At 39.7% G+C, this 54,304-nt stretch overlaps 2 protein-coding genes across 2 annotated transcripts; one reads left to right on the top strand and one right to left on the bottom strand.

Annotated features, from left to right (window-relative positions):
- Positions 1 to 12,420: 12,420 nt before the first annotated feature.
- On the bottom strand, positions 12,421 to 35,929 carry LOC116150991 (histone H2B type W-T). The gene is made up of 2 exons (XM_064483170.1): positions 35,663 to 35,929; positions 12,421 to 12,894 (listed from the first exon to the last, which is right to left on the bottom strand). Exons 1-2 carry the CDS (start codon positions 35,927 to 35,929, stop codon positions 12,421 to 12,423), a joined length of 741 nt encoding a protein of 246 aa, XP_064339240.1.
- RAB9B (RAB9B, member RAS oncogene family) lies at positions 35,791 to 45,602 on the top strand. Its single transcript, XM_010996822.3, has 3 exons — positions 35,791 to 35,937; positions 40,633 to 40,722; positions 42,074 to 45,602. The coding sequence occupies exon 3, from the start codon at positions 42,116 to 42,118 to the stop codon at positions 42,719 to 42,721; it is 606 nt and encodes a 201-aa protein (XP_010995124.1). The 5' UTR covers positions 35,791 to 35,937; positions 40,633 to 40,722; positions 42,074 to 42,115; the 3' UTR covers positions 42,722 to 45,602.
- The last annotated feature ends 8,702 nt before the right edge of the window (positions 45,603 to 54,304 follow it).

Below are 54,304 nucleotides of genomic sequence, written 5' to 3'. Positions count from 1 at the left end.
CAAAAGCCCAGTATTTAATCATGACGGTTAAGTGTTTCATTTGGGCTTTAAAATAAGATGTAGTTAGGTGAAGTAAGACAGAAAGAGGAAGAAAAGTACCATATGAGATTGCTCATATGAGGAATCTAAAAAGGAAAACAAACATTAATACAAAACAGAAAGAGACTCTTAGACATAAAATACAATCTTGTGGTTGCCAAAGGGGCGGGGGGTGGGAAGGGACAGACTGAGATTTTAAAATGCAGAATCGATTAAAAAAGTATACTGTATACTTCAGGGAGATATATACAAGATCTTGTGGTACCTCATAGCGAAGAAATAAAATGTGACAATGAATATATATATATATATATATATATATATATACACATACATATATATATATGTATATATATGTTCGTGTATAACTGAAAAATTGTGCTCTACACTAGAATTTGACACAACATTGTAAAATGTCTATCACTCAATAAAAAAATGTAAAAAAAAAATAAGATGCAGTTATAACCTTTTTGACTAGGATGTACAAACTTGTAATCGATGTCTCTCTCTCTCTCTCTCAACCAGATAAGGAGACATAGCTATTTGAACTAGGAAATTCAATACGTTTCTTGGGCCCATTTCTCAGAGAGACCAAACACAAAGTATTCGACCTTGGACAGAGCTCAAGCATAAAATAGGGTGCAGGACAGGACACTAGGGAGATTTCACAAACGGTTGCAAGCTTCAAGGGGGCCAATGTTACATCCAGAGCTCTTGTTGAGGTCAAGAGAAGCGGGATTAAGGCAAATAAGCCCCCTCATGTGGTTCACAACTTATTGTAATCTGAAAACTTAAAAATTCATATAAAAGGAATTGGTAAAAAAAAAAAAAAAAGCTTACAGCACAAGTTGTCTTTAAAATCAACTGAAAATTGAAGAGCTTACATTTTTGTGTAGCAACTCTAAATTTCTGAAGTCAAAACACCTTGCAGAGCCAAATGCATTTTCTGAGAAATACGTGCGGATTAGTTAGAAAGCAGCTAACTGCAGAAAAATCACTAAATTTCTACCGTGCTAATGGTTGCGGCTTCAAAATCCAAGTTTTTTTTTTTCAATATGACGCTAAGATGTACCACCAGTCATTTTTGCATGCTGCTACCTAAGCTATCTTATCACGTAAGAAGTAACTCTAAGAAATCTAACACATCAGGCTACTGTTATCTTGCTTTGAGGGGGGTATGTTTGTAAATTCAGAAATGAAATAAGAGCGTTAGTGAAACACGGCACAAATGCTGCATAATGGGTCTGCAGAGTGAAGACTGAAGGCGCAAGGGTGAGTGGCACCTATAAAATCGAGAAAGTAAAAGAAAAATGGAATTTTGGGTATGCGTGTGAAGATGGGGACGGGGAACGTGGGATCGTGATTATTCCCTTCAGTGGGTGAATCGGAAAGCATGGCACCCAGAGCACAATCGCGATCTAACGCTGTTGTTTATGCAAAGGTGAACTTGAGTGAAAGGAATCGCAGCTTAATCAACAAATTATAAAGATCAACGCATGGGACACAGTACTGATAGGACCGATATATGCCGTTCGAACTCTTTTCTCCACTACCCACATTATGGAATTCGCTTATGGCTTGGATCCGAACACAGCAAACGAATAACTAAATCAAAAAGTTCAAGGAGAAAATTCTGTTACAGACTCGAATCTACCCGGAAGAAACTTAACTTTCTAACTAAAGGTACTACGCAGACTTGTTCAGGACACCTCTTGCAACTCTTTTCCAGGCTTTACTGTTCTGCTATTGAAACCGCAAACCTTCGTGCTATGAGGCTCGGATGATTCGAGGTCCAATCAGAGAAGCTCAAACACCACTCGGCTCGGAGTCAGCCAATGAGAGACCGGCACCGGAGAGCCACAGCCATTGGTCCGATGTGCAAGCCGGTTTCCTGGGCTGAACAAGCAAGTGCCTTGCTGGGATGCTCAGCCTTGAGCGGGTATCAGGTACGATTATTTGGCTGCTCTTTGTTTCTTTGCTTGATTGACTGTATTATTCTAATGGGGATCACTTAAGACTGTTCTGTTTGCTGCCTACAAAATATACACTTTGCTGATGTGCAAAATGCCAGAGCTTGGCTTTCTCGAACAACATGAAACTAATGTCTCCTGCATGCGGAGGCTGGAAGTCCACATCAAGGTGTCAGCTTCTTTGTTGCCTTCAGCCTCATGTGAAGAAAGCACCTGTTCCAGGCCTCTCTCCTTGGCTTGTAGAGATGGCAGAAACCTCCCTGTACCGGTTCCCATTTTCCCGCCTCCATGATTTAATAGTGGAAACAGCTGGCCCACAAAGCCCTGAGTCAGCAATGCCCAGAGCCAGCAAGGTAGCAAGGCACTTCCCAACTGCTTCCTAGCAACTTCCCATCGCAACTCAGAGCCGCGTTATCTCTGCCGCCTCACTAATGGGAGGCTCCAGAGGGAAAGGTCATCCACCCTTATCTCATTGTCAGCCCTAAGCAAACAGATCGGGCCAAGGCAGCCAGGAGAGCATGTCCATACAGCTGTTGGGCACCAAATCGTACCCCCACCCCTCGAGTTGCCTGACAGCATGAATCTCAGCACTGAGAATAATCATAGCCTCCATTCCTTGGGCCCTCTGTCTGTATTATCTCACCGAATCCTCGCAACAATCTTGTAGGTCCTATTCTACAGAGGGGGAACCTGGGCTCAGAGAGGTCAAGTCACTTACCCAAAGCACCACAGCACGTAAGGGACACGGCTAGAGTGTGAACCCAGGTCTAATCCGACTGCCAATCCTGTCCCTAATCACTCGTGCTGTAAAACCTCGTCTCACTAGCTCACAGCAGTTACAGGACCCAAACAGACACTATCCCCATGCTGTGTCTCTTTCCCCTGTTCATGCAGCCTCTCGAGACTGTCTCCAGAAAACAAAGGCACCAGAACTCTGAAGAGAACAAATCATGAAAAGGATGGTGCACTCTCATATTCCCACTAACCTTTGCGCTCTGCAAATTCCCAAGCCCCAAGAGATATCCTCACTCTCTCCCCACTTCTTTTCCCCTTAAATGGTATCCACACACCCTGGTTTTGCTGTCGTCCCAGCACAATTATTCACAGTGGCCCTTTCACTCTTCAAAGGGTCTGCATGGATTGGACAAGAGAACGTATGATCCCCTTACCTATGAAGAGGCCAAGCAGGCTCACACATCAGGGCTTTTTGCGAGGCTCACACACCTGTTGGGCCATGATCTGCAGCTCCCCTGAGTGAGGGTGGAGTTCGACCAGGGAGGAGTAGGATGGAGTAAGGAATAAACAAACTATAAGTGAGCTTTGGAGGACATTCTCAGTACATTCCAGTTGTTGGTCCTGGAGTGGTCAAGAAACAGGGGTAGAGGAATGCTTGGAATGCAGAACTTCCCTTGTTGGGAGCAAGTGGGGTTGAGCACAGCTGCCTTCTCAGCACAGCTGTGCCTCAAATCTGAGGCGTGCAGAGCGTTGGAGACTCAGATAGGAACAGCTGAAATATAGGTTACTTATTAGGTCAAGCCCACTCCCCTAGCCCCTGTTTTGCCTTAAACCACAGTGCAGGGCCCAGCTAAGTGCTGGGCCTGGGCTGCTTCTGGGAAAGTGACGCTCCCAAGACGCAGTATGGCTTAGGGGACAGTTGAAGGAAGCAAGGGACCAAGGAAGCAGACGTCATGATAAATCAGAGCTCTATCATACTGGTGATTGTGCTCTTGAGTCTACATAGGAAAGGACCTAAATAATGGCCAAGGAAACCTACCCAGGAGGAAGGGATTTGCTTCCCAGAATTCTAGCGTGATCTTATAGTGGAAAATCTATTACTGTGATTTATATGAGCAAACGAAACATTAAAAATCATGTTAATTTCGAAAGTTGCTAAGATGGCTTAAGTGAATATTTGATATATGTCATGTTGCCTAAAATGCTCAGAAATCAAAGATGTTATTGGGAACACAAAGGCCACAAATGAAAGCTCTAGATCGCGTTTGTTGATGCAATGCTACTGTCATTCTTATTAGAGTGAGGAAGATGATGGGAAAGCTTCCTATCGACACTATGATTTCCAAGTCTTGCTGAATATTAGATAGTGAGTTTGAAAAAGCTTAAAACCACTGAAAAGGAGGCTATTTTCAATTCCTCTACTGGCACCACAAATCCCTAAAAATCTAGAACCCTTTTTGGCCTCAAGACAACTTTACACATCTAAAAATCAATAGGGACCCAAAGATCTTTTTTTGTGTGTGTATATATAGTTGTATATATCTGTCTCTATATATTTAGTGAAGTATAGTCAGTTTACAATATCATGTCAATTTCTGGTGTGCAGCGTAATACTTCAGTCATACATGAACATACCTATATTCGTGTTCTATCTTTTTCACCATATGTTAGGACCCAAAGATCTTTTACGTGCATTATATCTGCCAATATTTGTTCTACAAAACATTACAACTGAAATGTTCATTCTTTTTTTTAAAAATCATTTAAAAATATAATAAAAACTCATTACATCATGTTAACATAGACTACAAAATGAAATGAAAAATAACTTTTCTGAAAAGTGGAGAGAAGATTGACATTACTTTAGGCATTTGAAAATCTCCTTAATATACGGCCCAACAGAATCCAGAGGGATTCACATACGTGCTTCTGCACTGTGTGACCATCTGAGAAAAAAGGACTTGTGGAAAAAGCCACTGTACCCTCGTGAGAGAATCAGAGTGTAAAAGGTATCAGCAAAAGAAAATAAAGGGGCAAAACCCACAAAGGGGCCTGCAAGACCTCCCAGGCAGGGCCATTGCCTTACCACGTTTGCGCTTCTATAAAACGGCTTGCTTCTAGGTAAATGAAACTTACCCCCAAAATCCCTTTGGTTCCCAAAAGCCCACTCCTGGTTGGTCCATTTCTAACACCTCATTTGCATATGGCATGAGTTTAATCGAAACCAAAAACCATATAAAAGCCTGTGTAAACCTACAGACGTGGTCCAGAGCTGGGAGTGTTAACTCCTCTGGGTCCGCCAGCATAATAAACCAGAGTTCTCCAACCCTCCGAGTGTCGCTTGGTCTCTGGATGGGATTCAGGTTTCTGTAACAAAAACACCCCCTTAAAGGTTGACCTAAGGAAAGAACTAACAGATACAACAGTTTAGGAACGTGATGAAATGCAGTGTAGTTAAGCAAAATTCATATTTCCTGGAAGAAATTGCGCTAAAATCATACCTTCAAATAGAATTGAAATTTGGATTTGTTTTCTCCCCATAAAAATGTTTTTAAACATCAAAGAATGCTACCAGTCAAAGCTCTGGTGTACATCCCACTAAAACTCAAGGAAATTGTTTTAATAATCTTGAAGGGCAAGGTATCCCATCCCTAACCCACCCCACAATCTCCCAGGCTGAACATAGAATAAAGATTCCTTTTGATTCAGCCCAGGACAACTGTTGACACTTTCAGTCAATGGCCGTGCCTCAGGGGTAGCAGGGTTTTCTTTGGCTGAGCCGGTCCAGATTGACGCTTGGGCTGCTCTGGACGCATCCAGCGTCCCCACGATGCTGAGTTGCAAGTCGTGAAGCTTTCCGTGTTCAAACACAAGAGACCGTGCTCTCGAGAGAAAAAAAAAAAAACAAAAAAAAAAAACCAAAGGATAAATCTGACCCAGTCAGACTAGTACCTTCATTTCCCCCCACCTTGGGTAGGTACTGTTTCCTGAACAGTTCGGTTTAATGATTTCAGTACTGTGTTTGGGTCCTCGCTTATGTCTGCAAATGATTTCCACGACACGAGTAATGTTGAAGAAGCTTGAATGGGGTACCTTTGTCCTATTGCTTCTCTTTTCTCTGAGTTGATGATTATCATTTGCTATTTAAGCCATAAGCCCTTTCCCTTAGTTTGACACTACAGTAAAGCACCCTGTTAGATCATGACTGCTCACTAGGTGCCCTTTCCCCTTAATCACTTTCTGAAGTGAGTAAGCACATGTACTTATTTGGCCTCATCCTCTTCAACATCAGACCCCGTCGTTCCTGTCTTCCTTCGATTCCCAGGGCGTCAGTCGCCCTTGAGCTCCCAGTCTTCACAACCCAGTCACGGTGCATCTTGAACATTGTTTAATACTGCTCCTGTTTGATTTCTGAATTTACAGATGCACAACCTCCAGGCACAATTAAAGATATCTTAGTGTTGTAAGTTTCCTGAAGTGACTACTCACGGAAGTCAGTGTGTATGAGACTAGTGTGCAAGAACGAGTTCGAGAAAGATTTCTCTATGTCACACGTGCAAACACTGTCAATTTGAAGTTGCAACACTGAGTGTGATAGAAAATAAACGACTTACTCAAAGTGCTGTGTTTTCAAACTGGCCCATAATGCTGTCTTTGAAAATGCACAGAGCTTTACCAAGAGCTCTTCTCATCCAAACTTTAGTTCCCAAGTCACCACACAAACTGAGTTACTTGCAGGTGATTGGGTGGTAGTTTTTCCTAGTCTCTTTGGGAATCAAATTCCTTTTGCCAAATATTTTCATGAGATGTTTCTGATCTTCAAGAATAAAAATAATTACTATTCCATTCAAAGGTTCATTTCTTCCAAACTCTTAGGCTAAGGATCCCAAAGACAGTTCTTCAGGGGTAATGGCCCATCAGAGTTCTCCTACATTGGTTGGGAAAACAAGAAGAGCTTTCCAGGCCTCCTCCATCAGGCAATTTGCCTCCCACCTCCAGAGGCACAGAAATCAGAGTATTTCGTTTCTCTCTCATGTCCTGCCTTGCTTGCTCTCTCTTTTTTCCTGAGCCTGTGGGGTTCTGGAAATGTTTAAGTAGGCTTTCTCTTTTGTCTCTCCTAGATGGTGCTGTCCCTCCTCTCAGGTCCTGAAGAAAAGTTTTGATTTCTGTAGTTTGTCCATATTTTGTCTCATGGCTTGGCTGAGAGTCACATCCTTTTCAGGGCTCTCCAGCCTAATCAATAGGGACATTTACACCCGCTTTAAAAACTGTAAAAGGAAGAGGAAATAAAACTGAATAAATATTGGTGTTTGCAGCAAAAATAGTGCATTCATAGGGAAAAATGAAAGAGCATGTTCTCTCTTCACAAAGATGGAAAGTCAGGAATTTTGTTAAAAAAATGAATAAAATTATTCACTGTTCAAATAACTGAGGTAAATTGCATGAGAAGGGTCACCTTATTTTCCCATGAGTAGTCACCAGTGTCCTCTCCCTTTTTTCTTTATGAGTATGTAAAAGCATGGCTTATGAGCCAACATCGGTATTGACACACAGAGAAGAGACCTGTAAACTGTTTATTTTGAAGTGGTGTGATATGAACCGTACCAGGGGCCATGAAGAAAGAGAGGAAGGCTACATGAGAATTCACACAAACACCACCAAGACCAGGAGGAGCATTCAGATAGCACAGAGGTACATGATAAGTAATACATGCTGCTTTAATCCACTAAGTTTTGAGGTAGTTTACCAGGCAGCAATAGCTAAAACATGGTACACTATTTAAAAAACTCAAAACTTTCTGGATTGCTCAGGGAATTGGAGGCTTTGATGAATCAGAAAATCTCTTCAAGTAGGACTTCCCGTCCATAGTCTATGCTTATATGTGTTGCAAGGCTTTAAACCTGGAACTACTCCTCCTAGTGAACACGACACCAGCATTTAAGTGTGAGAAGAATCAGTGTCCTCTTATACTGGAAGAATCAGGAGATCCGCTCACTCAAAATTCGTATCTCCTGTGGGTTGAATTCTTTTCCCCTAAAACTCACACGCTGAAGTCCTAAACCTTACGACCTCATACACGATCTGCTATGGAGATAGGATCTTTATTGGCGGAATCAAGGGAACATATACTCATTACATGGGCCCTAATGCAAAATGACTTGCGCCCATATATAAAGGGGCAATGGGAACACCGAGACTCGCACGGAGGGGGGAAAATAGGAACCGGTACAGGGAGGTCTCTGCCGTGTCTACAAGCCAAGGAGAGAGGCCTGGAACAGGTGCTTTCTTCACATGAGGCTGAAGGCAACAAAGAAGCTGGCACCTTGATGTGGACTTCCAGCCTCCGCATGCAGGAGAGATTAGTTTCGTGTTGTTCGAGAAAGCCAAGCTCTGGCATTTTGCACATCAGCAAAGTGTATATTTTGTAGGCAGCAAACAGAACAGTCTTAAGTGATCCCATTAGAATCATATAGTCAATCATACAAAGAAACAAAGAGCAGCCAAATAATCGTACCTGATACCCGCTCAAGGCTGAGCATCCCAGCAAGGCACTTGCTTGTTCAGCCCAGGAAACCGGCTTGCACATCGGACCAATGGCTGTGGCTCTCCGGTGCCGGTCTCTCATTGGCTGACTCCGAGCCGAGTGGTGTTTGAGCTTCCCTGATTGGATCTCGCATCATCCGAGCCTCATATCACGAAGGTTTGCGGTTTCAGTAGCGGAAGAGTAAAGCCTGGAAAAAAGTTGCAAGAGGTGTCTTGAACAAGTCAGCCTGGTACCTTCAGTTAGAAAGTTAAGTTTCTTCCGGGTAGATTCGAGTCTGTAACAGAATTTTCTCCTTGAACTTTTTGATTTAGTTATTCGTTTGCTGTGTTCGGATCCAAGGCATAGGCCAATTCCATAATGTGGGTAATGGAGAAATGAGTTCGAATGGCATATATCGGTCCTATCATTACTGTGTTCTATGCGTTGATGTTTATAATTTGTTGATTAAGCTGCGATTCCTTTCGCTCAAGTTCAGCTTTACATAAACAACAGCATTAGATCGAGATTGTGCTCTGGGTGCCCTGCTTTCCGATTCACCCACTGAAGGGAATAATCACGATCCCGCCTTCCCCGTCCCCATCTTCACACGCATACACAAAATTTCATTTTTCCTTTACTTTCTCGATTTTATAGGTGCCACTCACCCTTGCGCCCTCAGTCTTCACTCTCCAGACCCATTATGCAGCATTTATACCGTGTTTCACTAATGCTCTTATTTCATTTCTGAGTTTACAAACGCATCTGTCCCCCCAAGCAAGATAACAAGGTCTCAGTGTATTAGATTTCTTCGAATTATTTTTACATGGTACCATAAGTAAGGGACCAGCATGCAAAAATAACTTTGGTGATATATCTCTGCATCATATTGAAAAACACTTGGATTTTAAAGCTGCAGCCATTAGCATGATACAAATTAGGTGATTTTGTGAAGTCAGCTCTTCCCTAAGTAGGCTACATTTCTTTATGTTAAAATGCATTTGGTCCTGTAAGGTGTTTTGACTTCAGAAATTTTCTCCTGTGTTGACAACAATTTACAGTTTCTACGCAAAAATGTAAGCACTAAATTTTGCAGTAGATTGTAATGACAACTTGTGCAGCAAGCTCCTTTTCTCAAATCCTTTTAATTAATTTTTAGCACTCCAGAATAATATAAGTAATGAACCACCTGAGAGGCCGCATTTACCTTAATCCCCCTTCTTTTGAACTCAAGAAGAGGTCTGGATGTAATATTGGCCTCCCTCATGCTTGCAGTATTTTGTGAAATCTCTCTAGTGTCCTGTCCTGCACCCTATTTTACACTTCAGCTCTCTCCAGGTAGAAAACTTTGTTTTAGGTCTCTCTGAAGAATGGGCCTAAGAAATGTTTTGAATTTCCTAGTTCATATAGCTATTGTTTCTGTATCTGGCTGAGATAGAAATATCCTTTATAAATTTCTACATCCTAGTCAAAAGGGTTATACCTACATCTTATTTTAAATGCCCAAATAAACACTTAACCGTCATGATGAAATACTGGGCTTTAGGGCAAAGTGTGGTACATTGGAGAGGACTGAAATCCCACAGTGTGTTCTCTCTCCACAGATGTTGGAAGCTAGAAATCTGTTTAAAAACAAAAGTAATAGAAAACTGGCAACTTCTTTGAAATTCAGCAATACATTTATAGAAAAACGATACCAATAAAAATCGAAAATTAATCTTCACGGGCCATGAAGAACAAACGATGGAAAAGAAAACATATGCATCCCAACATGAATATGAACATTCAAACCACTGGAGGGCAAAGTGGACATCTCACTTCTGATATTGCTCCTAATCCTGCTCTAAATTGATGCCAACGGTGAACACAGGATCTGCCTGTATTCATGTCCTTAAATCCCCAGGATTCAATCCAAGTAAGGAACCAAAAAGATCAGGGAAATTACCACAGTTCCTTCCCCCTTAATCTCTAGGCTGATTTTTATAGAAAGGCTATGATGTGTTCAGCTCTGCTCACTGGACAACACTTTGAGCCAATGACTATGGTTCACAGACTGCCAGTCCCTCATTGTCTGGAACAGCGGAGCCAGGAGCTTGAGCTGCTCTCACTGGACACTCTTCAATGGATCTAAAAAAATTGCCAGTCATGAAAATGTGTGTTTTAAAATATCAAAAGTTTGTCTGCCTGGGAAGAATCGATTGGCTACCTCTGAAAGGACTTGAAAAGTAATTTCAAAAACCCGGGACTTAGAAAAGTGAAATGTGTCTGAAAACTTCCATTTAGCAATTTCTGTACTAAACACCAGTCCCCATTTGTATAGTTCAATGTATGCTTAAACTGGGATACTTTGAAAAAGGTAACAGGCGTAGTTGATGGCTGTATCTGCTCCTTCGCTTCATCTATCTATTGCATATCACACACAAAATACTTCTGAAATTGTCCATAGTGCACTCGCAGGAGAAGGAGAAGAAAATGGGAAATGAAAATGATACAAAGCCAATTGCAACCTTTCAGAACGCTATAAATGCTGACCTAGAGAAAGCACTAAACCTGGGCTCAAGGAAAAGTTGGATTTCAGTAGTTTCTCTTGCTTTTATCTCATGGTTTGCCTCAGAGTCACGTTCTATACAGTTTCCTACATCCAAATCAATAGGTACTGAAAAGTTTTTTCAATTCATTTATTAAAGTATAGCTGTGAGAATATTATATATTAGTTTTGGATGCACAACATAGAGATTCAACAGTTTTATATATGACACTCTGTTTAAAATTTCTTCAAAATAATGGCAATATTTCCCTGTGCTGTTCAGCATTTCCTTCTTGTGCAATTACAAGGTGCAAAATGAGCCCTTTAAAATATGATGAAATCCTGAGTTCTAATGTAAACCACAGTAAATTTCAAAGGATTGAAATCCCACAGTGGGTGCTCCCTCTACCAATGTAGGAAGCTAGAAATTAAGTTAAAAGGAAAGGAATTGGAAAATCACTGAGTATTTTGAAACTCAGCAGCATACCTACAGAGAAACGAAAGATAAAGAAGACAATGCACCAAGAAGAAAAAATAATGGATATTAAATTAAATTAATGCCGTCATAGGCATTAACACTGAAATCACGTGAGATCGAGGAAGGAGGCATCTTGTTCTCTTGATGCCCAACATCCCCCTCTTATTTTGATGCCAGGACGTAGACACAAGTCTTACTAGCAGATCAGGAGGCCTATACTTAAATCACTATGGTTAAAAGCAAGTAGTTGAAGGAAAAACTCCAGGCACAGTATCACACCACCTTCCCCCTAAATGTGCAGGCTGAGTATCACAGGAAGCCTCTTATACATTCGGTCCTGGTCACCCCACCACACTTTGGGCCAATTGCTGTGCCCCCAAGGGGTGCGAGTCCCTCACTGGCTGCTGCTAGTGGAGACTGCGGCTGCCGCTGGTCTCATCGGACACTCCCAGCATCCGTGCAAAATTGCAGTTCAGTCAAGACTTGCTTCAAAAGTGAAAAGTTACAGGCTGCAGAAAAATAGACTCAGATCATTATAAATTAGGTAGAAGAGAAATTTCCAAAGGTATGGCGCTTGAGTCACCCAGTGAGTCTAGAAAATTTGCTTTATCTCTTTTGGCATGTGTTTGGGTCCTATTATTTTATGTATTGAATGGCATTGAGATTTGAAATATGCTGAAGGAGTGTGAATGGGCAAGTTTGATTTTTATATCTGCTACCGAACTTTCTCTGTCCCTATTTCACACATTAAAAATCCTGGATCATACTGCTATATCCACGGGGAAGTATGACAACCTAAAAAGGGAAATTAAATTGTTAGGGAGATAACTTTGGCAGTAAAGATCCCTAAAAAGGCTGACCTAGAGATATAACTAATAGAAATGACCATTTAGGAAGGGAGGACGTGCAGTATGGTTAAGAAAAATGCACGGGTTTCCGTGGAACCCATGGCTCTACAGACGTACACTCAAGTGGAGTTGATAAGGTTCATGTTTCCCTCAGGGAAGAAACGCTTTAAGGATGGACAGGGTGGTAGAGGTCGATAAACCAGAGTGGCTCGGACTTCTCAGTGCTACAGGTCTTTTCCCGCCAAGTGAGTGGCTCTGAAAAGAGCCTTTGGCTTGCGATGCTCAGGTGGTCCTGAGGCAGCTCATTCGCACATGGTGTACCTGATGACAGCCTTGGTGCCCTCCGACACGGCAAACTTGCCGATCTCCCCAGGCAGCAGCAGGCACACTGAGGTGTGGATCTCTCTGGAGGTGATGGTGACGCGCTTGTTGGAGCGGGCCAGGCGCGCGGCCTCGCTGGCGACGCGCTCGAAGATGTCCTTAACGAACGAATCCATGAAGTTCACGGCCTCCTGCGAGAGGCTCAGGCCTGTGTGCACCCACTTCAGCACCCTGCGGAAGTAAGTGGCGAAACTGGCGAAGTCGTCTGCTGGGCGGCGGCGGCGTCGTTGGCGGCGCACGTGTGTCTTCTGCTTCGACGTCTTCTGCTTCTGAGTCTTCTGCTTCGGCGTCTTCTGCCCTGGGCTCTTGGACTCGGCTTCTTTGCGCTTCTCAGTGTCCAAGATCTCTTCCGAAGTGTGGGAAGACCACGGCTCAGCTATGTTGGAGTCGCTCGCCTTCCCCACAGCTCAGAAGGAAAGGCATCGGCAGCTGCAAGGACCGGTTTATAAAGCCTGCTTTGCCTGACGTCACGGCCAATCTGCAGATCTGATTGGACAGGATGCGGTGCAAGGAGCCGTGTCGCTAAGGCAGGCCATGTCATATGTCCTTGGATATCCCGGGGCTTGGCCGCACATCAACCAATCCGAGTGGGAATCTGGTGACCTTTAAACTTTCCGTGACCTCCAGCAGGTGACGTTTAAACTTTCCTTGACCTCCACCAGAAAAGCTTTGCAACACGCAAGTAATGTCGGAAAAGGTCATCCGTTCCCCTCAGCTGCTTTATGCCTACCAGTTATGCGTGAGAACTTTGCAGAGAGGTCAAACGCTCGGTCTCCTACGCGGAAGAAAAATCACTTTGATCTCCCTGAGAGGGTCTGACCTCTGCAACCCAAGTCGTGACGCCTCAGAATGACTGGCCCCCTGGGGGCCATTTGACTTGCACCCAGAACCTGCTCTCTCGGCGGCTGAGTGCGCGGCGGTGGCTTGAGTAGGAGCTGTCCGACTTGGTGAGCGGAGGGCGCCTCAAAATCGTAGACACGACTGACCAGCTCTTACCTGCAATTCTTATCAAAACCTTCAGTGAATCAGAAGAAAGAGAACGGCAAAACCGCATTCTCCACAGACGGAACCCTACAAAAGTGGGATACCTGCACAGAAATATTAAAAATATTTAACATTTACCAAACTTAAATTGTTTTTAAAATTCCTCAGGCTCCCTCAGACTACCACATCTACTGAATTGATGAAGAGAACCTTGAGCTGTCAGTTCAAGAAAAGCTTAGTCTGATTCTCTAAGATACCCCCAGGGTGAGAGAAGAAGAATGAATGAAATGGAAATACTTTAAAAGTAGAAACGTATTCCTTTGAAAAATAAATGATTCTACAAGCAGAGGTATTTTATGCACTCCCATGAAAATTAATTACACCCAGTGAGCGAAAAGGGATTTATGAAAATTTGAAGCAATTGTGCTATGGTCGAAATGGTCATACTGGGGGAGGGTATAGCTCGAGGTAGAGTGCATGCTTAGAACACACAAGGTCCTGGGTTCAATACCCAGTAGCTCCTGTAAAAATAAGTGAATAAGTAATGCTAATTGCCTCCCCCCTCCCCGAAAAAAAGTTTTAAAAATTAAATGGTCATACTTCCAAATGCATTTCCTGTAAGGTCTTTAAATAGCCGCTAATACTACTGCTAATAAAATAGTTCTAATCATAAAGAAAAAAACAACTATATTTGTTAATAGTAAACACAATACAATGTTAAATTTGTGGGGGAAAAAATGCAACAAGGAATTGTTTGGGCCATGATGATAATGCTAATATGAACCCAAAAGCTACCAAAGGGATCTCTTGTGATTACAAATTCTCAAGGAGATCTTCCCACTCAAAACCAGGCTGTGGAATAGAATTTTCTTTGGCATCTTCCTTTCCCGTAAGGAAAGTCTAGTGTTTTTATTTGGGTGCAATCATTCAAGGAACTATAATTGTTAGAGGTCTTAGTGAACTATTAATTTCTGTCACTATTCACACAAAGTTGAACATTTTAAATAATGTATATAAATAATTTTGTCAAGACATTTCTCATGCTTTGAATGGAAGGTTTTCCTTTTCCCTTCCATTTACTGCCCAAAGTAGAAGTGTAACTTACTCTTAAAGTATAAACCAAGCTAGGGTCACCCAACGGTACTCAGCTATTGCCTAATCTACTCTGCAGTGTAAGAGACACCTGACACTAGTGCTAGTGCCCTGGAGGTATCCCTCCATGGGAGTGTCCAGCAGGTTTTTTTTTTGTTTTGTTTTTTTGTTTTTTTTTTTTTTACTTGTCAGCTCAGAACTCTCAAACAGCAAGGCAGAAACTAAGAGCCCTCTTAGAGATTAGCTCTGTAATGAGCATAACATCATTTCTTCCATACTCCATCAGTCAAAGCAATTCCAGGCCTGCCAGAGTCAAAAAGAAGGGGGAATCTTATCCATCAGAGAAGTGTCCGGGAATGAACAGCCTTCACAAACTTACAACTAGTGCCATACGACACGTGCTTCTTGGGATGCTGCTGGATACCACACACATAGAATGTCTGTATTACTAACTCCCAGTTTCCTTTGGCCACAGTGATATACTCTGGAATCATTTTCAATTTGACTTACCCTATCCGGGTCTTTAGCATGTAGTGGATATCTGTGATCCCGGATAGATTTTTCACTCTAAGTGGCCCTAAGATTCTGATTATTATATACATCCTCCCCACCCCTACTCCTGGGTCCCTGCATATATAGACATAGACCCACAGACTGACAGAGAGGAGAATAAATCAAGCAAGTAAATGCTAAAAAGATGTCGACCAGAAACCGGTCCGAATATCCAGATTTCCTGATTTAGGACCACTAAGTTTCCCCATATTTCTCATGATCATCTTCTATCAAGGGTCCCCAAAATCCTGTCATTTTAATTGCAATTGATTCCTCTCTGTCTTGCCTACAAATGAACATATCCTCAGAGTTCTGTTGGGCAGGTTTCAGGTCACAGAAGGAATTGAAAGAGGAGGACAACCAGAAACTGCCCTTGATATCTACAATCACATGCTCTTGGAGTTTGATTAAGGAGAATACTTGCTTAAGCATTTCCATTTGAATTAATTCCCAAAAAAGATTGAGGTAGTTCATGCTGCATTTCCTTTTATCCTAAAATGTTTCCATTTGAGCTGGTTAGTCCAAAGAAGCATGGTTACTAGGAGATCCTGGTAGAGTCACATTCTATAGGCTATTACCATATCTGATGGACCAGAATCTAGAGTGAGATTCTGGAGATCACTGGGTCCTGCTATCAGACCTAATCTAGCAGATATTTTTATATTTAGTGGCTAACATTTGCAAATCTCAAACTCCCAAATCTATCCCTTCCCACCCCCTTTCCCCAGTAACCATAAGATTGTTTACTATGTCTGTGAGTCTGTTTCTGTTTTGTAGATGAGTTCATAGTGTTCTTTTTTTCCTTTTTTTTTAGATGCCACAAATAAGTGATATCATGTGGTGTTTTTCTTTCTCTTTCTGGCTTACTTCATTTAGAATGACATTTTCCAAGTTCATCCATGTTGCTGCAAATGGCATTACTTTATTATTTTTTATGGCTGAGTAGTATTCCATTGTATAAATATAACACAGCTTCTTTATCTAGTCATCTGTCTATGGACATTTAGGCTGTTTTCATTTCTTGACTATTGTAAATAGTGCTGCTGTGAACATTGGGGTGCATGTATCTTTTCAAATAGAGTTCCCTCCTAGGATATATGCCCAGGAGTGGGTTTGCTGAATCATATGGTAAGTGTACTTTTAGTCTTTTGAGGAATCTCCATACTGTTTTCCATAATGTCTTTCAACATTCCCATCAGCATTGTAGGAGGGTTCCCTTTTCTTCACACCCTCTCCAGCATTTATGGTTTGTGGACTTTTTAATGATGACCATTCTGACTGGTGTGAGATGATACCTCATTGTAGTTTTGATTTGCATTTCTCTGATAATTAGTGATATTGAACATTTTTTCATGTGTGTATTGGCCATTTGTATGTCTTCATTGGAGAATTGCTTGTTTAGGTCTTCTGCCCATTTTTGAATTGGGTTGTTTATTTTTTCATTATTAAGTTATATGAGCTGTTTATATATTCTGGCAATTAAGCCCTTGTCAGTGTCATCTTTTGCAAATATTTTCTCCCATTCCGTAGGCTGTCTTTTTGTTTTGCTTATGGTTTCCTTTGCTGTGCAAAAGCTTACAAGTTTAATTAGGTCCCACTTGCTTATTTTTGCTTTTATTTCTATTGCCTGGGTAGATGGCCCTAGGAGTACATTGCTAAGATTTATGTCAGATAATGTTTTGCCTATGTTTTCCTCTAAGAAGTTTATAGTGTCTTGCCATATGTCTAAGTCTTTAAGCCATTTTGAGTTTATTTTTGTGTATGGTGTGAGGGAGTATTCTAACCTCACTGGTTTACATGCAACTGTCCAGTTTTCCCAACACCATTTGCTGAAGAGACTGCCTTTACTCCATTGTATGTTCTTGCCTGCTTTGTCAAAGATTAATTTATTAAAAGTTTGTGAGCTACCATAAGATCTTGTATATATTTCCCTGTGCTATACAGTATAATCTTATTTATCTATTCTACACTTTGAAATCCCAGTCTGTCCCTTTATGGTAGCTCAGAGAGAAAAAAAATATGACAATGAATATATATATGTTCATGTATAACTGAAAAATTGTGCTCTACACTGGAATTTGACACAACATTGTAAAATGATTATAACTCAATAAAAAATTGTTTAAATAAAACATATAATGGGAAAGAATCTGAAAAGAAAATATATATGTAAATATATGTATAACTGAATCACTTTGCTGTATACCTGAAACTAACACTGTGAGTCAACTATACTTCAATAAAAAATTTTTTTAATTAAAAAAATAAAAAATAAAATAAAAGTTTGTGGGTTTATTTCTAGGCTCTCTATTCTGTTCCATTGATCCATATATATGGGTTTTTTTTTTTAACATTTTTTATTGATTTATAATCATTTTACAATGTTGTGTCAAATTCCAGTGTAGAGCACAATTTTTCAGTTATACATGAACATATATATATTCATTGTCACATTTTTTTCTCTGCGAGCTACCATAAGATCTTGTATATATTTCCCTGTGCTATACAGTATAATCTTGTTTATCTATCCATATATATGTTTTTTTAACCAATACCATGCTGTTTTGATTACTGTAGCTCTGTAGTATTGTCTGAAGTCTGGGAGGGTTATTCCTTTGGCTTCATTCTTTTCCTTCAGTAATGCTCTGGCAATTTTGGGTCTTTTGTGATTCCATGTAAATTTTAGGATTATTTGTTCTAATTCTGTGAAAAATGTCCTGGGTAATTTGATAGGGATTGCATTAAATCTGTAGATTGCTTTGGGTAGTATGGCCATTTTAACAATATTAATTCTTCTAATCCAAGAACATTGGGTATCTTTCCATTTCTTTAAGTAATCTTTAATTTCCTTAGTGAACGTTTTGTAATTCTCCTCATATAAGTCTTTCATTTCCTTGGTCAGATTGATTCCAAAGTATTTTATTTTTTGGATGCAATTTTAAAAGGGATTGCTTCTTTCCTTTTCTGTTATTTTGTTGTTAGTGTAAAGAAATGCCACTGATTTCTATGTTACTCTTGTATCCTAGTACCTTGCCAAATTCTCTTATTAGCTCTAGTAGTTTTTGTGTGGAGCCTTTAGGTTTTTCTGTATATAGTATCATGTCATCTGCATATCATGACAATTTTAGTCTCCTGCAGTGCTTCAGGATCAACTGTAAGAAAATCATTTTTTAAAAACATTTAAGGAGTATTGATTCATGTGGGCAATTAATGGGTGATGGGATGTGGAATAAAGCTGCTATGATTGTGACCCAGACCCCTTTCTCTGGCTTCTGGAAGACATTAAGCTGGGGGAGTAGACAACTGGCAACAAGAAAACGTGGGAAAGTTGGAGAGAAGGAGAACAAAGTAAGAGGTCTAGCCTGGGATACAAACTATCTTACTTTCAATGGATGGAAAAGATGAGGTCATAGAGCTTCCATCTATCTTCAGGAGACATCAGAAATCATCCTGATAATAATCTCTTTTCAACAAGAGTAGAGCATGAACAAGGTACAAGTTTCAGCAAGGCAAAGGATAGGAAGATCTTATTGTTAGGAACTGCCTGACCAGAATTTCCTTATTTCACCCTAAATCCACTGAGTTCACACACACACACACTCAGAGAGAGAGAGAGAAAACCCAACATTTTAATTATTTATTGGAGAAATTAATTATTTTATTGGAGAAAATGATGGTATGGCTCTTAGCAAGCTGCAGCAAATTTAAGCCTGAAGCATTAAGATGCTAAGTCACCTGGGCTGCAAATCCTGTTGTTAAGATAGCCCTCTTCCCTCTCCTGGGCTGTCATCCATATCTACTTAGTCATCATGGTCTATTGGTTTATTTTTCTCATCTAATGTACCTCACATCTGTCCCTTTGTTTACAGTCCTGTCCTCTTACCACTCTATCAGACCAGGTGCTCATCAACTCTTGCCTGAAAAACAAGTGAACTAACTAATGGGGAGAAAATAAAAGTGTCAGTTTAAGAGTAAACTTACAAATATCCTCTTATGGGAAGAGATCTGTGTTTGCTTTAACAAACACTTTGACGGGTCATTCTGATTGCTCAAAGATTACCCTTGGGACATGGTTGGAATAAACCTAGAGATAAACAGCTCTGCTTGAGAAATTAGCAGTATTGTCATGGTTTTGGTATTTGCGATCTGAGGGAAAGTAGGGAGAAGATTCAAAGCGAGAGGAGAATTGAGCAGCATTGAGAAAACTCAAGCTCTATTAGAATGGCTAAGGAACTTTTAATGTGAGAGATATTTAATATTTAATTTTAAATTGTTTGCTGTGATACTGTAAATACTTGGTCCTTCAGTAAAATCTGTGAGCACACAGCTATTGGTAGCATATGGGAAAGTGAAGGAATCAAGGAGTGAGCAAGGAGGCAACACAGTATATAGAAAAGGAACCACATACCTAGGAGGCATGAGAAGAGAATGAGAACATAGTGGAAGCAGAAACTCAAAGACATTGGTGACCAGAAGAAACATAAGCCTCAAACTTTCCCTAGAATCTCCTAAATCTTAAAGGGCACAATTACCCCCACAAGCCATAAGGCTTGGGGCCTTGCAGGGACTGAATCTATATCACACTACCACTGATTGTTGGGTACTTACTTGCTGCTCTTCAGGTTTCACTCTTCATCCCTCCCCACTCTTCCCCATGCTTTGTATCCAAGGAGAAAATTGACTTGTATTGACATCATTAATGGGTTTTATTATATTATGGCTTTCTGTTGGATTCCATCATTGAGAAGTCCTGGCAGGAGATTTGAGAGAGAAAAGAGAGTGAGGTCAGGGTCAGCTCTAGAGAACTTTATTCAGTGGGTTTGAGATCAGGATTAGAAATTTATGTTTTAAACAAGGCCCCCAAGCGATTCTCATGATCAGGAAAGTTTAGGAGACTCTGCTAAAAGAATGGAAGATGCTGAAGAGTTTGATTTGGGGGGGGTAAGCTTTATTTTTTAATTGAAGTATAAAACACATACAGAAAAATGCACAAATTGATCCATGCATTTTCACAAAGTGAACACACCTATGAAATTAGCACCAAAATCAAGAAACAAAACAGTATCAGCACCCTAGAAGTTCTCCAAGGTACTCCCTCCCAATCACTACTTCTTCCAAGGGGAAATACAAATCTCATTTCCATGAGTATTGATTAGTTCTGTCTGTTTTTGAACTTTGGATAAATGGAATGAAACACTGTGCGCTCTTTTGTACCTGGATTTTTTCACTCAGCATTATTTTGTGAGATTCATTCTTGTTGCTGTCTGAATGAAAATTGGTCATTTTTAAATTGCCATTCTAACATACTACAATTTATTTATCCATCCTACTGTTGATTTGCTTCCAGTTTGGGACTATCATGAACTGTGTGACTATAAACTTTCTTGTGAATGTCATTTTGTGCACATATACACACATTTCTGTTAGGTATATATTCAGGAGTGGGATTTATGTGTCACTGTATATGTATATGTACATTCTTAGCTTTAGCAGATACTGCCAAACAGTCTTCCAAAGTGATTTTTCCAATTTACACTCCCAACTGCAGTGTATGAGATTTCCAATTTTGCCACATCCTTGCTGACACATGGTGGTGTCAGTCTTTTAGGTTTTAGGCATTTTGTTGGGTGTATAATGATATCTAATTGTGGATTTATTTCATATTTCCCTCCTGAATAATGAAGTAGCTGCTATAGAATTTTGAGGCCTGAAGAAACTAGCTAGGATGACAGCTTGAACCTGGAGAATGTCATTTTTGGGGCATTATTACCATATTTTTAAAATTTTATTTTATTGAGTTATAGTCAGTTTACAATGTTGTGTCAATTTTCAGTGTAGAGCACAGTTTTTCAGTTATACATGAACATACATATATTCATTGTCACATTTTTTTTCACCATGAGCTACCACAAGATCTTGTATATATTTCCCTGTGCTATACAGTATAGTCTTGTTTATCTATTCAATATATACCTGTCAGTATCTACAAATTTGAAACACCCAGTCTGCCCCTTCCCACCCCCTCCCCCTGGCAACCCCAAGTTTGTGTTCTATGTCTATGGGTCTGTTTCTGTTTTGTATTTATGTTCACTTTTCTTTTTCTTTTCTTTTCTTTTTTTAGATTCCACATATGAGCAATCTCATATGGTATTTTTCTTTCTCTTTTTGCCTTACTTCATTTAGAATGACATTTTCCTGGGATATCCATGTTGCTGCAAATGGTGTTATGTTGTCATTTTATGGCTGAATAGTATTCCATTGTATAAATATACCACTTCTTCTTTATCCAGTCATCTGTCGATGGACAGTTAGGCTGTTTCCATGTCTTGGCTGTTGTAAATAGTGCTGCTATGAACACTGGGGTGCAGGTGTCTTTTTGAAGTAGGGTTCCTTCTGGATATATGCCCAGGAGTGGAATGAGTGTGTCATATGGTAAGTCCATTCCTAGTCTTTTGAGGAATCTCCATATTGGTTTCCACAGGGGCTGCACCAAACTGCATTCCCACCAGCAGTGTAGGAGGGTTCCCTTTTCTCCACAGCTTATCCAGCATTTGTCATTTGATGGCCATTCTGACTGGTGTGAGGCGATACCTCATTGTAGTTTTGACTTGCATTTCTCTAATAATTAGTGATATTGAGCATTTTTTTCATGTGCCTATTGATCATTTGTACTTCTTCCTTGGAGAATTGTTTGTTTAGGTCTTCTTCCCATTTTTTGTATTGGGTTTTTTTTTTTTCTTATTAAGCTGGACGAGCTGCTTATATATTCTGGAGATGAAGCCTTTGTCGGGTTCATCTGTTGCAAAAATTTTCTCTCATTCCGTAGGTTGTCATTTTGTTTTGCTTATGGTTTCCTTTGCTGTGAAAAAGCCTGTAAGTCTAGTTAGGTCCCATTTGTTTATTCTTGCTTTTATTTCTATTGCTTGGGTAGACTGCCCTAGGAGAACATTTTTGAGATGTTTGTGAGATAATGTTTTGCCTATGTTTTCTTCTAGGAGGTTTATTGTATCTTGTCCTATGCTTAAGTCTTTGATCCATTTTGAGTTTACTTTTGTGTATGGTGTAAGGGAGTGCTCTAGCTTCATTGATTTCCATGCTGCTGTCCAGTTTTCCCAACACCATTTGCTGAAGACACTGTCTTTATTCCACTGTATATTCTTGCCTCCTTTGTCGAAGATTAGTTGCCCAAAAGTTTGTGGGTTCATTTCTGGGCTCTCTATTCTGTTCCATTGGTCCATATGTCTGGTTTTGTACCAATACCATGCTGTTTTGATGACTGTAGTTCTGTAGTAGTGTCTGAAGTCTGGGAGGGTTATTCCTCCAGGCTCTTTCTTTTTCTTCAGTAATGCTTTGGCAATTCTGGGTCTTTTGTGATTCCATAAAAATTTTATTATGATTTGTTCTAGTTCTGTGAGATTTGTCCTGGGTGTTTTGTTAGGGATTGCATTAAATCTGTAGATTGCCTTGGGCAGTATGACCGTTTTAACAACATTGATTCTTCCAATCTAGGAGCATGGGATATCTTTCCATTTTTTGTCTTCTTTAATTTCCTTCATCAATGTTTTATAGTTCTCCATTTATAAGTCTTTCACCTCTTAGTTAGATTTATTCCTAGGTATTTTATTACTTTGGGTGCTATTTTAAAGTGGATTGTTTCTTTACTTTCTTTTCCTGTTGATTGAGAATGTCATTCTAAGTGAAGTAAGCCAGAAAGAGAAAGAAAAATACCACATGGTATCACTTATATGTGGTATCTAAAAAAAAATGAACTTGTTTACAAAACAGAAACAGACTCACAGACATAGAAAACAAACTTATGGTTACCAGAGGGGGAGATGGGTGGGAAGGCATAAATTGGGAGTTTGAGATTTGGAGATACTAACTAATATATATAAAATAGATTAACAACAAGTTTATACTGTATAGCACAGAGAACCATATTCAATATCTTGTAGCAACCTATGGTGAAGAAGAATATGAGAACAAATTATATATGTTCCTATGTGATTGAAGTATTGTGCTGTACACCAGAAATTGCCACAACATTATAAACTGACTTTACTTCAGTAAAAATATATTAAAGTGAGAAAAAAACTAATGTGCCCTTTTAAACAATAACAATTTATTGAGACATAATTCCCATACCAGAAAATTCAGCCTTTGAAAGTATATAATTCTATTGTTTATAGTATATTTTCCAAGATGTTCAATCACCACTACTATCTAATTTCAGAATGTTTTCAGCACCCCAAAAAGAAACACTGTACCCATTAACAGTCCCTCCTGTTCTCCTTCCCTTACAGTCCCTGGCAACCATTAATCCACTTTCTGTCTCTATGTATATACCTATTTTGAACATTTCATATAAATAGAATCATTTTGTGTCTACCTTCTTTCATTTAGCATAATTTTTCAAAGTTTATCTGTATTGCAGCATATTTGGTACTTCATTCCATATTGTAACTGAATAACATTTTATTGTATATATATACTACATTTTGTTTATCCATTCACCAGTTAATGGGCATTTGGATTGTTTCCACCTTTTGGCTATTGTTAATAATGTTGCTATGAATATTTGTGTACAAGCTTTTGTGTGGACATATGTTTTCATTTCTCTTGGCTATATATCTAAGAATGGTATTGCTAGGTCACATTTTGAGAAATACTCCAACTGTTTTCTGAAGTAGTTGCACCATTTACAATCCCATCAGTAATGTTCGAGGGTTCTAATTTCTCCACATCACTACCAACACTTGTTATTTTCTGCTGTTTTTTTGTGTGTTAGTCATCCTATGAGGAGTGAAATGGTACATCATTGTGGTTTTGACTTGTGTTTCCCTGATGACAAATAAGGTTCAATGTCTTCTTATATGCTTATTATTCATTTGCATATCTTCCTTAAAGAAATGTCTATTCAGATGCTTTGACTGCTTTTTTAAAATTGGGTCATTTGTCTTTTTATTGTTCAATTGTAAGAGTTCTTTATATACCAGTTCTTTATGAGATATATGATCTGCAAAATTTTTTTTTCCCATTCTGCAGGTTATCTTTCCATTTTCTCAGTGATATAATTTGAAACACAAAAGTTTAAAATTTGATGTTTGATGAAGTCCCATTTAACTACTTCTTTTGTTGCTTGCACTTTGAGTGTCGTGTCTAAGAAACCTTTGCCTAATCCAAAATCAACAAAGATTTACTCTTTAATTTTCTTCTAATAGTCTTAAAGTTTTAGCTCTTACATTTAGTTTTATGATCCATTTTGAGCTAATTTTTGTATATAATGTGAAGATGTTTCCAACTAGTGGCTGTAAGCCAACTTGCCCTACCTCTCAGTTTCAGGATTATTTTGCTGATAACTAGCTATTCCACTTATGCCTTACAGATTTTTACTGCACACAGTGGACTACTTCTCAGTCCTGGTACTAAATCCCTTTCTCACCACTTACTTTGTCAAAATATGGCTCAACTAAAATCTAGTGACCTTAGGGGGTTTTTTTAAGAGGGAAAAAGAAAATCTTCTGAAATCAAGTGCACATCTTTCCTACTTGAAGGGGAAATAGAAATTACACAGCTTCTTGCTGCCATCTGCTGTCAGGAACAGTTCATACAACAACTGGTAGCCCCAGAAGTTAATTGACTGGGTTAGCCAACTTAAATGCTTCAGGGGTTGGGTAGGCAGTAGGAGTGCACACAAGGTAGACCATGTGAACTGCTCGCACCAGCCCATAAAAAGTTGGCAGCAGCCCCTCACCACCATAGAATTATTGCCACAAGGGAACATTGGTCCAGTAAGGCCAGATCTTTGGGGTTTTTTTTAAAGAGAATCCAGAAATCTAAATATTTAAATGTGAACTCTCCCAATTTTTAACTGACAACTTAAGAAGATATAAGGGCTGTACAGACCAGACAAAACATGTCTCTAGGATGATAGTGTGCAACCTCTCTCTCCTGCTGCAGTCCCAAGGATTGTTTTGATAAATACAGGAGTCAAAATTAAAAGCAATTTTCTCTAATGAAGTTCAAGTGATATTAACAGTAGCACAACATCTTAAAGCTGCTTGACTTGTTTCGGGATCTGAAGACCTGGGCTTCCTTGAGAGTAGGGACCAAGTCTTCTGAATCTTTGTGTCCCTATCAGTGAGTACATTGCCTCGGAAAAAGTAAGGTAAGTGCTCAATCAACACAGAATAGGTGAACAGGTTTATGCTTTGACCTTGCTACTAAAGAGATCTTGGGTGATTAAAATAGCTCCTCTGAGCATTTATTTTTCTGTCAGGTATGAGTTGTGAAGCTCAATTTTCATGAAAGTGGCCTTTATACAAAGATGACGATAGTGGTGAAATACAAACTAAAGAAAGGAATGTTTAAATTCTTCATGAAGACGTTCCTGAGCATAAACTGGGTGAACCACAACCCAAAGTCCTCAGATTTCAGAGAAACCAAAGCCACACTAAAAAGAACCCTGATGAAAATCAGCTACAGAACAATTTGACACAGACTCATAAATTACAGTAAATTGGATGATTAAGGCTAAATCCACAACTTTGCCCTCATACACTATTCAAAATCCTCTACCTAATTACTTTTGTGAAATATGAACATTTCCAATCTTTAAAATGTCATAAATTGTGCTGATTATGAGAATCAAGTGTCAAGATGGGTTGATGAATTGCAATCTAGATTTAATGTTTCCCAAAATTACCTTATCATAACACTCACCTCACAGAGGGAGCTTGTTAAAATACAGATGCTCAGGCCCCACCCCCTCAAGATTGTGATTCATTAGGTAAGGGTGGATAGAGTCTGTTTTATCCGCATTTTACAAGGCCTCCAAGTGATTCATATTCTCAGGCAATTTGGGGAAACTCTAAAGAGGATTTCGTTTCTGATCTTGACTTTTTAAATCAGTTTTCCCTGCACTCCTACTTTCTGGTCTTTGTCAATGACATGATAATCTTGATCCATCAATCTGGGACTAGTGAAGAGCCCTGACAGAAATGAGTCAGAAGAAAAGATGTACTGGTGACATCAGCATGGTTATGATACTGGCACAGGTCTGGTCAGAATCTAGGATTAGGCAGGAAACAGCAATCAGTTCAATGAGGGTCACGCAGGTAGAGCATGACTGGTAGGATTTAAAGCACATTATATAATATCAAAAAGGTGCCCCAAAGCCAGAGAAGGCTCAGACAGGTCTGACTATAGTTCCAGGAAAAGCTGTAAGGAAACAGCTGCTTCAACTACGTTCTCCAGTTACATTTTAATTGGAACAGTTCAGGAACTTCTGGTTGGCAGTTATCCCAAGGAAAGACCCTTCAGTGAAAGATTCTTAACCTTTTCTGGGTCGTGAATTCCTTTAAGAATTTGATCAACATTGTAGAATTTTTCCCTAGAAAAATACACAGATTAACATTTTCACAAACTATTATTGTCCTGGCTAGAATCTCAAATACAATGTTAAGCAGAAGTGATGAAAGTGGACACCCTTGTCTTGTTGCTGATCTTAGGTGGAAAGCATCCAGTCTTTTACTATTACATGTGATACTAGCTGTGGGGGTTTCATAGATGCTATGGCCCTCAAAACTTAAAATATTGGCTACTTGATCCTGTGCAGAAAAAGTTCACTGACTACTGATTTAGACAATTTACTTTTAATGTCATTATATTTATAGTTGGCTTTAAAATCTTGCTATTTGTATTATTCTTATTCTGTCTGGTTCCTTTTCCTTCTTTTCTTGCCTTCTTCTGGATTAATTCAATTTTTCTTGATGATTTATTTTATCTTCACAATTGGCTTATTAACTACATTTTTGTTTTGTATTTATTTAGTGATAGCTCTGGCACTTACAATATGCTCTTTATCACAATTTAACTCATCACAATCAGCTTTTAAATGAATTTATACCACTTAATGTTGCACAGCAAAGGGAATTACAAGCAAAATGAAAAGACAACTACAGAATTGGAGAAAATATTTGCAAATGATGCGACCAACAAGGGTTAATTTCCAAAATACACAAACAGCTCATACAGCTTAATATAAAAAAAATCCAAGCCAATCAAAAAATGGGCAAAAGGCTTAAATAGACATCTCTCCAAAGCAATACAGATGACCAACAGGCATATGAAAAGATGCTCAACATCACTAATTATTAGAGAAATGCAAATCAAAACTACAAATGAAGTATCAACCCCCACCAATGAGAATAGCCATCATTAAAAAATTTACAAATAATAAATGCTGGAAAGGGTGTGGAGAAAAGGAAACCCTCCTATACTGTTGGTAGGAATATAACTGGTGCAGCCATTATGGAGAACAGTATGGAAGTTCCTTAGAAAACTAAATATAGACTTACCATATGATTCAGCAATCTCACTCCTGGGCATATATCTAGAGAAAACTCTAATTTGAAAAGACACATGCACCCCAATGTTCGTGGTAGCATTGTTTACAATAGCCAAGTCATGGAAGCAACCTAAATGTCCATTGACAGATGAATGAAGAAGATGTGATATGTGTGTGTGTGTGTGTGTATGAATATTATTCAGTCATAAAGAATGAAATAATGCCATTTGCAGCAACACAGATGGACCTAGAGAGTATCATGTTAAGGGAGGTGGGTCAGACAGAGAAGGACAAATATTGTATGATACCACTTATATGTGGAATCTTAAAAAAATGGTACAAATGAACTTATTTACAAAACAGAAATAGACTCACAGACATCAAAAACAAATTTATGGTTACCGAAGGGGAAAGAGAGCATGGGGGATAAATTAGAAGTTTGGGATTAACAGTTACACACTACTATACATAAAATATATAAACAACAAGAATGTACTGTATAGCACATGAAACTATACTCAATATCTTGTAACAACCTATAATGGAAAAGAATCTGAAAAAGTTGCAGATATATATGTGTAACAATCATTTTTCTGTACACCTGAAATTAACACAACATTGTAAATCAAATATACTTAAATTAAAAATTAAATTAAATAAAATTTTTTAAAAATTGATGCTACTTAACATGTAGAGTAAGAACTTTACACTACATGTTTTTTTTCCCCACTCCTGTCCTTTGTACTTTTGTCATATGCTTATGCCTTACTTCTACAATACATGGGGAGGGATGGTTTGTTTGCCTTAAACAAGTATCTTTTTGGAGTTCTAAGTTTATTTTATAATTTACATTTGGTAACATTTTCCATTTTTCTTTCCTCCTTTCTTTTTTCTCAGTGTACATTTCTGTGAACTTTGAACAAAAAACATACAGTTGTGTAACCTCTACCACAATCAAGGTTCAGAACATACCATGGATGCTCTTCTGTTATGCCTGATCTGTGTAAAAAGGATTTTTTTGCCATTTAAGGTTGTACTACTTAATCATTTTCTCAAACTGGTGGTTGGACAGCACGGGGATTTACAGGTTTTTTGAGAGCTAGAGGGCAGTGCTGTAAATCTGAGAGAACAAACTCTTTCTCTTCTGAAGACCCGTAGGTATCTCCTGTTCATAGTTCACTAATGCATTTATTCTCATCAGCAAACCAGAGATAATCACAGGTCCATGTCCCCAGGTTAGATCAAACTAAAATGTTCTCAAATTTTAATGTGCTTCAGAATCAACTTGTGGGCTTGTGAATACAAAGATTGCTGAGTCCCACACCCAGGATTTAGCAGATCTGGAGAGGGATCAGAGAAATTACATTTCTAACAAATTTCCAGGTGAGGCTGATGCTTAACACATAGTGTAACCACATTTCAATAACCATTGGTTCAGATTATAGCTATCATTACAAAAAAATTCCACATTGCTTGTTCTTGCATGCTTGTTCCAGACTCCTCTATTTTGGGAGTGGGGAGGGGGGAATAGGTGCATGTGAAGTGTATTTCAAACTTCTGGCACCATCACCAGCACTAATATCATATGACGCACAAGTTGAAAAACAGGTATGTGATATTTGTTGGTGTTTGATGCTGTTTGTTTTCTGATACCTTGTAAGTGAACAAGAAACATGTAGAGTCCATAAATCAAAGTACTAAAAACAGGTAATTGTGAATATTAATACATTTGAAATCTACTGGTTATATCTTCTAAACGTTGAGGCTTTTCTTCTTCTTTTTTAAAGACTGAGTTTTTCCATGAACAGACTCATTCGCAGTACTTTGTATACTAATCAAGGGTCCCCCATAGTCAGTGATAACGTATTAACTTTGGTTTTTAATTTCAAAAAATACTTATGTGAACCTTATCTTTATGTAGGCCCTAGAAATACTTCAAACAATGCATTGGAATTCCGTAGACAATATGAAATAATAGCAAGAAGATCATGACATAAACATTCCCTACAAACTTGATTCATTATGTAGTTAGAGGTATTCTGAGCTGAGGGCTTTCATCAGTTTATTTTACCCTTGACTGAAATTCATCAGAAAAAAACCTCTTTGTATTGGCTCTTCTTTTGGTTATATGGTGGCATGATTTTTTTCAGGGGGTATGATTTTTAAAAAACAGCCTCTGAAAATTTAAAACAACATACAAACTGTAGTGGTCAATGCTCTAAAATTATCTTAGGAAAGAATTACAGAACCGTGTAAGGGGATAACCTCTTCCAACCTGTCCAGAATTAAAACACAATGACTAATTAATGTATAAATGTATATTTGGATACTGCTTTTCATTATCCAAAGTGCTTCACGGACATTATCTTATTTGGTTGTTCCCAGCAACATTATGATGATAGCAGGGTAGATAATATCACCCTCGTTCTATAAATGAAGAAATTGTGGCTGAGGGGTTTAATGATTTAGCAGAGGTCACATACATCTTAAAAGAGTCAGCCAGCACCAAGACCCAGGCATGCTGACAACTGGTCTCGTGCTTTTTCCATGATGTCAACTGCCATATAGTAATAGAAACACATTTCACCCATACACTACTCTAGCTCCCTTTGTATATAACCATCAATCCCTTAACATTCCTTCCAGTCTGTGTCTTAATGTACTGTAGATATTACCATTCATCTATAGTGAAAGCTCTACACATAGTATTTTCTACTGTAGGAAATGAATGTTTGAATGTTTGGATTATTGTATTGACAGAAGACGGAAGATATTTTCCTTGATGGGGAATTATAACTTTGTTTTTTTCCAGCAAAATTCATCCTGAAATACAGGCCAGTCTAAGTACTTTCCGTGTAAACAGAGCCTCCTCTCCTCTAAAGCACTTTTATGGCTGCCCAAGACATGACTGCCCCCAGCTTCCTCCCTGCAATAATTGATGTCATTGATGTTGTTGCTATCTTATACGTATAGTGGCATTTAAATTTTGTTTTTACTTTTTTTATTAAGATTTTATTCTTTAAAGCAAGTTTAAGTTCACCGAAAAATTTAGGGAAGACACAAAGATACACCCTCTCCCTTACACATGCCTAGCCTGCCCCATTATCATCCCACACCAGACATCCCACACACAACATCCCACCCAAGAGCCGTACATTTGTTACAACTTATGAACCTACATTGACACATCATAATTACTCATAGTCCATAGTTCTTACTTTAGGGGTCACCCTTGCAGTTGTACATTCTATGAGTTTGGACAGATGTATAATGGAATGTATACATCATTATGACATCATACAAAGTATTTTCACTGCTCCTCTCCCCCTCCAAAAAAATCTGACGACTACTGATTTTTTTACTGTTCTCCATAGTTTTTCCTTTTTCAGAATGTCATATAGATGGAATCATACAGTGTGTAGCCATTCAGTTGGCTCCTTTCACTTAGTATATATGTATTTAACGTTCCTCCATGTTTTTCATGGCTTGTTAGCTCATTTCTTTTTAGCACTGAATAAAATTCTACTGTCTGGATGTACCACAGTTTACTTATCCATTCACCTACAGAAGAACATCTTGGTTGCTTCCAAGTTTTGACAGTTATGAACAAAGCTACTGTAAACATCTGTGTGCAGGATTTGTGTGGACATACATTTTCCACTCCTTTGGGTAAATACCAGGAAGTGTAATTGCTAGATCACATGGTAAGAGTGTGTTTAGTTTTGTAAGAAACTGCCAAACTGTTCTCCAAAATGACTGTAGCACTTAGATTTTTATCTACTAGATTGTCATTCATGAGACCAGATGCTATGTCTGTTTTTGTTCATCACTAGACTCCTAGGTTCTAGAGCAGGCCCAGACACAGAGTAGGCATGTATATTTGCTGAATAGATGGATGAATTAATTACCTGAATTATGGAATCAAGAACATGCTCACAAAATTTGTAAATGGAGCCAAATTGGGAGATGAGACTAGCATCTTAGAATACATAGTAAGAATTTTTTGTGACTCTGACAAATGGGAGAAATGGCCAGAAATGAAATATAATAAGCACTGATAGAGCAAAAGAGGTAACCATTTTCAGAAATGATTGTTGATATTATAAATCTAGTCAAAGCATATTTGTACTTCATATCTAGTCACTATATTTCCTGAGCAACAGTGACAGAGTTGTGGGTGTTTGATGAGGCCAAGAGGTTGAAAGATCTAAAAGCCAGGTCCACAGGAAGACTGATGAAAAGACTTGCACATACTTAACATGAGGAAAAGGAGATTTAAAAGATGTATGAAATCAATCCAGATAGTTAGAGGCTTGTTACGTTGAGGAGGGATTGCACTGACTAGCACATTGTGCAGATGGCCACCATCCCACTCCTGTCCCTGCTGCAGACATCACATTTTCCCATTGTGATATAAGCAGTAAATTTCAAATGATCTAAATTGGCAAATGAGGTGAAATTGTCAAAGATATTGATTAAGCAAATAAAGTTTATGCTATATATGAAATTTAAGAAAACCATTCTTCCTTTAAGGCCATAGGAAGATGACACTTTAACCTAACTTAACATTACAATTAATATAAACTGATCTTTCATAGGCTTAGAACACAATGCTTTCTTTAAGAAAAGTTGAGTAAGCTTACTTTGGATGTTTTACACTAGCCAACACAATTTTCAAAACATTACAGAAACCATCATATTATGATATACACGTTCATCTGAGCAATGTTTTGCAGCATTTGTGACAACAACAGATCTGTAACGATCTCAAAAGGAAAAAAGTTAAATATTTAGTCTTTCAGCCTTAGGAAAATTCTTCTTTTAAAAGGGAAAGTTGGGTATTTTAGTGAACAATGACTTCTTGCACAGAGATGCTGAACATCATATTTGCTTTGAACTTTTTTCTTTTAACCTGCATTCTTGTCGACAAGCAAACTGTTTTTAGAAGCTACTCACCATCCTCAAAGGAAAAACTTATATTTCTGATTTCATTTTTCCTTAAATTAAGAGAGACTTTCTCAAAACCTATCTGCCATCTCTGAGGTCAGAACTAGTACCAAAATAGTGGGAGTTAGAGGTGTGAGGGTGTGTGTGGGAGCTTGGGTGTGGGTGTAATTGTTACAAAGATAGGATTATATTATTTCATTATCCATGGAAGCATTATTAATGGAGGGCATGGTTTGACAGACCTCAACAATGGATCATTTGGAACAGTCCAGTCTGAGAGCCACAAAACCTACAGCTGTTGGTTTGAAACTTTGAGCTGTTCTCTCATTACCAGCAGTAGTCATGTTGCTTCTATTCTATGTGGATGGTAATTGCTTTTCAAGTGGCCTTACAGACTCTTTTAATATAGAATTTGCTTCGGAATCTTCGAGCTAACATAGGATTTTGCTTACCCCTAAAGGTTCCAACCTTCTGCAAATACATAATGCCTTCAGCAGTTTAGAATTTCTGACTACAGAACCGAGCCTCTGAGCCTAGAAATTAAAAGGCCCTTAAAACTTCAAGTAGGTTTGGGGGGATTCTCAAAGATGACTAAGCTTTTGGAAAATAGCATCTAAGGAAAAGATGAAAGAATCCAGATTCATGTAAAGATGAGAGACTAATATGAAGGACTGCTATTTTGAGTAGTTCACAAAACAGTTCAACAGAGTGCAGAACGAAAACATTGGAACATCAACATATTTGGTTTTTCATCATTCTTTTAAAATTTCTATGTTGGAGCATTTTTACTGTGTATGTATTATAACTTATATATAAAGTTTATATGCACAGTAGTACATGTATAAAATCTATAAATGCATATACATATATTGGGCCCCATGCTCAAAAGTTTTTTTATTACAGATAAGAATGTGTGAGTAAAAAAATAGTCCTTAAAGAATTATGTGCTTTTCTTCTCCATCAAAAGAGTGTTTCAGTGTCTTTGTGTTGGGGAGCGAGACTGGTTTAAGTAGGAGCACAAGGGATTCAGTTAGATCCATTTATTTTGTTTTTAAATAACCATAATTGCTGATGAAACAACATTCATTCATATTCAACAAATATTTTCTGAGCATGTCCCATGTAATAAGCATTGCCCTAGGCTCTGAGGATATGATGTTGAATCTAAACAGTCACAAACCTTGACTTTATAGTGCAGTATAGTTTAGTGGAGGAAGACAGCTATCAAGCAAATACTCATGCATTTAAATATCTCATCATAAAGACAACCTACTGAATGGGAGAAAGTATTTGCAAATGATATGACTGATAAGGGATTAATATCCAAAATATATAAATAGCTCATACAACTCAAAAAAACAAACAACCCAATTAAAAAATGGGCAGAAGATCTGAATAGACATTTTTCCAAAGAGGACATGCAGATGGCCAATAGGCACACGAAAAGATGCTCAGCATTGTTAATCATCAGAGAAATGCAAATTAAAACCACAAGGTATGAGATATCACCTCACACCTGTCAGAATGGCTATTATCAAAAAGAACAAAATAACAAATGTTGGCGAGGATATAGAGAAAAGGGAACCCTCATACACTGTTGGTGGGGAAGTAAACTGGTGTAGCCACTGTGGAAGACAGTATGGAGGTTTCTCAAAAAACTAAAAATAGAACTACCACATGACCCAGCAATTCCACTTGGGGGTATATATCTTAAAAAACCCACTAGTTGGAAAAGACACATGCACCTCAATGTTCATAGCAGTTATTTATGATTGCCAAGATATGGAAACAACCTAAGTGTTCATCAACAGATGAATGGATAAAGAAGATGTGGTGCGTGCGCATGCACACACACACACACACACACACACACAGAGGAATACTACTCAGCCATTAAAAATGAAAATTTGCCATTTGCAACAACATGGATGGACTTGGAGGGCATTATGCTAAGTGAAATAAGTTAGACAAATACTGTATGGTACCATTTATATGTGGAATCTAAAAAATAAACTAGTGAATGTAATTAAAAAAACAGACACAGAGAAAACAAATTAGTGGTTACTAGAGGGGAAAGGGAAATGGGGAGGGGCAAGATAAGGGTAGGGGATTAAGAGGTACAAACTACTATATATAAAATAAATAAGCTACAAGGATATATTGTACAACACAGAAAATACTTTGCCAATATTTTATAATAACTATAAATGGAGTTTAACCTTTAAAATTGTGACTCACTACAGTGTACACCTATAAATTATATAACCTTGTACATCAACTACAATAAAAATTGTTTTAATTTTAAAAAATTTAGGTCTCATCATAAACTGATAAGTATTACAAAGAAAAGAAGAGCAGGATACAGGAGGCTACAAGAGAATAAATTGGGGGCACTTTCTCTATTCTGGGGTTACTGAAAAAGACTACCCTGAGGAAGTGACGTTTAAGCTGGGGCCTGTGGGGCTGGCAGTGTGGTTGCGTTGGGAAGAGGTAGGGAGAGAGAGGCCTAGGCTGAGGAAGAGTGCCTAATGGCCCTGAGGGGACAACTGGGGAGTGAGGGGCAGTGCCACATATGCACGGGTTATCAGACATTGGGGAAGCTTCAGAGATGAATCAGCCTGACGGGGATGGAGTACAGGCTAAATGACCCCAGGAGCTCCACCCTCCTTTGATCAGGAAAAAGATCACAGAGGGCCACAGGAGACAAAAAGAAGTGAGTGGCTGGGTGGCTTGGCACAATTGGAACATTGCATTCTATGCAGCATTTCCGGGAATCTCAGGTAATGCTCTGTGTGGCCCCCTAGGACAGAAATCGGCAAGGGTAACGGGCAGCATGTTTTCTCTGCCTGAGCTACAGATGTGAATCTTGCCTTTTGGATGACAATGAGAATTTCATGAGCAGTAGCCAGCCAGAGGGCCTAGTATTGTGTCGTGATCATGTATTTCCCTGAGTTATTTTAAACAAGAGGGTGTCTGTGCTATCCTCTTCGCAAAAGCAGAGGGTTTGGAGGTAGGGTAAATGAGGTAGGTCGAAGGATAATTGCCGGAAATGAGGCTGTGGACCCGGGCTGCGGAGATGCTAAGTGGGAGAGCAATTGTTGACGAGCCATTGTCGCTGTGCCTACTAATCTGCGAGGGGAGGGGAGGAGACAAGGGAGACCAGGGTTGGACACTGAGCGTGGAAGAAGTGTGAGCGAGCCAGGGAGCGCTCTCGACGCGCGAGGGCGGGAGGCGGCTACCCTGGGTCCTCGGCGCCGAGAAAGGGGCAGCAGGAGGCGGCGCGGGCCCCGCCCCCTCCCCTGGCGGGCGCGGGCGCGAGACGCTGCGCGGCGGCAGCGGCGGGCGCGAGCAGCAGCTGTCAGGCCACCGAGGTCCAAGCTGCACTTGCCGCCCCGTGGAGGACGAGGAGGAGGCAGGAGCAGTGACGGTGTCGCCGAGGAGCCGGACTGCCGGCACGCAGAGCCGACCGGCCTGGCCCCCGCGGCCCTCTCCCGCCTCTCTCCCATTGTGTTGGGTAAGGTGCCGGTGCGTGGGCAGCGACGGGGGCTTAGCGGCCGGAGGACGCAGGAGGCCGGGAGGTGGGGGGGCCTGGGGACAGAGGGAGGAAGGGAGGTCTAGGGGATCCCTGGAGACACTTGCACCTGGGCAAAGGGACCTCGACGCCGCGGGGGCCGGAGCTGGGGGGTGGGAGACGGTGGAGGGGGGCGTTGCTGAGTAATCCCGAGCGGCTGCCAAAGCCCGGCAGAGAGGCGCAGGGCTCCGTGGGGAGCGGGTGTGGCTCAGTGCGCATGCGCCACGGCTGCTGGTTCTCAGAGCTGGGGATGAGGTGAGCCGACCCGGGTCCGAGGTAGTTGGAACTCTGCGTGGCATCTCACTTTCTGGATCCCTCATGCTAACGGTACCCCTGTTGTAAAGATGCCAGCATTCCCGGCCTCCTAAGAAAGCTTCTTTTTCCTCTACCCTGCTCAGTAAATGTCACTCAAAGCTTTCCTATTTGTCCCAGGCAGTCTACTTAGGAAGAAGTGGCCTGGGGACAGTGCCAAATTGCTATCTACTGTGCTTTCAAGCTCATATCCCCAGAGCTGTCATTGTGAGGAGTGAAGGGTTAGAGATGAAAGTCCACATTGGACCCTTCTAGTTGCATGTCGGATATAAATATGGGCATAAATGTAGGAATAGCTCTTCAGTGGCATGACAGCTGTGCATTTGGACTCAATGGACTTAGGTGGTAACTTGTTAGCTCTACGAAATGAATCCAGTGCGTCAGAGGGCTTCCTCGCCACAGAACCCGCTCACCCCCCTCCCCAGCCCCAAGCATCAAGTTGTACTGGAAACAACCTACACCATTTAAGGCAGAGAGTCTCAAAGATCCAATCATTTCTTATTTGTATTGATTTTTACGTATAGTAAAGAAAGCCCCACCCAATTCTCCAGTGCAGTATTTCCAAATATTGTGCCAGGAATCAACAGTGAGTTGAATAGCCTCGACCGGTGTGTCACCACAAGATGGGCTTTCCCCACAGCTCTAACTATAGCTTCTCTCCTGTGCAGATTGCCACCAGGGCCACTCTCACTCACTGCCTAGCCCTCCCCTGGTTCTCCTCCCCCACCCTCAGCCCTGCAGTACACATCCCTCTCAAAACTTGCTCCCAGACAATCTTGCACTATGGATCTGAGCATCATTCTACCCATGACAACTGAACTGATGTTGCCAATTTGCTTTTCTGTATTTCTCTCCATCAGCACACTAAAATGTACTATTTTCAAAGGTTCAGGCTCTTTCTTACCATTGTCCTGCCTCCTCCCTCACCTCCATCCCCACCCCCAAGCATCCCCAACTAAATACAATAATTTTAATAAGCCTGTGTGGGTGCAGACACAGCAGATTTAGAAGGTTTCAAGTGTATCAAACAATAAAGAAAGCTACCAGTTATATGAATTTCTAAGTCATCTTACTATTCAAGACTTAGACCCTAATTGGGGAAAAAAGTGAATCAACTGTCCTTAGAGAATGTTTGTTAATCTGGGGGAAATGGAGTAGGAAAAGGGAACTGCGTGTCTGGGATGTTTAAGTCATTTAAAGCCAGATCTTTCTCTGAATAGGACCAAGATCAGAATAAACATTTTAGTCCAAATCCTACCTTGATATGGGACCCTTAAGGAATGTGTAACGGATTTGACTTTCCTAATAAATGTACTTAGGGTTAGCAAAGAATTCCTTTGCCTACTTAATGCTATCTTCTTTTAAGATTTGATTTAAATTTGGCATATTCTGGAGGAGAAAAAAGTTTGATTTGCTTTTATACTGTGCTAGTACTTTTTAATTTAATTATGTACTGAAGGATATCACACTCAAATGGTGAGGAGGAGGAGGAGGAAGAGGATGGGGATGCCAGTACCCACTGAAAACAAAGTGGACATAATTATTCTGCTCTTGTTTTGGGCAGGAATGGAGAAATTTATATATTTATTTTTTTAATGTGAAGGGAAGGGGAGGGAAACTGGAGCATTTCCAATAAGTTTCAACAGGTGGAATTCCTGTTAAGTCCCATCTAGAAAGTGATCCAGATAAGTCCATAACTTCTGCTCTTTAGTCACCTTATAAATAATAGTATTTGGATAGCTTACAGAACTGGGAATCTGTTGTACCTTTGCATCAGTTCAGAGGCGTTAGTTCCGGGTACTTACCTAATTAATAAACAAATGTTTACTGACTATCCATATAGAGGACTCTGGTGCTGCTTGAGGGGACTTCAAAGACATACACAAACAAGTGCCTTGTGACCCAGGAATTTAGAATTTGGTTGTGTGGGAAAGACCTACTTGTGCAGGAAAAGAAAAAAGATTTTGTTAGCAAAATAAGACAGCATAATGATACTATTTCAACTATAAACTATAAACTATGAGATCTGAAGCTTATATGTTAATTTGTAAACTCCCTGAGGGTAAGACCTTGCCTTAAACACATACGATTGCCAACAATGTCTACACCCAGTGGGTGCTCAAGTGATGAAGCTTTGCAAAGTAGATTAGGTAGGGAGAAACCAGAGGCAGGGAGAGAAGAGCAGGGAAGCTTTCACAACAGATTAGATGCAAGGAGATGTGGACCAAAGTTCAAATATTAGCAGAAGACTGGAAAAGGATATTCTAAGGAAAAATCACCAGGATTTAGTGATTGAGGGCAAGGAGCCAAGCCCAAACTATTCATTTCTACCTCTGACAAACAAATGGGAGTTGGAAGCAGCAGAGGAAAGTGGAGGGTCACCTTAGTAAGCACATAATAGGCACCCAGGTGTTTTCTCAAGCATCAGTTGCAGGATTGGACAAGAAGACCCTTAAGGTCCCTCCAGCACTAAGATTCTGTGGTTTATGCAGATGCTCAAAATTGTTGGGGAACAAGGGCTTCTCAGATATGGAAGAAAGAGGGAAGGAAGAATTGTTATCCTCCCACTGGCAGGCCCTTTCTGAGAAGGGTTAATATGAATCACAAGGCCCCCACCAGTGAGTGAAAGGAGATGGAGGAGCAAGAGGAACAAAAATTTCAAACCAAAAATTTCAGTAAATGCTTACAAATCTTTGCAGACTTCATAAGTTATTCATTTCCCCCCAAGTCTTGTGTGTTAAGTGGGGCAGGTGTTATCAGCTCTATTTTTATATAGGAAGAAAGACAGCAAGATTAAGCGACCTGCCCAAGTTCATAAAATAAATGAATGGGAAAGCAGCGATGAAGACCTTTGTCTCCTGATTGCTGCCTGCCCAGTGCACTTGACTGACCCTGAATCGCATTGCTTTTCCTCCTCTTTCCCTAGTTTAGAGCCTATGCACCCAGAAGTTATGTGCGCACACGACCAAATAGGGAATGCTCAAGCAACTGCAGCATTATCTCAGATAGTTATTAATACTTCATCATTATTCCTGGAGCTGAGTATTTGGTTTCCATATTCACTCAGTCCTTGACCCGTCATTTGAGTTTATCCGCAACAGCCGGGAAAGTAGAGTTAGTGAGTCATTTAATGATGTGAACACCTGTTTGCTAGGACCTTAAGGAAGCTCATTTGGCATGGGCCTTTAGTACTATGAGTATTATGCCCAAGTTTGTACTTCCTTCAAGTGAGAGCTGAAAAGTTCTCCTCTGTAAAATTATCCTAAAGACCAGTATAAAAAAGAAGTGTGCTAACACTTGTTTCGTCTCCATTTAAAGAAATGTTTGTTACTTGAGCTACTTCCAAAGACAGCAATTTGAGAGCAGGGAAAAAGGACAAAAATCAGGAATTGTAGAAAACTTGAGAATTTTTTAGAATAGATATAGACCAAGAAGAAGGATAAAGCCTATCAATTTAGAAGACATTATTTAAATTCATACCTACTGATTTAGCTCTCTAATGAATCCCTTATTATAGGCTTTATCTATATTTGACAAAAATAACATGAGACTGTTAAGCAGCAGAGATTTCTTGAAAGCTTCTTTATTCCTCAGTAAGAAAGACTACTCAACAAATCGAGGAACTGTTTTTCTTTTTAGACCAGTACTCTTGATGCTTCTTAAATAAGACACTTGCCATAATTAAATATAATTTTAAATGAAGATGTGTTTGAATTTAATAAAGCCAGCTAAATACTAAAACCTGTGTTTAAGACAGATGACTGAAATTAATGAGTAAAATAATTAGCCAAGATTATATATTGTAAACAAGGAATCCCCAAACATATCTTTTTCTTCTCTGATCTTGTGGAATCAGTTGCAGAGACAACCTCAAGGCAGATTGGGGAGTGCATTAATAACTTTCTTGTAGATGGGAACATTGGTAGATATAAAGGAAAGGCGTTTCATCTCTGACTTAGGATTTCAGCATATCTTAGACTCCTCTGTGCTTTCCCTTTCCTGAGTATCACCTAATGTGAATGTCGCTACTTTCTTTGATTTACTTTTACTTTGAATGGCAAGTTCAATGATGAGACAATATAAAACTTTAAAAATCATATAAAGTACACTCAAGTTAAGACAAGTTAAAATTCATGCAATAAAATTATTTTGTCCATGTTAAGTGTTTGTAGCATTTGAACTCTTTTTAAGAATATTCATGAAAAGCATCTTCTGTAGGTAAGTTGAGGTTTGTCTGTTTTTTTTTCCTGCTTGATCATATTTGTATCTATAGCCTTTATTTTATTATAAATTTTAAAAACTAATGTTTCACAATCTGTTTTTCAGAATCCTAAAAAGAAAAAATATAACAACAACAAGAAAAAGACTAAGATTGTGACAAAGACACAACTGGGTTTATATTTTATTTTCTTCTGGGTAGGTATATATTTTATATGTTTTTATTTGATCTCTGAAAAATGTATAGCACAGGGAACCATATTCAATATCTTGTAATAGCCTATAATGAAAAAGAATATGAAAAGGAAAATATATCTCTATATAACTGAATCACTATGCTGTACACCAGAAACTAACGGAACGTTGTAAACTGACTATATCTTAATTAAAAAATAAATATTAAAAATAAAAAAATGCTAAAATGAAAAATAAATATTTAGAAAAACGTATAGTTAGTATACATGCACAGCAACATAACTTTAAGAACTACTGAGGGTTTTTTTAATCTACATTTCAAATGTGTGTGCCTCCAGAAGCTCTTTTGCATGTGCTCTTTTGATTAGTGATTAGTTTTCATCAATTTAAGTCACTTGCATAAATAACACCCAATAAACATCATCATTGTTGAGTTCCCACAAAGCTAGTGTAAAAGTACCTAACAGAATCTAGTACAAGGTAGTTGTTCAGTAAACATTTGATCTTTTTATTTTAACCTGCATCCTAGGTGTTCCACCTATAGACACGTTGTGGAGGTAACACAAAGGATACTGTATAATTATTAGCTCTTAGAGTTTACAGTATGTTTTCATTGGTGTTACTATGGAATTAGAAACTAAATCCAGAAATTAATAAGCTTATTCAAGATTTTCTTCCTCAATGATAGCCGTTATAATGATACCAGTCAACAGTTATCAACTTGAGTGCCATTGTTCCCCTGAAGAAAAGATTATGGAAGATCCTTTACTTGTGAGGGTATCCATATCCGTGCAAGTATAATGGAGCAAATGCCTGAAGAAACCTGATACTTTTCTCTTTTCCCAGTTCTGGGGTCCACTGTAATTCTAACCCAGACCTCTATTAACAGAATCAAGATTCCAGCTTACACAGCTTTCTCTCCTCAATATTTCTTGAGTCCCTCGGGAACAGACTTCAAACCCGAAACCAACTTCATACTTTTTGCCTCTTGTTTGGAACTGTCCAAACCGGAAGCTAACATGTTACACATTTGAGTAATATTCCTGTTCTAGGCTTTCTCGCCTGGAATAGGATCAGAACTGAACCAGATTACAGCACCATCTGCTAGTCCGTTTATCCATGGCATTCGGCCATCTTCCTGGCACAGGCAAGAAAGAGACTTCAGGAAAATAAGACCTATTTTCTCCCTTATGCAAAAAGAGTTTTATTCCTTCTGCTATACTATATCATTTAATGAGCATGAATCAAGAGAAGTTAAATTAGAAGGCCTCGTATTTCAGAGAAATTTACTATGCAGTTGATTTCAGTTTCAGATTTTAACTGTCTTCCCTCCTACTTTTTCTTTTATTTTCAGGCTCTCTTGGTTATATACTCCTTTCCATCTGGTGCTGCAACAATGAGTGGGAAATCCCTGCTCTTAAAGGTCATTCTCTTGGGTGATGGTGGAGTTGGGAAAAGCTCACTCATGAACCGTTATGTAACCAATAAATTTGACTCCCAGGCTTTTCACACCATAGGGGTAGAGTTCTTAAATCGAGATCTGGAGGTAGATGGACGTTTTGTAACTCTCCAGATCTGGGACACTGCAGGGCAGGAACGTTTCAAGAGCCTTAGGACACCCTTCTACAGGGGAGCAGACTGCTGCCTCTTGACCTTCAGCGTGGATGACCGGCAGAGCTTTGAGAACCTTGGTAATTGGCAGAAAGAATTCATCTACTACGCAGATGTGAAAGACCCTGAGCACTTCCCCTTTGTAGTTCTGGGTAACAAGGTAGACAAAGAGGATAGGCAAGTGACTACTGAGGAGGCACAGGCCTGGTGCATGGAGAATGGAGATTACCCTTACCTAGAAACAAGTGCCAAAGATGATACTAACGTGACAGTGGCCTTTGAAGAAGCGGTCAGGCAGGTGTTGGCTGTAGAGGAACAGCTGGAGCATTGCATGTTAGGTCACACTATTGACTTGAACAGTGGCTCCAAATCAGGATCTTCATGCTGTTAAAAGTAGGAAGCCTTTTCAAAGTGTGCCCCAAATTGGTCAGTCAGTAGCATAAGAATAACTGTGCCCCTCTAAGAGCGCACACACATACAAAAGGGTGCGAGATAAGGTTATGATGGTGAATCAGAGCCTTTCAAATTGAAGTTGTAGAGCGATTTAAAAAAAAAAAAAAAGCTTTATCAAGCCAAGTGTATTTTGCGTGATTTCTGCTATTTCCTTCTTGTGTGTATCAGGACACTTCAGAAAGCTTTAGTCCTGAGAGATTTAAATATTTTTCACATCACAGTTTAAACTTAGAAACCAGCCGCATGAAGGAGTTAAAGAGCTACAGCTATCCCTTAAAGCGTTCCATTTATCAACTAACAAATGTCACCATCAACTCTTGCCAAGCAGTTTCTGACATGTCTGTCAAGGGGAAAAAAAATAAGACTCTGAGCCGTATTACAATAAAAATAATAATGCAAACAAAGATGTTCTAAGCTTCAATTATAAAGAGGTTATAATGATTAGGAATGCAAAAGTATAATGATGTACACTGCCTTGTTTAAATCCTCATGTGTGATTTGCTCCCAGCTGAGCTTTTCAAGAAATACTGTCTCAAGAAGAGATACACTAACGACATTGGAAATTTATTATACTCCTTGTGTTTAAAGTAACAGGGTACTAGTGAATGGATTATGCTCAAATATGCCAACCACCCTTGCAAATAAATGGTTGGTCTGCTTTCATGTCGTAAGTCTACTTTTGCTGTGCAGGGATGTTGCTTCTCTGGCAACCTCGTATCAATTTAACAATGCTGTTTAGTATATGACTTTGGACACACTGCACTCTGCTCATAATTTTGATGGTCCTTTGGTCCACAATACTTCTCTCAGAGAAGCCTTCAGAACAGATGGGAGGATACTGGACTTTTCTTACAACGTTCCTTAACTCGAATGTTTATTGTAGAAGAAGGAACTGATTTCTTTTATGTTGCACTATATGTTCAGCTGGCCAAACTAAGACATTGAAAGTAACAAAAGAGAACATACTTTAATCCAGTGTTAGAATGAACGTCTCATAATTAGAGTTGTCCGACAGTGGAATGGACTGCCTTAATGGTGAACTCCCTTCCAGTGAAAAGAGTTAGGAAGATGTGGATGACCAGGTATTGAAATACCATAAAAAAGATTTTCTGTACTGGCTAGATATTTGGTTTAAGGTCCCTTCCAGCTCTAAGTTCTAGGAATCTATAAGCTACAAACTATATTTCAGTGCCATGTTATAATTAGATTTATCTTAAGACAGCAGCTAAGACTATGGAAAGGGACTTTAAAATTTCTCAAACTATTCTGGGATCAGCATTTAACAGCAACTACATAGCTCTTTTGCTTTTGCACTATGGCAGGAAAAATTCTTGAGCTCTGAGTAATCATTACATGCCCGATATAAACATCCTAAAGATACTATATTAAAATGCAAAAATGGTTTGTCAAATCAAAATCAAAACTTTGTGATCAAATCAAATTTTGATTTGACAAACCATTGCCAGCTATATACTGTATTATGAATATGCAGTCTAGTTCTTGCCAGTTGATCTATTTGTCTTGCATAGCTTTTAATCTGTACTCTTAAAACATCTCTGATAAAAATAATGACCCAAGATAGTGAGGGACAGTTAGAAATGACCCCAGAAAGAGACCTAGGTCGGGGAGGGGACAGGAGCTTTCACAGGAATATAGCCTAGAACTCTCCATTGTAGCCACATATGGAATCAGCCTTACATGTGGGACCTTATGTGCTTTAAGAGCTCTGGGACTTTTTTGCCACATAGATAAATGGAAGATGATATTTCATCCCAGTAATACTCAGTATTTCCCATTTAAATATGGTCCTGACCCCATTGTCCAACTAACTTTGATGCCAGAAGTCAAAGCCAGAACTGGGACCCCCACGGCTCTTAAGTATTGGTCCCTATCCTGCCTATGCCTATAGCCAGCCACACTGGTCTCCCAGTTCTATGATTATTTTGCTACAATCATGTTAGGGTGAAAATCTGTACATCAGAATTGTTCAATGCTAATTGTTTAAAAGTGCATGAGACCTGGGGCCTTCTCTTTCTACTTGCACTCTGCTTATAATAGTTTCTATCTGTAGATCTCAGGCCTTCATAAAGAACTCCACCCACTCACAAAAGTACTTGTCACTATTTGAATGGCATGTGATCATTTAAATAAAAAAATTACTTGAGTATCCCATTCATAGGCCTCCTGTCCATCCAAGACAAGTGTTCATTTTATTGGCAGGTCAATTGAAGCCCCTTTCCCCTTAGCCACACCAATTTTTTTTTTTTTTTGCCAAATCACTACACAATATCTTAATGAAAACACTTAACATTAAGTGACAAAAACAGTGGCATTTTGGTGAGTAATACTCAGTGGGGTGCTCACATATAGTTTGGATAAGATTAAAAACCACCAAAGGCTGAAATCTGTGAGTACCAGGAACTGTGCACATAGGCTTAGAAATTGTGTACTCTAGAATGTGCAGTGCAATATTTTCAGTAGGTGTTTTTTTAAATGAACACTGGATTTTTGAACAAGATATTTCTAATTGGAACTATGCTGTTTTTCAATGGTCCATTAAACATCATACAGAATATTTATTTAATTTATTTTCATGTATTGGGCTAACATTCAAGGGGCCTCAGTTTCCATATGTCTTCAGTGGATTGACGAATTTCAGGTTAATTTGTGCCTGCCTCAGTCATCTCTACTTTACCCTGAGGTATTCCACAATCCTCTTGTTGCAGGTGCTGCTAAAAACTCAAAATTGTGTATCAGATATTTTGTTTCAACTGTAAAAAATCATCTGTGTTAAAGTGAATAAAAAGTGCATTTTGAATAACCAGTATACAATGTTTGTGCTGCTTTTCTCCCTTTCTCTTTTTGAGCAACTGGTGGGTGAGACAGAGAGTATTTATCAATCAAGTCACTCAGGTTGCCCTGCATGTGGCCTCTGAATTATGTTTCCACATGGTGCTCCAAGCAGCCACTACCTACTGATCAGACAGATACCATTTTACTGATTAGGAGACAAGCTCAAAAGATTAAGGTGGGAAAGTTCCTTTTATGTTATGCCGCTTTGTAATATATGAAGAATACTGGGCATAGACATTGGATCTTAACTCTCCACTTTATTTCTTCATTATAATTTAAAACAGAATGAAACCATCACAAAATATAAATAGAATATGCATGTTCCCTTTATTTTCTTGACTGATCTACTGTCTAGATTTTTGGAAAACATGGAAATATAGGCAAAACAAATTAGAACACAAAGGATAATTTTGTTAAATATTCTGTTCTCACATATTGGACTTTAAACATACTTGCATTAACATCAGTCTAATGGCTTGAATATACAGTACATAGTGGTGACTTTAAAATTATGGACACAAGTATCTCCACAGCATGTAATTTCATTACAGAGATTCCATCTGTCACAGATTTAGCCCTCTTCTCCCCTCCGTCTATTTTCGCCTGATGGAACTTCGGGCAGTCAAAATCAGAGGGGGAACAAAACAAGTTTTTTGCCACATGTACTGTTTCCTTCGCTAAGGATAATCATTTAACAAATTATCAGACCAGCTTCAAATACAGCACCAGAAATCCTTTTGATTAGGCCATAATGATGCAACTTTTAGGCTATAGAAGGCCATAGATTTACAAGATCTTTAATAAAAGGATTTGTTCATCCAAAACTGATACTTTAAAAGCAGAAAACTAGCTTTCCGTCTGCAATTTTTCTACCTGATTCATAGCCCAGTGGGAAATCTCTTTCTTTTGATGTCTTAAGAGGTACTATAGTAGGGGGAAAGGGAATCAGATGAAGGCAGTCAAAGGTATACAAACTTCCAGTTATAAGATAAATGCTAGAGGTATAATGTACAACATGATAAATAGAATTAACACTGCTGTGTGTTTTATATGAAAATTGTAAAGAGAGCAGATCTTAAGAGAAAGAGAGAAAGGAAGGAAAGGAGGGAGGAAAAAGAAACATTATAGAGTCTCATTTTTTGGAAATAGCTTGGCTATGGGCCAGGAAGTGAAGGGTGTGGAATAGATGGTTTCAATTCTATAATTAAATTTTTAAAACACACTGGAAAATTAAAGCACTGATTTGAGGAATTTCAGGATGGGAGTGGCATGTCTACTTTCATTTGAATTACCTTAAGTAGTTCTAACCTCAGTTTTACCTCAGTAATCCAGATAATTATGTCAGTTTTTATCTCCTTGCTATGGAGATGTAGGATTCATTATAGTGGAGTGCTTTTCTTACCCTTGATTTTAGGGCGAGTAAACTATGATACATTTTTTGATAAAATGTTCATAGATGCGCATGGCTTTTTTCCAAACTGGTCTCTTTTTTTCCCCAGCTTTATTGAGGTATAATTGACAAATAAAAGTTGTATAAATTTAAGGTGTTCAAACGATGATTTGATAATATGTATACACTTTGAAATAATCGCCAAAATCAAGCTAATTAATATATCCATCACCTCTCAGGTTTACCTTTTTTTTTTTTTTTGCTGTCTTTTTAATTTCCTCAATTTAACATAACCAATAAAGCCCTCATTCTTTACTCCTTTCTCTTAAGAGAAGGAAAAGATAATGATAGAATCTAGCCATATTTAAAGAATGAAAGTAAAGTTATTAAAATGTCCTCTTATTGGTATGTTTACAAAAACTGGTAAACAAGGATCTGGCTTTATTTTGCTGATGGAAGTGGTGATGTTTGTGTGAGGTGGTGTTTGTTTTTTTTTTTTTTTTTTTTTTGAGGGGGTGAGGGGTTACTTAGTGCTTTCCCAGGGAGAATACGCATCTTCTTCACAGCTCAAGATGTGAAGAACTTGTCACCTTTAGTCATGTGGGAACTACTGCAGTGATTCACAGGTCTTCATAAACCACTTTGTCTTCTCCAAGGCAACACAGAGAATTTTGGTTCGGCCATATTTAAGTGCCTTGGTTTTGTGAGTGCAAGTATGTGTATTTTTGAGTAATCTGTCAATTCCCTTCATGCTATATGAATTATGGATAAATGTGTAATGAGTCTCACTATAGCACTACTGAATTCGAGCCAGACGTGCCAAGCTCTGCTTCTTCTACTTAATTGATTGATAAAAAGGGATTAAGAAATACTGCCTTAATGAAAGAAATGCTAGCTGTATTGATTAGAGTTAAAGTACAAATGATGACTTCCTGTGGTGCATTCGTGAGGAAGCAAGAGACAGGCTCATCTCTTCTCTTTTCCATTGTTCCTGGCTGCCCTGGAAATAGCATATCCATGGGTGTGTCCTGTAATGTTTGATATAGAGTCTGCTGATTGATGAACAAGTATTGGTATAATCTTTGAATTGTCTCTTTTTCCATTTGTTCCCCATGAGAAAACAGTGTCACAAGTAAACACTTTAAAACTTTGTCTTTTTTTTCTTCTGATTACAAAAGTCATACGCACTCATGATAAAAAAAAATATAACTGAAGGAGCAAAAACACAGAAAAGCAAGATAAAATAAAGGTCATCTGTAATCCTATTATCCTGAGGTAGCTAGATTTTTAAAATACTACTTTTAAGTGTGCATTTTAATATGTTTATGTAAAAAAAACATTGATGTCATATTGCACATACTGATTGTAATCTTTTTCGCTTAACATACATGACACTTTTCTCTAAGTCATTATATATTCTCCTAGGGATTATATTTAATGCTTGCATAATAGTCTGTTGAAGGATTTACCATAATATATGTAATCAAACACATTGCTAGACAGGTAAGTTGTTTTGCAGTGGCCTCCTTTTCATAAAATAAAGCAGCAGTCTACATCCCTAATAGTAATCTTAACTCACATCTCTGTTTATTTCCTATAAGTAAAATTTCTGGATCAAAAATATGAATATTTTTATGGCTTTTAATATATATTGGCAAATTGCCCTCTGAAAGAATGTTGTCCCAAACTACATCAACAGCAGTTGAATAAGAGAAGGTCTATTTCTCTAAACATTCAACCACTGGTGGAATATCATCTTCACAAACCACATTTGCCTTATTTGCTAAGTGAAAAATAATCTCATGTTTTGATTCGCATTTCTTTCATTCTTTGAGAGTAAATAGATGTTCATCTATTTATTCACCATTTTAATTTTTTCTTGAGTGACTAGCCCATTCTAGTCCCCATTCGAGGTGCGGAACATTCATTTTTTTTTTGTTTCTTATTGATTTCTAGAAATTCATATATATATATATATATATATATATATATATATATATATATAGTGGGCATTAACCTTTCATCTTATTCGTGTTGCTGGTTTTCTGCAGTCCTCTACCATATCTCTTTTCTTTTAATTTTGTTTATGATATTTTTTAAAATATTGACAGATTATTGAAAGGGCTATATTCTAATAAATTAGAAAACCAGGGTGGTGGGGGAGAGAGAAATGCCTACTTGATTTGTCCTTTGTTCCTGACCACATTTGAGACTATGTTTTGTTTAGAAAGGTTATGAATCTAAACTTGTGTCACCATGATAAAAAAAAAACTTATAGAAAGGAAAATATTCATTCCCCCAACTTCTTTATCTGCATGATGTCAAATGGCTGGTTTGATTTGGGTTTATTGCTGTTATTTCAGAAGATTATTCTGAAATCTTATACGAATACAGAGATAGTAACAGTTCAGCTTTCACCCACAAGGGGGCAATGAAGACCATTGAGTGTGAAACACGTAAGACTAGACTGTTCGAGCTGAAGAGGTGCCTGGAAATCATCCAGCTAGCCCACCTCTCCCTTATTTTCCACACAGAAAAACAGAAATCTGGAGGAGTGAAATGACTTACTCAAGGTCTCAGAGCTGAGTCAGACAGCTGAGTCCTAAGTACTTTCCAGTTGACCATACTGTGCTTTAGTCAAATGGACACAAACTATAAACACATATCTTTTCTTTCCTGATTTTTAATTTTTTTCTTTTTGCCTATTAAGGTAAGATTCACATAACATTAGCCATTCTGAAGTGTACAGTTCAGTAGCATTGAGTATATTTACAGTGTTATAATCACATATGTTTTAATCTTCTGGATTCAATCACAGTCCTGCCACTAAATAGGTGTGTTACCCAAGGTTAGTCGTGTAAACTTGCTGATCTTCCATGTGTTCAGTTTGTGTAGTGAGAAAATGTCTTCCTCAATAGGTTGTTGTGAGGATTACCAGGAATAATATTCACAAGTGCCTAGCAATGTTCTTGGCACAGAGTAGATGAGAAATAAATTCTTTCCTTCAAGGTGTTAACCAATTGCTCCCCATCTAGTAGTAATATATTGGTTTCACATTGAATAAAAACAGATTCCAAACATTTTACTCTCTTCTCATGACTATTAAATTTTAAATATGCTCAGAGGTTAAAAATTTTTTTAAAAAATTTCACAGCATAGGTTCTTGTAACATAGTCGGCAAAGGATTGCAGTATTTAATAGATGCAAAGGATCTCTTTCAAACAAACAAGTTTCTTAGAGGAATTTTGAAAAATAGAAGATGATTCGGCTGGAAACCATGGTAATGTGTGTACTACTTTAGGTCAAATTTTAGAAGTGACCCTAAGGTAATATGATCCAGTCTGCTCATTTTATAGATAATAAAACTGAGGAACAGAGAAGTTAAGCAAATTCCTGAAGGCCACACAACTAGCCAGTGACTTGAAAGATCCTCAGTTCCCTCCATGAAATAGGATATGTTTCAGTCCCTCATTTTCAGGGTAATAAATACATTTTTGTCCAATGTCTACCCTGTACCAGGCACTATTCAAAGTGTGGAGAGGCAGAAATTGAGGCAGAAACAAAAGCACAAAGAACCACTGGATCCCTAACTAAGAAATGTGGATGTATTTTGAAAGTAATAGGCAATAAAAGAAGGGGTTTTAAGCAGAGGTGTGCAGCTCAGGTTTGTGCTATGCAGTGATCACTCCAGTGATGTGGTGGGAGTCAGGGTGAGCAGCACAGAGACAAGTGTCTAGTGAATTTAACAACAGACGTGCCAGGTATGTCAAGGCATTTAGACTTGCCCCTGCCTGTGTTTTCCAAGAGTGATTCACAGAGCAACAGACCACCATGACAGATCCATCGGGAGACCTTGTCAAAATGCAAATTCTTGGGCCCGACCTGACCTGCTAAATCCATGTCTCTGGGGGCCCAGGCATCTACCTGTTACCAAGTTTTCTAGCGGACTCGGATGTCCATGGTCTGGGGGCTTGGTGTTGAAAAGCCTCCCTGGCAGCCGTCAGAGAGCTGGTTTGTCAAGTGAAAGCCAACAGGCGTTCAGACCTCAGAGCCTGACCCACCAGGGCAAAAGGCTTGCAGGGCCCTGGCCCTGGGGGCAGAGACACACCTCGGCCCTCCCACACCATCTCCCCTGCCCTCTGCCTGGCCGGTGCCTCCCCTCCCTCTGGGTCAGGCCTGAGCATCACCTCCTTGGACTTCTTTCCTGGCCTCCTAGTCCACCTTACAGGCGTTCACAACACCCCTCTCTTATTTCCTTCTGTTTCTCACAACTTGAAATCTCACATCTATGTGTGTGGTTCCTCATAAATGTCCCCCCACCCCCCGACTAGACTGTAAGCTCCTCGAGGTCCAGGCCTGTGCTGTCCTCGATGCTGAGCGCCCACAGCACCTAGTGCAGGGCCAGGCACAGGGTGAGTGGCAGCTAAATATTTTGGAAAGAAAGCATGCATGCATGCATGCATGAATGAAAGAAAGGGTGGATGGGGAGGTAGTGGTGGCAGCCCCAGCTTGGATGGCGGTGCTGAGTGGCAATCCTCTGGGGCCGGGCCTGGCTGCTCTGTTGGCATGGATGCTTCCAACACCATTAATGGGCTTGAAGGTGACGGGGTCTGGGCACCTTCTCCGAAAGTTCCTGGCTCTTGGCAGAGTCCCAGGTCACTCTCCAAATGGAAAGCAGAAGGAAGCCAAGGCAGCCAGGTCTGGGGTAAGAGGCCAAGGGAGGCAGCACGTTTCTGGCCGGTTGGCTGGGTACCCGGAGGCCAGGGGAGTGGGGGGACTGAGACTTGCTGCCTTCTTGCCCTGCCCTGTCCCCTCAATTCTGGCTCCTTGAGGGTGGGCACAGAGGGGGGCAGAATTAGCCACTCCAAAATGTGTCTCTTTGGCATAAGGATTATTTTAGGCTGGTTCTTTTTAAGAAACAGCAGACCTAGGAAAAGCTTTGGGAACCGAGTAGACGTCACCCTTTTGTAAGAGACACTTGTCAGGAAAACCCCCCATTTGAAAGAGTGTCACCCTTTCTGAACCAGGAAGAGAAGGATGACTAAATCTCTAGAACTTATCAATAGCGAAGGCAACAACGTGAATATGCATAACAGTCTTACCCTTGATCACTGTGCTTTTCCTGAAAACCTCCCATACCTGGCTCTCCACCACCCCCTCCATCATCTTTTTATAAGCTGGAAATGATGTTTAAGTTGGTGGCCTGGACCATTTCGGGGAGTCAGTTTCCCTGGGTCTCTGCCATGGATCCAGGAGGTCTACAGCTTAGTAAGCGTCTGCTCGTTTTTCTGCTGTTAATCTGTCTTTTATTACAGGGAGTGTCAGCCTAGAACCTAGAAGGGTAGAGGGGAAATAGTTATCCTCCTTCACAGCCCTTTCCCTGCCGCATGCAGAGTCCTGGGCGAATGGCCTGGAGACCCGGGAGCACTGTCTCCACGGCAGTGTCCCCAGGCTGCCTTGAAAGTGACAAGGGCCCCTCGAGTGAGCGTTTGCAGGAAATCACAGGCCGTGTGCATCCATGGACACGTATTCTGAAGGGCTGGCTCAGACAACCTGCAAATCACATCTTCTTGTCGCCAGAATGCCACGCTCCCTCCGGAACGAAAAGCTGGGTCCCAGTAACTTGAACAGTGGGACAAACGACAGACCTAAAAGTTCACCGTTCAACAGATCAAACTCTGGAGAGTGAGGCTCTCTGGTGAGGGGCACGTAGCTACCGTTTACCGAGTGTCTCTCAAGGCTGTGTGTAAACTGCAGCAGTCTCTTGAGCTGGGCACTATTGTTGTCCCTATTTCACAGATGAGAAGACTGAGGCTTTCTCAGGCTAAACAGGTTTGTCACTGTCATGTACCCTGGAAAAGGCAGAGCTGGGATGTGAACCCGGGCAGGGCAGCCTGGCTCCAGAGCCCACGCCCTGAACTGCCACAAAATATGTGCTACCTCCCTTGTACAATTAAAAAGACTCAGACACAGAGAAGTCAAGCGCTGTGCCCAGGGTCACACAGCCGGCTAATGGCAGAGCTGGAACCAGAAATTAGGTCTCCTCTCCCCAGTCTGGCTCTCTTTCCCTCATGGCTCTGTCCCGCTGGATACAACAGGGCTAACTTGTCCTACTTTACCCAGCCACGCAGAGTCCTAATGGCAGGCACAGAGGCTGAGCTCTCTTCAATCCCACGACAGCACTGCTTTGACTGCTCAGCACTAGAACATTCTAAGGCTGAGAAGCAGGGTGGGATCAGGCCTTCCGTGTTGGTCCAACGCTTTTCAGAAGGATGCCACCCCTGATCAGCACGCTGGTCCCATCACCACCAATCCCCCCTACCCCGAGTCCCCAGGTCTCACGGGCCCTTTGTGGGACCCTCCTGTCCCGGCACCCGCAGCTCTTCCTCCCCTTGGCTTTCTCTCTGGCTAACCGTGTGGGTGGGGGCCAGGTGGGTGACCCCCACCCGGGGCCTTTAATGAGAAGTTTTGTCATGCCCAGGCAGCAAAGATGAATAATTCAGTGAAGGAAGCTCAGGCGATGTTATTCTTTCAGCAAAGAGTCCCTTGACAGTGGGAGAGGCAGAGAAGGACTGCATCTTATTATGGGAGGGATGGGGGGATGGGGTGACAGGGCTATGGGAGAGGAGGAGGAGGAGGAGGAAGATGAAGAGGAGGAAGAGGAGGAGGAGGAAGAGGAGGAGGAAGAGGAAGAGGAGGAGGAGGGAGGCTACACAGGAGTCAGTAACAGTGAAGGCTTTCAACAGAGTTTCAAACAGAAAGTTACTGGAGATAAGAATTGCCTTTTTAAAGGGTCCTCTGCCGCTAGTGAGGACGATAGATTGGGGGCTAGAATAGAGGCAGGAAGAGCAGAGAGGAGGCTATTGCAGTCATTCAGATTTCAGTTGTAACGAGAAAAAAAGGTAGAATGGACAGGTCTATGTGTGGGTCCTGAAGGCAGAGTCTAGGATGATTCTTTGGTTTCTGAGCACCGACCTCAGAGCAAAGTCTAATTTGTTGAATTCTGTCTTAAAAATCAACAACAGAAGGAAATTTAGGAAATTCACAAATATGTGGAAGTTAAACAACACTTACCTAAATAACCAAAAGATAAAAGGAGAAATCACAAAGATAGATATATCCTGGGTTCAACCTCCAGTACCTCCTCCAAATATAAACATATAAACCTAATTACCTCCCCCCACAAAAAATTTTTTATAACTGAAAAGGCAACTCTGAATGGGAGAAAACATTTGAAAATCATGTATATGATAAGGGATTTGTAGCTAGAATATATAA

This window comes from Camelus dromedarius, chromosome X (genome assembly GCF_036321535.1).
Source record: "Camelus dromedarius isolate mCamDro1 chromosome X, mCamDro1.pat, whole genome shotgun sequence".
NCBI lineage: Eukaryota > Metazoa > Chordata > Mammalia > Artiodactyla > Camelidae > Camelus > Camelus dromedarius.
The sequence above is the reverse complement of the archived record's forward strand: the minus strand, read 5'-3'. Positions and strand labels throughout refer to the sequence as shown.

Excerpts from the sequence above, each read along its gene's own strand:
- LOC116150991 (XM_064483170.1), bottom strand. The coding sequence starts at position 35,929 with ATGGGAGAGAGGCGGGAGAGGGCCGCGGGGGCCAGGCCGGTCGGCTCT. Across the intron at positions 12,895-35,662 it reads CTCGGCGCCGAGGACCCAGG|GCGAGCGACTCCAACATAGC; the intron begins GTAGCCGCCTCC and ends GCTGTGGGGAAG.
- RAB9B (XM_010996822.3), top strand. The coding sequence starts at position 42,116 with ATGAGTGGGAAATCCCTGCTCTTAAAGGTCATTCTCTTGGGTGATGGT.